Below are 66,975 nucleotides of genomic sequence, written 5' to 3'. Positions count from 1 at the left end.
GAGAGAGCAGCTTCTGTGGATAGCAGGAATGGATCCAGACTATTAACCATGGGAGACTTCAACCATGGGAAGATAGATTGGGGGAACAGAGACCCACATGGATGCCCAGACACATGGAGAGCTATGCTGCTGGATGTGGCAACAAGAAACTTTCTAAGTCAACACGTCAAGGGACCGACAAGAATGAGAGGAGGGGATGAACCAGCCTTGCTTGATCTGATATTTACCCTAAATGAGTCGGATATAAGGGAAGTTAAGTTGGAAGCCCCCTTGGGAATGAGAGATCATAGTGTATTGAGCTTTGAGTACCTGGTTGAGCCAGGAATTATCACCCCCAAAAAAGAACTGGGAAACAAAGGGCTGGCGTACCGAAAGGGAAACTATGAGGAGATGAATAAATTCCTATGGGATATACATTGGGACACAGAACTCGGAACCAAGTCCGTACAAGACATGATGGACTATGTCACCCAAAAATGTCAGGAGGCTGTAAGAAGGTTTGTCCCAGCCCGACAGGAAAAAACAGAGAAGCAAAGGAAGAATCCGTAGTTTAATAGGGAATGTATGAAAGCAAAGGAGCTGAACAAAAGGGCATGGATGAACTTCCGTAATAACAGAACACCAGAAAGTAGAGAGAGAAACCAGAGAACCAGGAACGAGTATGTCAGTGTGAGAAGAGCAGCTGAGAAAAGGTATGAAAATGATATAGCTAATAAAGCCAAGACTGAACCAAAGCTACTACACAGTCACATCAGGAGGAAGACAACAGAGAAGGAACAGGTGATGAAACTTATGGTGGGCGAGGACAGGTACACAGAGAATGATAAAGAGGTGTGTGAAGAACTCAACAAAAGGTTCCAGGAGGTCTTTACAATAGAACAGGGAGAAGTCACGGCGCAAGGAGAGATGGCAGCAAACCAGGTGACCTTGGAAAGGTTCGAAATTACAAGAGATGAGGTCAAGAAGCACCTACTGGAGCTGGATGTGAGAAAAGCTGTTGGGCCGGACGGAATCTCATCATGGGTATTGAAAGTGTGTGCAGGAGCACTTTGCTTGCCACTCTCCATAGTATATAGTAGGTTACTGGAAACGGGAGACCTGCCAGAAATATGGAAGACTGCTAATGTAGTACCAATATACAAAAAGGGTGACAGACAAGAGGCACTGAACTACAGGCCAGGGTCCTTAACTTGTATACCATGCAAGGTGATGGAGAAGATTGTGAGAAAAAACCTAGTAACACATCTAGAGAGTAGAGACTTCGTGACAACTCATCAACATTGGTTAAGGGAGGGTAAATCTTGCTTTACAGGCTTGATAGAATTCTACGATCAGGTGACAAAGATTAAGCAAGAAAAAAAGGATGGGCGGACTGCATTTTTTTGGACTGTAGGAAAGCCTTTGACACAGTACCCCAAGAAAGGTTGATGCATAAGCTGGAGAAACAGGCAGGAGTAACTGGTAGGGCGCTCCAGTGGATAAGGGAGTACCTAAGCAATAGGCAGGAGAGAGTTACAGTGAGGGGTGAGACCTCAGAATGGCGTGAAGTCACCAGTGGAGTCCTACAGGCTCTATGCGTGGACCTATCCTGTTTCTGATATACGTAAATGATCATTCCTCATTCCTCTCAATGTTTGCTGACGACGCCAAAATTATGAGAAGGATTAAGACAGAGGAGGACAGCTTGAGGCTTCAAGAAGACCTGGACAAGCTGCAGGAATGGTCGAACAAATGGCTGTTAGAGTTTAACCCAAGCAAATGTAATGTAATGAAGATAGGGGTAGGAAGCAGGAGCACATTGGGAGATGAGATACTTCAAGAGTCAGAGAGAGAGAAAGACCTGGGGGTTGATATCACGCCAGACCTGTCCCTGAAGCTCATATCAAGAGGATAACATCAGTGGCATATGCCAGGTTGGCTAACATAAGAACGGCCTTTAGAAACTTGTGTAAGTAATCTTTCAGAACATTATATACCACATATGTCAGACCAATCCTAGAGTATGCGGCTCCAGCATGGAGTCCATATCTAGTCAAGCATAAGACTAAACTGGAAAAGGTTCAAAGGTTTGCCACCAGACTAGTACCCGAGCTGAGAGGTATGAGCTACAAGGAGAGACTACGGGAATTAAACCTCACTTCGTTGGAAGACCGAAGAGTTAGGGAGTACATGATCACCACATTCAAGATTCTCAAGTGAATCGACAGGGTTGATAAAGACAGGCTATTTAAAACAAGGAGAACACGCACTAGGGGACACAGGTGGAAACTGAGTGCCCAAATGAGCCACAGAGATATTAGAAATAACTTTTTTAGTGTCAGAGTGGTTGACAAAAGGAATGCATTAGGAAGTGATGTATTGGAGGCTGACTCCATACACAGTTTCAAGTGTAGATATGATAGAGCCCAATAGGCTCAGGAATCTATACACTTGTTGATTGACGGTTGAGAGGCGGGACCAAAGAGCCAGAGCTCAACCCCCACAAACACAACTAGGTGAGTATACACACACACACACACACACACACACACACTGTTATGATCCCAGGTAGCCAAAAAACGAGTCTCCCCTTTGAGAATTATTCTATCAAGCCTGACCTGACTAGAAGGTCTAGGAAATATAGAGGTGATAACACAGATGTAAAATAGTTGATTGGATTTAATAAACATTTTGAGATTATGGGCAGTGAATAAGAAAATAGATAAATGACTGGTTAGGAGATGTGGATAATTTGCTGGAGGCGTGAGGCTCGCTTCTGGAGGGCTTTGACCTCACTTGAGTGCCAGGCATCGCACGGGGAAGCTGTGCTCTGTTTGAGCTTCCGTCAGAAAGGAACCCCTAGTGATATATCTCCAAGAGAGGAGAAGTGTGCAGACGTTCCAGCTGTGGAATGGAGCTGGGAACGTTGTGGTCTCAAGTCCAGGACGGCGAGTAGTGTTTATTAAGCCGCCCAGAGACATTATCGTGGGCCGTGGGAGTTCCCTGACCAGACTCTGTCAGAGGGAGGAGCGCCCTAAACTAGACAATCTGTGGTAAGCACGATTTAAGCCAGTTCATAGTGATTACTTGTAGTTGGTCGTTTGCCCAGCGACAGTAGCAATGTTTATTGATCAGTTAGACATGTTTTGATAAGGCAGAAGGCCTAAAATAAGAGAGTGGAGAGGGAGGAACGTCCTGGAGGATGGAGCGACGTCCATCTCCTCTGAGCGCTGGCAGGTGACTGAGGGAGCCCAGCTCCTGATGGCGGAGGACCCTCCCAGAGTGAGTGAGGACTGCCGGGCAAGGCGGAGCATAGACCAGCCCAAACGGGGGAGTCCACTGTCACAGTATGTAGAGAGCAGATGTTGGACGCAAACATATTGTGTGGTTATTTTTGTTTATGTGTTTAAGGGGAAACATTTTTATTGGAGTGTCAATGGGTTGCAGGTTTGTCTTTGGGGAAGAAGTTGCTGAGAACTTCGAAGCCAGCACAGAAGGAGTAGTTGATGAAACTCCAAGGCAGTGGAGGAGAGGACCTAGAGCTGTGAGAAGAAGCAGTGAAGAGGAGTGTCACGTGCTTCTGTAGAGGTGGTGAAGCACCATAGTTGCTCAAGGAAACTTCATGCTGTAGCAGCCAGGAGAGCTGTGGAGGACCCTAGTAGAGGTGGTGAAGCACCATAGTTGCTCAAGGAAGACTTCATGGTGTAGCAGCCTGGAGGAGCTGCAGAGGATCCTGGTAGTTAAACTCAGAAGAATCTGAAGATATCAGGGTAGTGAACTTCCAGATGTGGAAGGGAAGTTCTAAATGATTACTTGTATGGAGGTGATAGAGTGTTTGGTTGTCATTAGCGTGCAAGACGCAGTGAAAGGTGGGTGATTGTTTCCCATTCTTATGTCAAGGAGTGTTTTATACTGAAGTATAGAGTTACAGTCGTAGGCTGGATTACCTACAGATGTATGCGTTCTAGGACTGATAGGGTGATCGATTCATCATTGTTGTGTATCAAGAAACATTTATATTGATATATATATTATTGCATTCATACGCTGATTTTCCTTGTACATGTTTATAGATATATATATATATTCTCTTGCTGATAGTGCAACATTGTATTATAAGACTTGACCTACTTGAGGAGGTTGGTAATATTAGGTGGTGGATCGGGAAATAGGATACCACTTGATAAGCAGATGATAGAGTTCTGATGGTGTTGGAGTGCAACCTGACTGAAATAGTGTAGAGTGTAGGATTCATTATTATTATATGTGTGTATGTATTTTGTATGTGATTTGTCCAGTAAATGTATTCAAATTTGCTGGTGTTTGCCCTTGTCCTAGTGAGGCTTCCCAGGATGTAGTAAAGAAGGAGAGAGAGGGAGAAAGAACCAAGAATCACTGCTGTGGACAGGGTAGGATGGAAAACTAATAAGTCAAAGGGGATTGAGGAGATCATATCACCTAAGGAGAGAGTGGGGAGTCACAGCGGCTCGAGTGGGTGTGTACCCGTGACAACGAGGCTAAGTATTGGAGCAGCATCCCCTAAACATGTGACGTTGAGCCCCTCTCCAAGATCCAGAAACGCCCAGGGTGATCTTCTGGTAAAGTTTAAGCACTCCACCGAGTTTTGGGTTGGGTTGTCCGTAAAGAAGGATCAACAACACCACCAACCCACACTACAATAACACACACAAACACACCAGTTGAGAGGCGGGACCAGTGGATTTCCATCCTCCGTCACCCGCCAGTGGGAGACACACGATTAGTGAGGTCCACGGAAATTCGTCAATTTCTCGGGGCATTGAAGGAGTATAGAGGGTAGATCATAGTATTTGGTCAAGTGCCAGGTTACTTAAATTCTAGTGTATCGTGGTGCAGTGGTTTAAGGTGTGTGCTTGTGAGTACCCTGGTAAATGGCTCGAACCCTCTTCATAGCTCCAATTGATTTTCTTCCTAACAATTGATCTTTCTTCCTTCTTCTTTGGTCCCGCCTCTCAACTGTCAATTAACTGGTGTGTGTGTGTGCAATTACCTAAGTGTAATTATTTAAGTGTAGTTACAGGATGAGAGCTACGCTCGTGGTGTCCCGTCTTTCCAGCACTCTTTGTCATATAACGCTTTGAAACTACTGATGGTCTTGGCCTCCACTACCTTCTCACCTAACTTGTTCCAACCGTCTACCACTCTGTTTGCGAAAGTGAATTTTCTTATATTTCTTCGGCATCTGTGTTTAGCTAGTTTAAATCTATGACCTCTTGTTCTTAAAGTTCCAGGTCTCAGGAAATTTTCCCTATTGATTTTATCAATTCCTGTTACTATTTTGTATGTAGTGATCATATCACCTCTTTTTCTTCTGTCTTCTAATTTTGGCATATATAATGCCTCTAACCTCTCCTCGTAGCTCTTGCCCTTCAGTTCTGGGAGCCACTTAGTAGCATGTCTTTATGTCTTTGCACCTTTTCCAGCTTGTTGATGTGCTTCTTATGATATGGGCACCACACAACCGCTGCATATTCTAGCTTTGGCCTAACAAAAGTCGTGAGTAATTTCTTTAGTATATCGCCATCTATGTATTTAAAAGCAATTCTAAAGTTAGAAAGCGTGGCATAGGCTCCTCGCACAATATTCTTTATGTGGTCGTCAATATATAGGTTGTGTGGGGTCTATGTTCTCCTATTCCACATTCCATAACATGGCATTTATTAACATTAAATTCCATTTGCCAAGTGGTGATCCATGTACTTATTTTGTCCAGGTCATCTTGAAGGGCATGACAATCATCTAAGTTTCTTATCCTTCGTATTATCTTAGCATCATCAGCAAACATGTTCATATAATTCTGTATACCAACTGGTAGATCATTTATGTAGACAATAAACATCACTGGTGCAAGAACTGAACCCTGTGGTACTCCACTTGTGACATTTCTCCAGTCCGATACATTGCCTCAGATCACTGCCCTCATTTTTCTATCAGTCAGAAAATTTTTCATCCATGTTAGAAACTTACCTGTCACCCCTCCAATATTTTCCAGTTTCCAGAACCACCTCTTATGTGGAACTCTGTCGAAAGCCTTTTTAGGTCCAGATAGATGCAGTCAACCCAACCATCTCTTTCCTGTAATATCTCTATTGCTCGATCATAACAACTGAGTAAATTCGATACACAGGATCTTCCAGATCGAAAACTGATCTGTCTGATATTATATCATTTCTCTCCAGGTGTTCTATCCGTTTAGTTTTTATTATTTTTTCTAATATTTTGACTATTACACTTGTCAATGATACAGGTCAATAATTAAGGGGGTCTTCCCTGCCGCCACTTTTGTAGACTGGAACTATGTTAGCCTTTTTCCACACATCAGCTACAACTCCTGTAAACAGGGATGCCTGAAAAATCAATTGAAGTGGAATGCTGAGCTCAGGTGCACATTCTCTCAGAACCCATGGTGAAACTCCATCTGGACCAACTGCTTTGTTCTTATTTAGCTCCTTGAGCATTTTTTCCACTTCGTCTCTAGACACCTCTCTGTGCTCTATGTTGTTCTCTGGAATTCTTATTGTGTCTGGTTTCCTGAAGATTTCATTTTGTACAAACACACTTTGGAACTTTTCGTTTAATGTTTCACACATTTCCTTTTCAATTTCCGTGAATCTATTTCCCATTTTCAACCTCTGAATATTATCCTTTACCTGCAATTTGTTGTTTATGAATTTATAGAATAGACCTGGTTCTGTTTTACATTTGTCTGCAATCCCTTTTTCAAAATTTCTTTCTGCCTCTCTCCTCACTGACGTGTAGTTGTTTCTCACATCTTTGTATCACTTGTATGTTTGGGCGTTTGGCCTCTTCCTGTATTGATTCCATTTTTGTGTCTTTTGGTCTCTGGCCCTCTCGCAATTTCTGTTGAACCAATCCTGTTTCCTAGTTCTGCATCTCTGTTTTGGTATAAATTTTGTTGTGCCTTTATCATATATATCACAAAACTTGACATACATCTCATTCACTTCCTTGCCTAGCAACAAGTCTGTTCAATTATACTCACTAAAAAATTTTTTAAGGTTGCCATAATGTCCTCTCCTAAAGTCAGGTTTTTCAATTGCATCAACCTTCTTATTTTCTTCCAGATTATAATGCATTGCATACTTTATTCCCAAATAGACATGGTCTCTTACCCAATGGAGGAAGGTACTGAATGTCAAATATTTCTTCCTCCTTCCTCCTTCCTGGTAAATATCAAATCTAGCATGGAGGGAACGTCCCCTTCCGTCATCCTCTTAGCTTGTTTAACATGTTGATACAAGAATATTTCCAGGATAAGGTCTACAAATTTACAGGTCCCAAAATCTTCTGTTTTAGCTTCATATGCTTCCCAGTCTATGGATTTCAAGTTGAAGTCGCCGACTATCAACAGTCGTGATCTATCGTTATCCTCTCTCGCTATGATCTCTCTCATTATTGTTATAAGACCTTCTCGTTTACTATCTAGCTCCTCCTTTGATCATGTGCTGCTTGACGGTGGAATATATGCATTTATGATCATTAGTTTATCATGCTATTATGTCAACTTCTTGTGGATTGGCAGTCATTATTTCGTTCACCTATAGATGTTCTTTCACCAGCACAGCAACGCCACCGCCTTTCCTGATTTTTCTGTCCCGTCTCCAAATTGAGTAGCCCCTTGGGAATATGACCTCATTTAAAATAACATCTTCAAGTTTTGTCTCCGTGAGTGCAACAATGTCTGGTGTCTGCAGCTGTATTACATCACTTAACTCCAGTATCTTCGATCTTACTCCATCTATGTTGGTGTATGCAATCTTCAGGAACTTGTTCCCCCTCTTCTTATTTTTCACTCCCCCTCTCTCTAATGATTTTGTTGGTTTGCCTTTATGTACCACTTTACTGGTCTGCCTACCCCTATCACTTTGTAGAAAAAAGAATTGATTTCTTCTTCATTCCTGCTCTCATTTAAACGTTTTGCCTCGGCGAGGTTCAGTTTCAGCTTCTCCCTATCTTCTTTTGAAAGATCTCGTCTTAACGACCACACTTTCCCATCCTCATCACTTTGTAATTTTCTAGCATTCCTTAGTACTTCTCCCATCTGTTTGGCACCATTTAGGGTGAACCTCAAAGGTCGATCTTTCCATTTTACATATCTGCCTATTCTCCTGTAGTCGCACACATTCTCTATGGTTGTAAGACCTTCCACGAGGCCAACAATTATATCTACTACTTTAGCTTCTTCTACCGCTCTTTTTGACCTAGATGTATCTCCTTTTCTTTGTAGCAAAAAATTATCAGGGACTTACTCCGATCAACTGTGTTTTGCACCAACTTCGGGTTAGATGCCAATTCTTTTCTCACTTCCAGCCTAATGTTTGTTTTATCTTGGTTGCTGCGGTGTTTGACTTCCTTTACTCCTTCTTCAATTTTTTCCTTCTCCTTGGCCTCTTATGCATAGGTGAGTTGCATATCTTTCTTGCAATGTTCTATTCCCTGTGTAACTTCCTCTATCTGTGCTGACAAAAGCTGTTTCTCCTGTTGAATTTCCTTACCTAACCTATTGTAGTTATTTATGTTTAAATTTACTTTAACTTCTTCCATAGCTATTTTTAAGAGTTTATTTTCTTCTTCCATGGCTTTGCAATTTGTTTCCAATTGATTCTTATCCTTGCGCAAGTCTTTCACTAAACCCTCAAGACATACAACTTTGCTATTTAAATGGTCATTACTTTCTTTCAATTTACTAATTATTTCTACATGAGAGTTCACTATAGTATCTAATTTTACCAACTTGTTGTATAGATTGGTTATATGCTTTCTTCATTGAATCCAGCAAAATCAAGGTCTGTTTTGGTTTTCCTCTTGCCGGCGGCCATTTTGAATGTTCTTCTCTGCACTGGAAACACTAGGGCAACTTTAAAAGCACTATACCTTTATGTTCTCTGGGACACCACTCACTATCATCATACTGTACTACAATACTTAGGATTGTTGAAATATGCTGGAGCTCCTCTTGTCTGACTCTTGGGAAAGAACTTGGGATGTGTAGTGTGTGTACTCACCTATATGTACTCACCTATATGTGCTTGCAGGATCGAGCATTGACTCTTGGATCCCGCCTTTCTAGCTATCGGTTGTTTACAGCAATGACTCCTGTCCCATTTCCCTATCATACCTAGTTTTAAAAGTATGAATAGTATTTGCTTCCACAACCTGTTCCCCAAGTGCATTCCATTTTTCTACTACTCTCACGCTAAAAGAAAACTTCCTAACATCTCTGTGACTCATCTGAGTTTCCAGTTTCCACCCATGTCCCCTCGTTCTGTTATTATTACGTGTGAACATTTGATCTATTTCCACTTTGTCAATTCCCCTGAGTATTTTATATGTCCCTATCATATCTCCTCTCTCCCTTCTTTTCTCTAGTGTCGTAAGGTTCAGTTCCTTCAGCCGCTCTTCATATCCCATCCCTCGTAGCTCTGGGACAAGCCTCGTCGCAAACCTCTGAACCTTCTCCAGTTTCTTTATGTGTTTCTTCAGGTGGGGGCTCCATGATGGCGCGGCATACTCTAAGACGGGTCTCACGTAGGCAGTGTAAAGCGCCCTAAAAGCTTCCTCATTTAGGTTTCTGAATGAAGTTCTAATTTTCGCCAGTGTAGAGTACGCTGCTGTCGTTATCCTATTTATATGTGCCTCAGGAGTTAGATTGGGTGTCACATCCACTCCCAGGTCTCTTTCTCGAATCGTTACAGGTAGGCTGTTCCCCTTCATTGTGTACTGTCCCTTTGGTCTCCTGTCACCTGATCCCATTTCCATAACTTTACATTTACTGGTGTTAAACTCCAGTAGCCATTTCTCTGACCATCTCTGCAGCCTGTGTAAGTCCTCTTGGAGGATCCTACAATCCTCGTCTGTCACAACTCTTCTCATTAATTTTGCGTCATCTGCAAACATTGACATGTATGATTCCACTCCTGTAAACATATCATTTACGTAAATTAGAAAGAGGATTGGTCCCAGCACCGATCCTTGAGGTACTCCACTTGTTACTGTTCGCCAGTCCGACTTTTCGCCCCTTACCATTACCCTCTGGCTCCTTCCTGTTAGGTAGTTCTTCACCCATACTAGGGCCTTTCCGCTTACTCCTGCCTGCCTCTCAAGTTTGTATAGCAGTCTCATGTGCGGTACCGTATCAAAGGCCTTTTGGCAGTCAAGAAATATGCAGTCTGCCCAGCCTTCTCTGTCCTGCCTTATCCTTGTTACTTTATCATAGAATTCTAAAAGGTTTGTTAGGCATGATTTCCCTGTCCAGAACCCATGTTGGTGCTTGTTTACAAACCCAATGCTCTCCAGGTGCTCAACAAGTCTTAGCCTAATTATTCTTTCAAGTATTTTGCAGGGGATGCTTGTCAGTGATACGGGTCTGTAGTTAAGTGCCTCCTCCCTATCCCCCTTTTTGAAAATCGGTACGACATTTGCCTCCTTCCAGCAACTGGGCAATTCTCCCGACATAAGTGACTCATTGAAGATCATTGCCAGAGGCACGCTGAGAGCCTGCGCTGCCTCTTTAAGTATCCACGGTGATACTTTGTCTGGTCCAACAGCTTTATTTGCATCCAGTGTTGTCAACTGTTTCATCCTCATCCTCTGTGTGTGGTGTGTGTGTGTGTGTGTGTGTGTGTGTGTGTGTGTGTTCAGCTTTGAAGAGCTTTGCTATTTCGGCCCGCCTCTCAAATGTCAATCAACTGTCTACTAACTACTTTTTTTCCACCACCCCTCCCCCCAGGAAGCAACCCGTGACAGTTGACTAACTCCCAGGTACCTATTTACTGCTAGGTAACAGGGGCATTCAGGGTGAAAGAAACTTTGCCCATTTGTTTCTGCCTCGTGAGGGAATCGAACCCGAGCCACAGAATTACGAGTCCTGCACGCTATCCACCAGGCTACGAGGCCCCCCGCCTCGTGTGTGAGTGTGGGGGGGGTGAGGGGGGGACGTGTGTTAATGAGTATCCTTGTTACTGGTCAGAATCCTCCTCATGGCTCCACTGAATGTTCTTCGTTAACATCACTTTAATGTGATATCTTTGTGCATTTGAAGGGGGTATTTGCCGGGCGAGCTCCAATACCACACGTGAGTGAATGCGGGTACTGTGTGAAAACTTGATTTGGTATCAGCTTGATGCCTCGGGGCTCCTATTGGATTGAGTTGAATGCCAGGTTACATAAATTCTAGTGTATCGTGGTGCAGTGGTTTAAGGTGTGTGCTTGTGAGTACCCTGGTAAATGGCACGAACCCTCTTCATAGCTCCAATTGATTTTCTTCCTTACCCATGTTAGTACTTTTGTGCATACTACTGCCTCTCGAGTTTATATGGTAACCTCGTGTGAGGTGTGTGTGGTAATATACAACGACCATAAGCAGCAATGTGTATATCGTAACATACACCTTGCCACGTCTCTCTTGAAGTATATTTACTATCATCAGAACTCTTGGCCATGTTCATAATTCTTGAGTACTTGACAAAAAATTATAGAAGCACAAAATGTCAATATTTAATATTATATCTAATATATGCTGGAATTAAGGTTTATGTATAATAAATAAAATAAAAAAGTATAAATATATAATAATGTTATTAAAAAGTGTTTAAACAGAGAAGCAAATTACACTTACATGTTGACACAAGTGCAGTGCTCTTGCTTGCCAGAACGACCTCCAATGGACAGACGCATAGCGAGCAACCCGGCAGTGTTAGCCGAACGAGCCAGGATCGTCAGACTGTGGCTGGGCGGCGTGCCTGCCAGGGACATATCCTTGGAGAGTGGAGCCAGCCTCTCCACCGTGTACAGGTGGATCCGTCGGTGGCGGGAGTGTGGCTCGCTGGAGACTCGACCCTACCGGACGATGCCGCGTCGACTGGGTCCCCGGAGAGCCATACCTGCACTTTACCCTCCGGCCATAGCCGGGATCAACGTGTCTCACGCACTGCAACTCTGGGGTCCTTCCTTGGAGCCCGATCCTTTCCTGCACGATGCAATTTTCTCTTCATTATGTTCATTTAGGTACGAAGACATAGCGAAATACACTAACAGAAACATGATGTTATAGAACCCAGAAGAAATGCACAGACAGAACGCTGCTGTTACTATACCGTTAGGAAATACACCGGCATTAAAGCTTATAATATAATACCCAATATTTATACACATACAATCGCCTGATGTTACAGTATCTCAAAGAAATCCACAGCCAGCTAGCTGATGTTATAATACCCACTGGAAAATACTCGGACAGCTAACTGATGTTATAGTATCCACTGGAAATGCACATATGGCAAGCTGATGTTATAACAGACACTGGAAAATCACAGACAGCTAGCTGATGTTACAGTTACCTGCGGTTACCTTGCACTGATTTCGGGGATCAACATATCCGCGGCCCGGTCTCTGACCAAATCTGGTGGTTGCTGGACTGGTGAACCAGGCAGTTGGACTCGGCTGCTCGCAGACTGACGTATGTATCACAGCCTGGTTGATTAGGTGTCCTTTGGAGGCTCGAGTGCTCTCTTTAACATTGTTAGGGACCTTGAGGTTATCTTGAGATGATTTTGGGGCTTAGCGTCCCAGCGGCCCGGTCCTCGACCAGGCCTCCTTTTTGTTACACATCGCCAGGAAGCAGCCCGTAGAAGCTGTCTAACTCCCAGGTACCAATTTACTACTAGGTGAACAGGTGGATCAGGGTGAAAGAAACTCTGCCCATTTGTTTTCCCCTTCGCTGAGGATCGAACGCCGAACTTAGAACTACGAATCCCGAGGGCTGTCCACTCAGCCGTCTGGCCCCCTGTGGATATCCTAGTGAAAATACACAGAAAGAAAGCTGATATTTTAACTCTCCAGCGGAAATAATAAATTATTGAAGAAATAAAGTATATATGCTCTACCGTAATTATGCATATTCAACCCGTTCTCGCACTTTCTTACAGTCAATATTGACTTATTAAATACGTGCATATGTGACATACTAAACATACTAGTTTACCTTGAAAAGCTTCATAGAAAACACCGACCTTACCTAACCTTCTTAGGATGTTAAGATAAGCATCTTATTTCTTCGTAATTACAATTTTTATTTAACCTATACCTATAATAGGTTAAGTAATAATTGTAATTACTATACCTATTACCTATAATTGGTTAAGTAATAATTGTAATTACGAAGCAATAAGATACTTATCTTAACATACAAAGAAGGTTAGGTAAGGTCGGTGTTTTCTATGAAGCTTTTCAAGGTAAACTAGTATGTTTAGTATGTCACATATGCAAGTATTTAATAAGTCAATATTGACTATACGAAAGTGCGAGAACAGGTTGGCATATTATATGTATAATTTGTCTATTAACCAACCAGAATGCAACTATCTTTTAAAATTATACACAAATTAAAACAAATTCTATTGCTGTATTTTTTTCCTAAATATTAAATTAAAAAAATTAAACAAATAATATCGTTGTAAATTTTTCCTAAGTACTTCTGGGAAGGTCGAACATTGTAAATAAATAACTGGGAGGTTCAAACATTATAAATAGAAACGAAAACGAAAATGCCTTCTCCTATATTTGTATATGAAAGATAATCTTATATAAACATTCTGGAAGAAGATATGTAAATCTAAATTATAATAATAAATGTTTATATATAAAATTAATTTTCTTATCCAAACCTTAGAAAGAAAATAGTTTTAAACACTATTTATTATTGTCTCTTCCCAAGCTGTGGGAAATTAATTAGAATTGTCCATAAATGAATTTAAGGATATGAACACATAATTATATAAAAAATGTTTTAGTCTAATGTTTAGCATATTACTCATAATTTAGGGCTGAATCAGACTTATTAACGATGAAAATCATTATTTCATTTTACAGTATTCTTTTGACAAACTATATTACCTTCTTTACCTATTACAATAACTTCCTTCGTGTTAGATTTTTCTATTCTCCGTACCTTGAAGGTTTGACCTTGAGCAGAAAGGACTGCTTTGCCAACACGTTAAGTGCCAGAAGCAGCTTGTTCTATAAACAAGAGACCATAGAAAGGCGGGACCAAACGCAGGGACTTCAATGAAGTTGAAATCCTTATCCATTAGATATTTGGCTTCCTTTAATGCAAGAGCAATTAATAAGGGTAGGTTACGAGTTCTCACGCAAAATTTAATTTGATGCGTGGAGCAATGAATCAGGTGAAAAATTCACATGAAAAATTGGACATTGTAGAATATGTGTGTGGGACAATATTATGGGAGTTATTGACATAAAGACCGTTCTCATAACAACAACAATATATTCAACAAAGAAACTAAATCTACTTCAACAAATATCTTGACGTTACGTTACTGTCTTCTAGAGGCATGATAGAGAAAGCTAATCAAAGCCGTAGTGTAGCAAGAGTTCCTTCCCTTGCTGCTCAGTATTACAACCAGACTCATATCTGGTTGTAATACTGAGGATTCATTAAAGACTAACTTAACAATTAGTGCTCACTGAAGATGCAAATTGCAAATGAAAATACTTGCAGCCCACTGCAATATAAATCATTAACTACAACTGGCAAACAAACTCCTGCAGCACCCTGCATTGAGATTGCAATGACAAGGTTGGTTATAATAACACTGATAACCCTACCAGTTCTACATTAACACTTTGCCTCAAGGACGACAAACAAACTAATGACTAATCAGTTACTCTAATGCTTAGTGATGAATTACATTAATTGACTGAGAACACCAGTCAGCAACAATTAGTTTGCTTTAAATCATACACTTGTCTCCTACGGACAAGTCAACTGTCAAACGATAACACACTTGACTTTTCTTACATCACACTTGACCCATCAAGCATTCAGTGAGTAATTTGACAGTAATTTGACTAATTACTGTCACAGGGACAGCTAATTCAAACGAGTTATGTTAAAACCCTACTGTCACCTATCGACAGTTATCTCCACAGTCTTTGTCAAATTTACTTTGATGAATGTTAATTACCCTAATTAACTTGTGCAATTATTTAACTGTTCCACGGACAGATAATAATACTAAACGAATACGTTACTCTCTACACTGCCTCAGCAGGGTCCCATCAAACGATGTGAATTCACTTGGTGGTGGACATTAATTAATTACTCTAATTAACTTGAACCACTAATTAGCCATCCCATGGATAGATAATTAATCCAGAGCAATTACGTTAACACAATTACCGTCGCCCTACCAACAGTCCTTCACCACTGTATGAATTCACTATAATGCTAATTACCCTCAATTAGCTGCCCCACAGACAGATAATTGCACCTGAATGTATTATGTTAATCTCAATTTTGTCTCAACACAACAGTTCCCTCATCAGCAATATGTATCCCTTGGGTGACATCAATATCCCACAATTAACTCCTACTGTATCCTAAATATGCCTTAATAACAATTACACCCAAGACCCTTGTCGAGCAGACAACACAACACAATACCTTGCAGCAACCTGCAATGGATGTCACACTACTCAGTGAATAATTATATATGTATTCACCGCCCAATAATCACACAACACACATGTAACAAAATTACACTGGCAAAAATACAGTAAACACAGCAAGAAAAATCTCCCAGTATAATACCTTCACAGTACACTGCCATTACAGTGCCAGATACTGGTTCGTACTGAAATGATATCACATACATGGGACATATAGCATGATATATATTGAATCAATACTCTACTACACAATGGAAAATTTATTGCACCGACGGTAAAAACCGTACTTAACACACAATAGTTACAACGGCTAGACTACACTAAATGTGTTCCAGGTGTACTTATACACACTTACATCCGCACACAATCAGGGCGTCCACACGGACTGATTTGACTTAATTAATGGTGTTAATCTCATGCATCTGCACCACCGATCACCTGCACAGGTGCTGGTAGGACAATGCAAGATGAAATCCGGATTACGAATCAGGTCCTGAAACTTCACACACCAATACAAAACAGGGCACTCACTTTACCGGGCCGGCCTCCACAATCACACAACGTCATTCATACACTGAAGTACTGCAGAGCTGGAGATCACCCTCACTTCCTCCACGTGATGAAGACAGAACCACGGACGATGACCACACGTAGTGCAGCGTTAGCGAGACGTGGGAGGCTGGGGCATATTGCGGCTCGCGATGTTTCATGTACGCCCTCCCACACTGGCCAGAGCAGCTCGCAATCCGTGCATAGTGGTGAGTCACAATAACGTGGCTGAAGTATCTTGACCAGACCACACACACTAGAAGGTGAAGGGACGACGACGTTTCGGTCCGTCCTGGACCATTCTGAAGTCGATTGTGAACGTTAATTCACAATCGACTTGAGAATGGTCCAAAACGGACCGAAACGTAGTCGTCCCTTCACTTTCTAGTGTGTGGTCTGGTCAACGTACAGAGTGTAGAGGCGTGGACGAAATGTGATGCAGTGAGATCAATGTCAATGCCCTAACGTTGGACTGAAATTCTTGAAATTTCTACAACTCTTTCCCTGATTGCTGTAGGGCCTTCCGGATACCTCCAATGCTAGGTATCTTATTCAATGAGACTTAATGACGAGCATTGCAGGAACTAAATGAGGGTTCACCCAATAGTCTGTTGCCTTCTGCTATGGTAGCGATCACGTGGCTGGCTCTACTTAATTAAAAGTACACTCTTGACTTAAGTCAAAGTACTATCACCGCGAATTCCGGATTCTGCGTCTCTTATGGCGGAGTTGCGTCGAGGTACGATGAGATTAAGTAACTTAATGGTCGTTACAAACTGTGTTTCATGCAGTTTGGCCGAACCACGTGAACTCACGTCAAGTAAGCATAACGACCTAAGAGAGAATGAATATCGCAGGCAAGCCAGGACCGACCAGGCTGGTTCTCTCTGTGCTCAAATCCATCAATCAGGTGAATGCCCACCATGCAGCCTACTGAGGCTGTATGTCTCAACTAATCACGAGGCTTCTCTAATCCACGAGGTGTCTGTGACGACACGGTGCAAGGTTGCTATGGAGGAGGGGGTGGCAGCCCTGGTTGATACGTGGTTGATGGGGTTCTGGGAGTTCTTCTACTCCCCAAGCCCAGCCCAAGGCCAGGCTTGACTTGTGAGAGTTTGGTCCACTAGGCTGTTGCTTGGAGCGGCCCGCAGGCCCACATACCCACCACAGCCTGGTTGGTCGGGCACTCCTTGGAGGAATAAATCTAGTTTCCTCTTGAAGATGTCCATGGTTGTTCCGGCAATATTTCTTATGCTTGCTGGGAGGGGTGTTGAACAACCGTGGACCTCTGATGTTTATACAGTGTTCTCTGATTGTGCCTATGACACCTCTGCTCTTCAATGGTTCTATTCTGCATTTTCTTCCATATCGTTCACTCCAGTACGTTGTTATTTTACTGTGTAGATTTGGTACTTGGCCCTCCAGTATCTTCCAGGTGTATATTATTTGATATCTCTCTCGTCTTCTTTCTAGTGAGTACATTTGGAGGGCTTTGAGACGATCCCAATAATTTAGGTGCTTTATCGCGTCTATGCGAGCCGTATATGTTCTCTGTATTTGCTCTGTTTCAGCAATCTCTCCAGCTCTGAAGGGGGAAGTGAGTACTGAGCAGTACTCAGGACGGGACAACACAAATGACTTGAAGAGTACAACCATTGTGATGGGATCCCTGGATTTGAAAGTTCTCGTAATCCATCCTATCATTTTTCTGGCTGTCGCAATATTTGTTTGGTTATGCTCCCTAAACGTTAGGTCGTCAGACATCATTATTCCCAAATCCTTTACATGCTGTTTTCCTACTATGGGTACATTTGATTGTGTTTTGTACTCTGTATTATGTTTAAGGTCCTCATTTTTACCGTACCTGAGTACCTGGAATTTATCACTGTTAAACATCATGTTATTTTCTGATGCCCAGTCGAAAACGTTATTAATATCAGCTTGAAGTTTTCAATGTCATCAGCCGAGGTAATTTTCATACTGATTTTTGTGTCATCTGCAATGGATGATACGAAGCTGTGACTTGTATTTTTGTCTATATCTGATATGAGAATAACGAAAAGCAGCGGTGCAAGGACTGTACCCTGAGGTACAGAGCTTTTAACTGCACTTGGACTAGATTTTATATGGTTGACCGTTACTCGCTGAGTTCTGTTTGACAGAAAACTGAGTGTCCAGCTTCCTACTTTACCGGTTATTCCCATTGACTTCATTTTGTATGCTATCACGCCATGGTCACATTTATCGAAAGCCTTTGCGAAGTCCGTGTATATCACATCAGCATTCTGTTTTTCCTCTAATACCTCAGTGACTTTGTCGTAGTACTCAAGTAGCTGTGAGAGGCACGATCTTCCCGCTCGAAATCCATGTTGGCCTGGGTTGTGAAGTCACTGGTCTCCATGAAATTGGTGACCTGACTCCTAATCACTCTCTCAAATACTTTTATTATGTGCGATGTTAGTGCAACTGGTCTATAATTCTTTGCCAATGCTTTGCTTTTTCCCTTGTGTAGAGGGGCTATGTCTGCTACTTTAAGTGCATCTGGTATCTCCCCCATGTCCAAGCTCTTCCTCCACACTATACTGAGTGCCTGTGCTACCAGCACTTTGCATTTCTTTATAAATATTGAATTCCGTGAGTCTGGACCTGGGGCCGAGTGCATGGGCATGTTTTCAATTCTCTTTCAAAATTTAGTGTACTCGTGTTGATATCAGTTATATTTACAGGGGTTTGAATATACCGCATAAAGATATTGTCTGGATCTTCCACTTTCATGTTGTTTATTGGAGTGCTAAACATATCCTCATACTGCTCTTTTAGGATTTCACTAATTTCTTTGTCATCCTCCGTGTATGAACCTTCACTTGTACGAATAGGTGCAATACTGCAGTGGTTTTTGCTTTTGATTTCGCATATATGAAGATGTATTTTTATTTTTCTTTATATCCTGAATTGCTTTCTGTTCTAACTGCCTTTCTTCAGTTTCATATGAGTGTTTCAATTTCTGCTCGATTTCTTCAATCTCCCTATTTAAATTATTCCTTCTTTGACGGGAAATTCGTGTCTGCATTAGCAGTTCCTTTATTTTTTTCCTGCGTTTATAGTGTCGTCTCCGTTCTCTTTCTACGTTGGATCTCTTTCTGGCTTTCCTCAAAGTAACATGTTTCAGACAGACTTGATACGCTTTCGAAGTCAGTTTTTCTATTCCTTCTGTAGGACTTGTATTACTTAAAACAGTTTCCCATGGAATGTTTGTAAGTTCCCTGTTTATTATCTCCCAGTCTATCCTTTTATTATTAAAATTGAATTTACTGAATAGCCCCTCTCGCTTTATCAACGTTTTAGGTCTATTTTGAGTATTGATGGTCGTTTGCACTTCAATGAGATTGTGATCTGAATATGTGGTATCTGATATCGTAACGTCTCTGATAATGTCTTCATTGTTCGTAAAGACCAGATCTAGAATATTTTCATTTCTCGTTGGCTCCGATATCTGCTGATTGAGTGAAAATTTGTCACAGAATCTAAGTAGTTCTCTAATCTGTGGTTGGTTAGGTCCTGATAGATTTCCTGGTATAATATTATTGTTTGCTATTCTCCACCTGAGACTAGGCAAGTTGAAGTCCCCATAGGAAGATAATATCAGGTATCGTGTTCTCCAAATTATCAAGGCTATTCTCTATTTTGTTTATCTGTTCTGTGAATTCCTCAGCCGTTGCATCTGGCGGTTTGTATATTAGAATAATCACTAAATTTATTTTCTCTATTTTTAATCCCAGTACTTCTACCACCTCATTTGTAACGTTTAGGAGCTCCGAGCATACAAGGTCTTCCCTAATATACAGACCCACTCCTCCATGTGACCTAATTTTCCTATCACACCTGTATAGGTTATATCCTGGAATCCAGATCTCACTGTCCAAGAATTCCCCTGCATGGGTTTCTGTGAAAGCTCCAAATACTGCATTTGACTCCGTGAGGAGGCCATTTATGAACTGTACTTTGTTGTTTGTTCTTGTTTTTAGTCCTTGTATGTTGGCAAAGATGAATGAGGTTACTCTATTAGTGATAGTTTGACTGGAAGACTTTTTCGGCAAGCCCATTATGCGTGGACATAATGAGTTTGTTCTGACCAGTGCTGATTGTTGTAGGGCAGTTGCCTGTCGTAGTTGTAGCCTAAGACCATTGGCCCCCATCCCTCAAAATCCTTCTTCACTTGCTATACAAAACTCACATGAAACTTGCCCATGGCTATATCTTTTTTCACAGACTTGGTACAGCAGGCACTAACGTCTTGTTGGAAAAGTCTTGTCATGGGCTATCCGGAGACACCCAACATGCATGTGTAGGTGAAGTATTTCCTAAACAAATGCCCAGTGCATTCTTGTGCACATGCCTTTCCTATTGTGTACACCCACAACAGTCTACAAGCTAGCTAGACAAATCCATCCCTCTTACACTTCTTAACACTTTCGCCTGCCTGCCCGGAGGGCGACCCGCCGCGCACACCCACCGGAAGGTAGGCCGAGTGTTGGCCATGAAGGCAAAAACAACACTCAAATGTTTATAATCTTTTCAGTTTTCTCACCTCAATGTTCGTGCTACCTCATTCATTTTGGTATCACATTATTTGCAATATCAAAAAGCACATTTTAAAACCAGTCCCATAATTTTCGGACAATAAATTTAATTTGCACAAGTTTATTGATCTGCGCAGTAGCCCGAGCATTGGACTCCAGTCCACAAACCCCATTCACATGTCTATACTGTTTTCAGCTTTCCCACCTTAACTTTTGTGCTACGTCATTTATATTGGTAAAATATTCTTTGCAATATCACAGCGTGCATTTTAAAACAATCCCATAATAAACGAACAGTAAATTGATTTTTTACAAATTTATTAATCTATGCAGTAGTCCGAGCATTGGCCGTTAGCACACAAACCACTCTCATATGTTTGTACTCTAATCAGCTTTCTCACTTCTATTTTTGTACAATGCTTTCATAGTGGTATCAAATTGGTCACAATATCGTGGTGCGTATTTTAAAACCAATCCCATAACATGCGGACAATAAATATAATTTTTACAATTTCACTAATTGATGACGGCGTTACCGTCATCAGGGCCTCTGCATACTTTGGTCTTATGACGTCACAACATTGATTCATCAGCCTGGTGAACCACAGCCTGATTCACTAATATATACATACTAAAAACACAAACATTTCTAATTAAAGGAAAACCACACATGCATTAAATGCTTAATACATAAAAAAACATTCAATAACTCACCAGTAAATTTGTTAACAGGTTTTTCATTTTCACTCTTCATGTCTGCCTATCTTGGCTACACAACTGTTCACGTATTTCCTTGGGAAATTCTTCTGTTATTTTTGACATATAATTAGTGATAATTGATGGAAGAAATTATGCAAAGCTATTAAAATGGGGGATTATGATAAGATTATATGTAATAATTCTAATATTAAGTATCACCACCCTGTGGGACAATAAATGTGCTTCTTGAAGTAAGTTCCTGAAATAAGCAATGAACAAATTATCAATGACTTCACTGTATTCATGCGACCCAACAGTACAGAATGATGTTTAAATCAGTGTATTAGATGTTATGAGTTACTCCGTGGATTCTGAACGATAACTCTTAACGTAATAAGCTGATATCCCGTTGGTACTTTGATTTGTAAAGATGAAATACTGTGAGCTAAGATGACAGAATATATCTTCACAGGCTAAATGTTAATTGCTAGTCTAGATTACAACTTGAATCTGGACTACATAGTGTGTCTTTATTCCCAAACAAAATAAAGCAGTGAGAAATTTTAGCAGTGGATTATTCCTGGTACTTGTATAGTAATTTTAACATTCTCATTTGTCTGCCTCAGGAGGAAATGATTTACCATACAACTTTGATGACCATCACACTGCTGTACGGCTCAATCATGGTCGGCCAGGTGCTGGGTGAGCCCTTAGGGCAGGAGCAGGTGGGCGTGATGGTGGAGCAGGTGGGCGTGATGGTGGAGCAGGTGGGCGTGATGGTGGGGCAGGTGGTAGAGCACCACCTCCCCGGCTGCCACCTGGTGATCATCACCACTACACGTCACTCTCACGTCACCTCCACCATACTCAGGTGGATTGTTGCCATTTTCTGAAGTGTTTGTAAATTATTGAGTCGCAGTAGACATGAAATAATTTTGTATAAAAAGGCGCTCTTGTTGATCTTTAATGATATTACATTGTTATTCGTCAGACGCTTGAATGCTGGAGGAGTGGCTGGTGTGGTAGTGGAGGCGGGGTTAGTGGTCTCCCAGGACCACCTGGCCCGGGACCACCTGGCCCGGGACCACCTGGCCCAGGACCACCTGGCCCAGGACCACCAGGCCCGGGACCACCTGGCCCGGGATCATCTCCTCCAGCACCTGTGGGGAGACGCCACGACCACCTGCCGGGGACTCATCCTCGACCTCACTTCCAAAAGTATCAATAATACTAACAATATCCTTTGGTAATGCTATCAGTTCTGCCAGAATATATATATATATATATATATATATATATATATATATATATATATATATATATATATATATATATATATATATATATATATATATATGTATATATATATGTGTGTGTGTATATCACGAAAGTAAACACGTGATTAAAAATGTGACAATGTCAGACCACGGAGGAAAAATAAAACAGGAATTTCCTTAAGTACTTTCGTATATTAATACATCTTCAGAAGGAGTGTATAAAAGAATGTATATGAAGGAGTGTACACTCCTTCTGAAGATGTATTAATATACGAAAGTACTTAAGGAAATTCCTGTTTCATTTTTCCTCCGTGGTCTGACATTGTCATATATATATATATATATATATATATATATATATATATATATATATATATATATATATATATATATATATATATATATATATATATATATATATATATATATATATGTTTCATTGAATATGACCGCATATTCTGTATTTATTATTTTCTGGTTTAGGGCTTCTATCCCTCTAACTATTTTCTTAGCATCAGGGCTTAATTGAAATAGGAGTTCTCCAAAACTCATTTTCGTACTTTTAAGGTGAAGAAAAGAAGTGATTTACTATAGAGTGTATTACACTTATTTGTATAATTTGCACGACGTTTCGAACCTCCATGGTTCATTCTCAAGTGAACAGATCTTACAATACTAGTTGATTTTATACCCGCATTAGGTCAGGTGATAATACAATGAAGGTGAAAACATGGGTGGATACATAAGGGATAAACATAGGGGCTGCAGAAGGCTTATTGGCCCATACGAGGCATCTCCTATCTAAACACAAAGATTAATCCAGTGTAATTGGCCTGTTATGTTGGACATTGTCTTCTGTGTTGGCATCGATATGTTCTTATCTTGTCCTTACTCTCATGGTGGGTAGAGTAAATAGTTCCGTGATTTGGGTGTTCATGGTAGGTCGCTCTATTCTTATGTGAATTGCCTCAAGAATTTGTAATCTTCTTGAATCTTGGGTTTTGTCTATTATGCAAGTATTCTTGTTCAACATTTCTCTTGTTAGAGTAATGTCATGGGCTTGTCTCATGTGATTCCTAGGGGCACCAGATTGAAGATGGCATGTCAAACGCCTCGTCAGCTTGGTCGACGTCATACCTATGTACTTACATTGAAGGTTACATCCTTCGTGGGGGCAAGTGTACATGTATACAACGCTTGACTGCTGTAGAGGGTTCTCCGTCGGCTTCGGGCTGTTTTTGATAAGGAGTTCGGAAGTCTTCTTGGTTTTGTAGAATATTATCAGGTTTATGTTTTGGTTAGGAGTAGTGCTTTTTACTCCTTTACGGATTATTTCTTTCATTATTCTTTCCTCTTTTATATGTTCACTGTGCATGGTTGATTTGTAATATAATTTTATTGGGGGTGTTGTGGTTTCTGTTCTAGGTTCTGAATTATACCAACGGTCCAAGTGTCTTCTTATAGCAGCGTTTATTTCCGCGTTGCTATATCCGTTGTTCACCAATACCTGAGTTACTCTTTCAAACTCTCTACTCACGTTGCTCCATTCAGAGCAGTGGGTAAGCGCTCGACGAATATAAGCATTGAGAACACTGGCTTTGTATCTTTGGGGGCACTCACTTCTACCGTTCAGGCATAATCCTATGTCGGTGGGCTTGGTATATACGTTGGTGCTTAAAGAGGTTCCTGTTTTTGTTATTAGTACATCCAAGAATGGCAGACTGTTATTTTCACTATTTTCATGTGTAAATCGGAGTACTGACTCTCTCTCTAGGTCTTTTTAGGTCAATTAGTTCATCTGAGTCTTTTACTATTACGAATATGTCATCTACATAACGGCAGTATACAGTTGGTTTTTGTCTGCTACTGAAGACCCTATCTTCGATGGTTCCCATATAAAAATTGGCAAATAAAACTCCTAAGGGGGAGCCCATTGCTACTCCGTCTATTTGTAAATACATGTCTCCTTGTGGACTGATGAAAGGGGCTTCCTTTGTACATGCTTCGAGAAGACTTTTCAAGTGTGGCTCAGGTATGTCTAATTTGGGGGTGCTCTCGTCTCTGTATACTCTGTCCAGTATCATTCCTATGGTTGTGTCGACTGGGACGTTGGTAAAAAGGGATTCAACGTCCAGGGAAGCGATGATTCCATCGGGCTGGGTAGATTTGATCAATTCTAGGAAATCTGCTGATGATTATAGACTAAACTTACTTGGAGTGTATGGAGTTAGGAGTTCATTGAGTTTCTTTGCCAGGTGATAAGTTGGGGTTGGTATTTGGCTGATTATAGGGCGTAGTGGGTTACCTGGTTTATGCGTCTTAACATTGCCGTAGGCATATCCTAAGCCATAGTCGCCTTGAAGTTTATTGAAATGCACACTACCTTTCTTTGCGTTGATTGCTGTAATTGTTTTGTTTACTTTCCGCTTAAGGTCTTCTACGGGGTTCCTCGTGATTCGTTGAAATTTGGAGTCGTCACTTAGGATGTCGCTAATTTTGTTCATGTATTCATGGGTAGGAATCAATACATATGCTGCTGTTTTGTCGGCTTTTCTTATTGTTACGTCTTTCAGATTTTTTAGTTGTTTCGCTGCTTCTTTGAGTCGTGGGGTTAAGATTGTAGATGAATATGTTCCTCGTTTTTTCCCTGCTTCTGCAAGTAGTTCAGCTTGAAGTGTGTCAGTGGTGATGACTTTTTTGTTGTCTTCTAGCTTATGGATATCGTCCAGAAGCATTTCGATTTCCAGGCGTTTTTTATGCATCTTTGGTTTAGATAAGAATTGGCAATTTAGACCAAGATTTAAGAGGTCTCGTTGGTCCTGGGTAAGATCATAAGAAGTCAGGTTAAAGTAGCCATCTTTAGGACGAGGGATTTTTAGCTTCAATGTAGATTTTTAACCTTCAATGTAAGTACATAGGTATGACGTCGACCAAGCTGACGAGGCGTTTGACATGCCATCTTCAATCAGGTGCCCCTAGGAATCACATGAGACAAGCCCATGACATTACTCTAACAAGAGAAATGTTGAACAAGAATACTTGCATAATAGACAAAACCCAAGATTCAAGAAGATTACAAATTATTGAGGCAATTCACATAAGAATAGAGCGACCTACCATGAACACCCAAATCACGGAACTATTTACTCTACCCACCATGAGAGTAAGGACAAGACAAGAACATATCGATGCCAACACAGAAGACAATGTCCAACATAACAGGCCAATTACACTGGATTAATCTTTGTGTTTAGATAGGAGATGCCTCGTATGGGCCAATAAGCCTTCTGCAGCCCCTATGTTTATCCCTTATGTATCCCCCCATGTTTTCACCTTCATTGTATTATCACCTGACCTAATGCGGGTATAAAATCAACTAGTATTGTAAGATCTGTTCACTTGAGAATGAACCATGGAGGTTCGAAACGTCGTGCAAATTATACAAATAAGTGTAATACACTCTATAGTAAATCACTTCTTTTCTTCACCTTAAAAGTACGAAAATGAGTTTTGGAGAACTCCTATTTCAATTAAGCCCTGATGCTAAGAAAATAGTTAGAGGGATAGAAGCCCTAAACCAGAAAATAATAAATACAGAATATGCGGTCATATTCAATGAAACATGTTTGAAAGAAAACCTGCTGCCAGTATTCACCAATATATATATATATATATATATATATATATATATATATATATATATATATATATTATTAAATATGACCGAAAAAGTAAGATTAATAATTCTAACACGAATTTTCTCAATCTTTCGTACATTACGCTTCACTGTTGGAGGTAAATCAAAAATCAATTCTCCAAAATTCATTTTTATTTCTAGTCTGACGCGACACGGGCGCGTTTCGTAAAACTTATTACATTTTCAAAGACTTTAGTTCACAAATACACAACTGAATAGAACTTACGTATCTCCGATTTTATATCTACATTTGAGTGATGTGGCATTAACACAAGACAGAACAAAGTATGGTATTAAGAGGGTATTAATTTCATCAACACAAGACAGAACAAGAGTATTAATAGGGTATTAATTTCATCAACACAAGACAGAACACGAAACAATGGATATTGAATAGAAGTGTTTGTAGAAAGCCTATTGGTCCATATTTCTTGATGGCATCAAGAAATATGGACCAATAGGCTTTCTACAAACACTTCTATTCAATATCCATTGTTTCGTGTTCTGTCTTGTGTTGATGAAATTAATACCCTATTAATACTCTTGTTCTGTCTTGTGTTGATGAAATTAATACCCTATTAATACCATACTTTGTTCTGTCTTGTGTTAATGCCACATCACCCCTTCCACCTCACTCAAATGTAGATATAAAATCGGAGATACGTAAGTTCTTTTCAGTTGTGTATTTGTGAACTAAAGTCTTTGAAAATGTAATAAGTTTTACGAAACGCGCCCGTGTCGCGTCAGACTAGAAATAAAAATGAATTTTGGAGAATTGATTTTTGATTTACCTCCAACAGTGAAGCGTAATGTACGAAAGATTGAGAAAATTCGTGTTAGAATTATTAATCTTACTTTTTCGGACATATTTAATAATATATGTCTACAGGAAAGACTGCTACCAAAGTATACTAATATATATATATATATATATATATATATATATATATATATATATATATATATATATATATATATATATATATATATATATATATATATATATATATATATATATATATATATATATATATATATATATATATATATATATATATTAAATATGACCGAAAAAGTAAGATTAATAATTCTAACACGAATTTTCTCGATATTTCTTATGTTTCTTTTCACTATTGATGGTAATTAAAAAATCAATTCTCCAAAATTCCTTATTTATTTCTAGTCTGACGCAACACTTGAACGCGTTTCGTAATAACTAAGATGCAAGGGACATAAGGAGTCTGCAAGCCGTTGAGTCGCTTTGCCAGTCTGTACGTGGGTGTGGGTATCACCCTGTACAGACTGGCGAAGCGACTCAATGGCTTGCTGACTCCTTATGTCCTTTGCTCCTTCAGCCTGAAGTCTCCGGAGGAATTTGTTGACTTACTGCGGGTAACACGGGCCACAGGGATAAGAGCCTCGTTGGACATAGAATCACTGTTTACCAACGTACCTGTGGATGAAGCAATCGGGATGATAGCGGACAGAGTGTATCGTGATCCAACCTGTACTCCTCTTGACATACCAGAAAGCATTCCAAGGAAACTGCTCCAAGCTTGTACTAAAGAGGCACCCTTCTTGAGCCCGGATGGGCACATGTATAACCAAGTAGATGGGGTCGCCATGGGTTCTCCCCTAGGTGTCCTGTTTGTGAACTTCTACATGGGTACCATCGAGCAAAAGGTCTTAGTCGACATGAACTTGAAACCGGCCATATACTGCAGGTATGTTGACGACATTTTTACACAGGTACCTGATGTCAGACATCTGCAGGAGCTGATGGAGGCATTTGAGCAGAATTCTGTGTTGCGTTTCACTTACGAGATGGAGAAGGATGGGAAGCTGCCCTTTCTAGATGTAACAGTCATGGAAAAGAGCGGAGGTTTCCACACTGCAGTCTACACTAAGGAAACAAACATAGGAATGTGCCTAAATGCCAACAGTGACTGCCCAGACAGGTACAAGAAGAGTGTTGTTAACGCTTATGTCGGCCGTGCTCTCAGCCACAGCTCAGGATGGAAGCAAGTCGATGAAGAACTCTGTAGGGTAAGGCAGGTCCTAGTCAACAACAGCTTCTCCAATGGTTTCGTTGAAGACACCATAAGAAGGAAGGTGAAACGCCATGCAACCTCTGAAGAGACAACTAACACAACACCTATACCCCCTATTAGACTATTTTACAGGAACTTCTTTTCCACAGCTCATAAAACGGAGGAAAGGGTCCTGAAAGATATTGTTAATAGAAACGTTATCCCTACAGACAAAAATCAGAGGATACAACTGACGATTTACTATAAAACCAGAAAAACGGCCAGCCTACTCAGGAGAAACTCTCCAGACACAAAACAGAACGCTTTAAAAGAGACTAACGTCGTCTATGCCTTTAAATGCCCTCTTGGGGACTGTAAGCTCCAAAAAACCCAGTATATAGGCAAGACAACAACATCTCTTTCTAGGCGTTTAACGATGCATAAGCAACAGGGCTCCATTAAGGAACATATAATCTCTTCCCACAACCAAACCATAGCCAGAGAAATCCTAGTAAACAACACAGAAATCATCGATAGATACAGCGATAGCAGGCGGCTTGACGTTTGCGAGGCACTACACATCAAGAAGTCAACACCAGCAATCAACAGCCAATTATTGCACAACTATATTCTACCCACCTGTAGACTCCGCTCCAATATAGAAGCATCAAGAAATATGGACCAATAGGCTTTCTACAAACACTTCTATTCAATACCCATTGTTTCGTGTTCTGTCTTGTGTTGATGAAATTAATACCCTATTAATACCACCTCTTGTTCTGTCTTGTGTTGACGAAATTAATACCCTATTAATGCCACCTCTTGTTCTGTCTTGTGTTAATGCCACATCACCCCTTCCACCTCACTCAAATGTAGATATAAAATCGGAGATGCGTAAGTTCTATTCAGTTGTGTATTTGTGAACTAAAATCTTTGAAAATGTAATAAGTTTTACGAAACGCGCTCGTGTCGCGTCAGACTAGAAATAAAAATGAATTTTGGAGAATTGATTTTTGATTTACCTCCAACAGTGAAAAGAAATGTACGAAAGATTGAGAAAATTCGTGTTAGAATTATTAATCTTACTTTTTTGGTCATATTTAATAATATATGTCTACAGGAAAGACTGCTACTAAAATATACTAATATATATATATATATATATATATATATATATATATATATATATATATCGTACCTAGTAGCCAGAACTCACTTCTCAGCCTACTATGCAAGGCCAAATTTGCCTAGTAAGCCAAGTTTTCATGAATTAATTGTTTTTCGACTACCTAACCTACCTAACCTAACCTAACCTAACTTTTTCGGCTACCTAACCTAACCTAACCTATAAAGATAGATTAGGTTAGGTTAGGTAGGGTTGGTTAGGTTCGGTCATATATCTACGTTAATTTTAACTCCAATAAAACAAAATTGACCTCATACATAATGAAATGGGTAGCTTTATCATTTCATAAGAAAAAAATTAGAGAAAATATATTAATTGAGGAAAACTTGGCTTATTAGGCAAATTTGGTCTTGCATATTCGGCTGAGAAGTGCGTTCTGGCTACTAGGTACGACATATATATATATATATATATATGTCGTACCTAGTAGCCAGAACTCACTTCTCAGCCTACTATGCAAGGCCCGATTTGCCTAATAAGCCAAGTTTTCATGAATTAATGTTTTTTCGTCTACCTAACCTACCTAACCTAACCTAACCTAGCTTTTTTTGGCTACCTAACCTAACCTTACCTATATATATAGGTTAGGTTAGGTTAGGTAGGGTTGGTTAGGTTCGGTCATATATCTACGTTAATTTTAACTCCAATAAAAAAAAATTGACCTCATACATAGTGAAAAGGGTTGCTTTATCATTTCATAAGAAAAAAATTATAGTAAATATATTAATTCAGGAAAACTTGGCTTATTAGGCAAATCGGGCCTTGAATAGTAGGCTGAGAAGTGAGTTCTGGCTACTAGGTACGACATATATATATATATATATATATATATATATATATATATATATATATATATATATATATATATATATATATATATATGTCGCACCTATATATATATATATATATATATATATATATATGTCGTACCTAGTAGCCAGAACGCACTTCTCAGCCTAATATGCAAGGCCCGATTTGCCTAATAAGTCAAGTTTTCCTGAATTAATATATTTTCTCTAATTTTTTTCTTATGAAATGATAAAGCTACCCATTTCATTATGTATGAGGTCATTTTTTTTTTATTGGAGTTAAAATTAACGTAGATATATGACCGAACCTAACCAACCCTACCTAACCTAACCTAACCTATCTCTATAGGTTAGGTTAGGTTAGGTATCAGAAAAAGTTAGGTTAGGTTAGGTTAGGTAGGTTAGGTAGTCGAAAAACAATTAATTCATGAAAACTTGGCTTATTAGGCAAATCGGACCTTGCATAGTAGGCTGAGAAGTGCATTCTGGCTACTAGGTACGACATATATATATATATATATATATATATATATATATATATATATATATATGTCGTACCTAGTAGCCAGAACTCACTTTTTGGCCTACTATGCAAGGCCCGATTTGCCTAATAAGCCAAGTTTTCATGAATTAATATATTTTTTCTATTTTTTTTCTTATGAAATGGTAAAGCTACCCATTTCATTATGTATGAGGTCAATTTTTTTTTATTGGGTTAAAATTAACGTAGATATATGACCGAACCTAACCAACCCTACCTAACCTAACCTAACCTATCTTTATTGGTTAGGTTTGGTTAGGTAGCCCAAAAAGGTAGGTTAGGTTAGGTTAGGTAGGTTAGGTAGTCGAAAAACAATTAATTCATGAAAACTTGGCTTATTAGGCAAATCGGGCCTTGCATAATAGGCTGAGAAGTGCGTTCTGGCTACTAGGTACGACATATATATATATATATATATATATATATATATATATATATATATATATATATATATATGTCGTACCTAGTAGCCAGAACGCACTTCTCAGCCTACTATGCAAGGCCCGATTTGCCTAATAAGCCAAGTTTTCCTGAATTAATATATTTTCTCTAATTTTTTTCTTATGAAATGATAAAGTTACCCATTTCATTATGTATGAGGTCAATTTTTTTTATTAGAGTTAAAATTAACGTAGATATATGACCGAACCTAACCAACCCTACCTAACCTAACCTAACCTATCTTTATAGGTTAGGTTAGGTTAGGTAGCCGAAAAAGTTAGGTTAGGTTAGGTAGGTTAGGTAGTCAAAAAACAATTAATTCATGAAAACATGGCTTATTAGGCAAATCGGGCCTTGCATAGTAGGCTGAGAAGTGCGTTCTGGCTACTAGGTACGACATATATATATATATATATATATATATATATATATATATATATATATATATATATATATATATATATATATATATATATATATATGTATATATAGTCTATATATATATATAGACCCATAGCCTCGGAGAAGAAAAAAAAAGTATTCAGAGGAGACCTTGTGGTTTCTCACTGAACACTAATATATATATATGTCGTACCTAGTAGCCAGAACGCACTTCTCAGCCTACTATGCAAGGCCCGATTTGCCTAATAAGTCAAGTTTTCATGAATTTATTGTTTTTCGACTACCTAACCTACCTAACCTAACCTAACTTTTTCGGCTACCTAACTAAACCTAACCTATAAAGATAGGTTAGGTTAGGTTAGGTAGGGTTGGTTAGGTTCGGCCATATATCTACGTTAATTTTAACTCCAATAAAAAAAATTGACCTCATACATAATGAAATGGGTAGCTTTAACATTTCATAAGAAAAAAATTAGAGAAAATATATTAATTCAGGAAAACTTGGCTTATTAGGCAAATCGGGCCTTGCATAGTAGGCCGAGAAGTGCATTCTGGCTACTAGGTACGAAATATATATATATATATATATATATATATATATATATATATATATATATATATATATATATATATATATATATATATATATATATATATATATATATATATTTAGGTAAATATATATATATATATATTTAGGTAGCCGAAAAAGTTAGGTTAGGTTAGGTAGGTTAGGTTGTCGAAAAACAATTAATTCATGAAAACTTGGCTTATTAGGCAAATCGGGCCTTGCATAGTAGGCTGAGAAGTGCGTTCTGGCTAATAGGTACGACATATATATATATATATATATATATATATATATATATATATATGTCGTACCTAGTAGCCAGAACGCACTTCTCAGCCTACTATGCAAGGCCTGATTTGCCTAATAAGCCAAGTTTTCATGAATTAATTGTTTTTCATCAACCTAACCTACCTAACCTAACCTAACCTAACTTTTTTGGCCACCTAACCTAACCTAACCTATAGAGATAGGTTAGGTAGGGTTGGTTAGGTTCGGTCATATATCTACGTTAATTTTAACTCCAATAAAAAAAAATTGACCTCATACATAATGAAATGGGTAGCTTTATCATTTCATAAGAAAAAAATTAGTGAAAATATATTAATTCAGGAAAATTTGGCTTATTAGGCAAATCGGGCCTTGCATAGTAGGCCAAAAAGTGCGTTGTGGCTACTAGGTACGACATATATATATATATATATATATATATATATATATATATATATATATATATATATATATATATATATATATATATATATATATATATATGTCGTACCTAGTAGCCAGAACGCACTTATCAGCCTACTATGCAAGGCCGGAATTGCCTAATAAGCCAAGTTTTCATGAATTAATTATTTTACGACTACCTAACCTACCTAACCTAACCTAACCTAACTTTTTCGGCTACCTAACCTAACCTATAAAGATAGGTTAGGTTAGGTTAGGTAGGGTTGGTTAGGTTCGGTCATATATCTAAGTTAATTTTAACTCCAATAAAAAAAAAACCTCATACATAATGAAATGGGTAGCTTTATCATTTCATAAGAAAAAAATTTGAGAAAATATATTAATTCAGGAAAACTTGGCTTATTAGGCAAATCGGGCCTTGCATAGTTGGCCGAGAAGTGCATTCTGGCTACTAGGTACGACATATATATATATATATATATATATATATATATATATATATATATATATATATATATATATATATATATATATATATATATATATATAATGTGTGTGTGTGTGTGTGTGTGTGTGTGTGTGTGTGTGTGTGTGTGTGTGTGTGTAAACCACGGAGGAAGAATTTAAACAGGAATTTCCTTAAGTACTTTCGTATATTAATACATCTTCAGAAGGAATGATTTACAATAAGTTTTGGACATATATAGGCAGGAGAGAGAGGTGAAGTGAAATGAGGTACAATGACAAATATATGACTGGAAATTAGGTGAATATAAAATAAGAGCTGCATAAGAACTGCAGAATGCCTATTGGCCATACGAGGCAGCTTCTATTTTTTTTTTTTTTGAGATATATAGAAGAGTTGTTACATTCTAGTACAGCCACTAGTATGCGTAGCGTTTCGGGCAGGTCCCTGGAATACGATCCCCTGCCGCGAAGATTCGTTTTTTCATCCAAGTACACATTTTACTGTTGTGTTAAACAGAGGCTACAGTTAAGGAATTGCGCCCAGTAAATCCTCCCCGGCCATGATACGAACCCATGACATAGCGCTCGCGGAACGCCAGGCGAGTGTCTTACCACTACACATCGGAGACTCACTAATTTATACCCACTAATAGTTTATAGACCCATTAAAAAGGAGCTGCATCAATAGGCCCATACATGGATAATAATAGTATAAGATAGTAAATATTAACAATGAATTAGTGAGACAAATGTGTATCAATGATCCTACTCAAATTCCCATTTAACTGAACCATCAAAAATGGATCTAAATTATATACACCACTGCTAATGTTCATATTACATGATTTTGTAATCTGTATTAAAGCAGATTCAATTATGTTCCTATTGAAAGTACTTTTACAATTCGTTATTGAAGAAGCCATCTCGCAATCAATTTAGTGAGAATTTTTTGAGAAATAAACAAACAAACCATTAGAAAAATTACCATGTCTTACAAACAATTTATGTTGCGAATTTTTCATTTCAAATCTTTACACGTTTGCCCAACATAGAACCTCTTATAGTCTTTACAAGTTATTTTATAAATGACACAATTATCACTACGAGGGCTGTTTCGAACTAATAGTTTACCAAAAGGTTTTTCGTAATTAAACAATACATGTACATCAAAAAGTTTCAAGGCCTTGACCATATTTTCAAAACAAGAAAGATATGATAAACATAACACATTCTTTGGCCGAATTTTCTCACTGCATATATCATTATAATATGTACGACGTGCTTTGCTACGGCAAACTTCCAAAAAACTCAGTGGATAACAAAGCTTGAGACCAATATAATCAATGTTCTGAAACTCTTCATCTAAGAATTCTGGACTCACAACCCGAAGAGCTCTTAGATACATAGAGGAAAAAATTTATTTTTTCACATTGTATCTATGTACTGAGAAGTAATGAACATAAGGTAAATTATTCGTAGGTTTTCTGTAGACACTAAACTTTAGTGAAAAATGTTCCCTATGAATAATTACATCAAGAAATAGCAAACATTTATCAATTTCAGTTTCCATAGTAAATTTTATAGTGACTTAATCATTAATTTAGCTACAAATTCGTCTGTGTTTACATCTGTAGTCCATTTACACAAAATATAATCAACATATCTAAAACATGGAATGATTCCAGGGGTAATTTTTTAAACAAATTTCTTTTGGAAGAATTCCATGTACAGGTTTGAAAGCAATGGCGATAAAGGATTCCCCATTGTCATTTCAATAGTCACATTATTAAAGGTAAATTTCATTCTTCTATGCACAACTTAACAAGATTGACAACAATATCAGCAGAAAAAGGTAAAACATGATTCATTAGTTCATGTGGAAGATAATCAAGAATATCATCAACCGGTACCTCTGTAAACAAAGAACAAACGTCAAAACTTATTAACTTTACATCAGGAGTGACAGGAACATTATTCAATTTGTTAACTAATTCAAGAGAATTGGTCAAATGAGAAGAGGAAATAGTTCCTAACAATGGGGACAAGATTTTGGAAAGCAATTTAGAAAGCTTGTAAGAAATGGATCCCACAGAACTGATGATAGGCCTCATAGGAGGCCTATCATCCGTTCCTTTGAGGTTTTGTGGAGAGAGAGAGAGTTTTGTTTTTCAAACTGTAACAATGAACTAGCAATCTTAACTGCAGAAATTTGGTATGAAATGGCAAAAGACATTCCATAACCCAAATCAGTAAGCACATTTTCCCATATCGACTTGGATGACAAATTCAACACGTTGTTTGGATTGGATTTCTTTGTCCAATCACTATTTTTAATCAGACTTTCTAAACTGCGTTTTAGAATTTTCTGTAACTGATTAATTTTTCTGCGTAGGTCATTGTATATTTCATCCATCAGAAGATTTTTCCAGTCCAGAGGTATTCCGTGATGAAAGTTTCTTTTTGCTGCATCCAGGCTTTTGAAAACAAAACGTTCACTTGTTTTTGTAACTTCAATGTGTTTTTTTCAAGATGGTAGCACAGAAATTACTAATTGATTGATCACCTAATATGATGAGACGGGCAGGTAACAGAGACTTGGGTACAAATTGCTCACTAAAACATTGTTTCAGGAATTTGAGGTGGGTGTGGGTGCAATGTGCTTTCACTAGTAGAGTAGCGAAGATTGTCACGAAGGAAGCGACTGAGGGAACAGCATAGCGAAAGAGTGCGTAGTTCTCATTATGTGTGTAAATCACGAAAATTAACACGTGATTAAAAATGTGACAGTGTCAGATCACGGAGGAAGAATTGAAACAGGAATTTCCTTAAATACTTTCGTATACTAATACATCTTCAGAAGGAATGATTTACAATTCAATAAGTTTTGGACATATATTGGCAGGAGAGAGAGGTGAAGTGAGGTACAATGACAAATATATGAATGGGAACAAATTGACTACTTTTTCTATGAAGCATTGAATCCTGGCCCACCAAGTGGCAGTCCAGCATGCTGACCATCACTCCACCACCAGATCCTTAAAAGGATGGTGCATAGGGCGGCTATTCCGCGACGTCCGTCTCCAAGGACGCCAGGTAATGGTGAGAGATCAGACATGTTCTCTTCAATGCAATCATATTAATTAGAGAAAACTAATTAATATGATTGCAGAATTTTGTGGAAGTGGAAACATCCAACTAATCATTAAATCTTATACAGTCTACTCTTGTAATTATTCATACAGTCCATTTAATTAATTTATAATTATTATAAACTATTTGTTGGAATATTCCACACAGATATGATCAATAGATAATGAATCTGAAATATAGATATGATATGGAATAATACATTCCTTAAAAGTAATAATATTAACATGAGTGAAAATTTTCACAAGGAGAATGAGATGACAAATTTGTTGCACTGAAGGTACTCAATAAATTTATACAGGCTTTAGAGATCCTACAGCTATAAGGATACTACACAGTAGTCTGAAATATAATCAGTGTTTGTCACCACTGAGTATTTCCAATCTAAACCATTTAAAAAAGTAACTGGCAGTTCGCTCTGATTTGGGCCTAGAATCCAGATCCTTGAAAAAAACTCTTAACTCTTACCACGGCAACACATCCTCCTACAAATTACTTTGCTTTTCGCATATGAGCACTCTGGCTAAAAAAAGGGCGTAATTGAAAATGGAATCACCGCACGAAAGTGACGTACTGTCCCGTTTTCCGTTTGGGGTCTTCTGGCTTAGTCTGTTAGGTTAAGAGAGGAAACTTTCAATTAAGTGTCCATGACGTTTTGAAACCTTAGGAGAACTTCCTGCTCTCCTTAGACCAGAGGAACCTTAACTTGCTGTTTTGGAATACAAAAATCCCCCCCCCCAAATTTCAATTATTTTTAATTTTCAAATTACGTTTTTTTATGCCGAACGCATACAAGCCAAAAGTGACGTAATTTGTAAGAAGGCAGGATGTAACGCAATTGGGAAAAAATTGTAGTGATGAAAGAGTTCATGTACCTGTGGGCCTGCCTGATTCTCTGTGGTCAGCAGCGCCGCTTGAATTTGCAACACAAGTCAATTTTAGGTATCAGTGATGATTAATACACACGTGTAGTTGCCTACTAACTACCTACCATTCTTCCAGGGGTGCCTGGTAGTCTTGTCTGAAGGAGCCGTAGGATTGACAGAGTTGCAGCACATTAAGAATTAACTCTCTCTCTCTTTATTATTTACTATGCCTTCTGTGACAGACCAGTGTGAAACAGTATAGATTGTCAAATTTTCAATTTTATATCCCATTTAACGTATTATGTTTAAAAGAAATTTGGCATTTTGTTAAAGTGTGAAGAGCAGACATAATATTTAATTATATATTACAGGTTGGCAGAGGAAGCAAGATTGTGGAAGCTGCCGGAGACGGTGGTGGTGGCCGTGGGCGAGAGGGCGGGAGTGAGGGAGGTGCTCCTCCACCACAGTCTCCGCAACACCCTCCACGCCCTCTACCTCGCCCTCCACCACCACACCTCCCTCACCCCTCCACCACACCCTGCCTCACGCCTCGGGAAGCCCCACACGCAGGAAGGTTTGTGCAGCACAAACATTCTAACGAGACCCTTCAACGTCAGCACATAAACTTTTCCACAAATCAAAATATAACTTTTTATACATTAATTTCATGAATATAAACTCCAATTTATCAACAGAGTACAAAAACTAAATTGAAAAATATCTAAGGTCACTACTGATTAACTTTTAAAAGTATCTATTCGATCCATAAAAGTATCTATTCGATCCACAAAGTATCTATTGGAGCCGGTGAGCCGAGCGGACAGCACGCTGGGCTTGTGATCCTGTGGTCCCGGGGTTCGATCCCGGGCGCCGGCGAGAAACAATGGGCAGAGTTTCTTTCACCCTATGCCCCTGTTACCTAGCAGTAAATAGGTACCTGGGTGTTAGTCAGCTGTCACGGGCTGCTTCCTGGGGGTGGAGGCCTGGTCGGGGACTGGGCCTCGGGGGCACTAAAAAGCCCCGAAATCATCTCAAGATAGATCTGTCTCTATTAGATATATAATAGCAATAACTTGCATAACATTGTTTACTAATAAAATATTCTATCTTGGTGTTTCTTCCAAATTACTGTGATATATTACTGTTAAAGCAACTGTGATTGAAAGTCAGAAAATTAGTGTATGAAAGAGGGTAAACAGAACGTCCTGAAAATGACATGGTTAATTAATAATTACTTTAGTATTTATCCATGACAGTAATTAAGATTACTGACAGGGATAATATAGACCAGGAGCTATATTCTTCTTACACTGTGTATATTCACTGAGAGTTTACTTTAGTCCCGAAATTTATTTAGAACTAAAATTTGTAAGGTATTATAGTGGCCTTAATAACCCTTCAGAGGATGGAGGACCTCAAGCTCCTCTGTAACTGTTGTGGGAAATTTACCTGTGGGACTTTGTAATTATTTATTTATTTATCTATGAAATTATTTATATTATTTATGTTGTATGTTACTGTTAAATTATTTAATTAGGCAAGTGGACTGTATTGTGATATTTTTCCACTAATAAACTCCTCACAAACTTGGGGGGATTTATATTGCATAAATTAAACTAGATGAGAATTAACTTGTTAGTTGTTATTTCTGTATCTTAGTTAAAGCAAATGAATATTATTCAACTCTACTAATTATTATTTATATTATTTAAACTACAACACAGCTTATCTGGAATAGTGGTAGAAATTCTAGGTAGTCAGGTTGGATTCGATTCAGTCACTTGGTCTAGTAAACAGGGTCGGACAACATTCAGTCACTTGGTCTAGTAAACAGGGTCGGACAACATTCAGTCACTTGGTCTAGCGTCTCTGCGCAATGATCAAAAAGTTATAACCTCCACACATCTCAATTTACCTGCAAATGAATTACATCTTAACATATACTACATGCAATGTATACAAATTATAGAATGATTTATGATCATTTGATATTAAGGGTGATATTAAATGTGCTCACCAGGTTTTTGGTGATGGCATATGTCATAACTAATGATGAATTCACTTATATATTGAGCTCATGTACAAGAACCTAACATCACAGGAAAGACTTATCCTGGGAGATGGTGTGTAGTAACATGGTCGTCACACACACGCAATGTGACGGTTCATGAATTTACTTGAGTGGAAACTTGTGGGGTACCTTACTTACCAGACTCTCACAGGGAGGTGAAAGGTAATACCCCTCAATCCCTAATATTCCGTTGAATTAATTGACTTGGATCTGGTAACTTCTTGGAACAAGGGATTAGCCCCGCCAACCATGCATCTATCCGAGGTGAGGTTTGTGTGGCCTTACCTCACCTCCCTGTGAAAGTCTCATAAGACAGGTACCCTCACAAGTCTACACTCAAGTAACCTCAACAACTTTTACAGCAAACAACATAAAAGTTAACTGTTTGTGAGATCTCAACCAAACACGTCCTCCCCGTCCTGATTCAAGATGGCCAGCAAGGCTAACAGGGAACTCCGTCTCCAAATTTGTTTTACTTGTTTCAGGAAGGAGGGTTTTTATTTAGTTTAATCGATTACTCATAATTTAATTTAATTTAATGTAGACAATCATTGTTTAATACACTCTGTCCGCAGACTGGTGACTTTAGATTTGTAATAAGTAGTTAAATTTAGGTTGTGAGATATATTAATATGAATACATTCAATATTACTCATTTTCTAGAGCAAATTTGTCATATACCCAAATCCTATAAATCCAAATCATATTGCCCCAAATCCATTTGGGCTAATTAAATGATTTATATTTATGATTTATTTAACACAAAAAACAGCAGTAATTTCTCGCTATGTGTTATACTGATATTATGTGGTAATACTTCCCACATCATGTGGGAAGTATTACCACAACTATCAACTTAGGATTTTCTGGACGAGAGACTGAACGTAGAGTTTAAGCAGGGAGGTGGTTGGTTCAATTAAATCCGTTATTACCGTTTGTGTGTCATACATGGTTCAGTATCAGACATTCTTGAGCCTCCCCAAATGAGCTCCAGGGTCTTCCCTATGCTCCTAAAATTAAATTATTTATAGTAACTCTGAAGTGTAAATATGTCGTGGTGGACCACCAGAAAGCATACTTTTGTATTATGGAATTTGGACAAATCCGATATTTGTTACATATATATAAGTTGTTAATAAGATCTAACCTAACCATCCGAGGCCTAATACATGCTATCTGAGGCAGACTGTAGTAAATATATGTGCTATACTAGGCCTAGGAGTATTAATATTTGGGTTTTAACTTTATTTTTTTCCGATTCTGAAAATAATAGTACAAAAAGTGGCTCCACTTCTACCTGTTGGTACTTCCAACCACATAGTTACAAAAGTGTTATCGTTTCAGGAGGAGAGCCTGCCAGGGTCGGGGTCAGCCAGTGACACCACACACACAACACAGTCTTTAGTGTTTGATTATCAATCTTTTCTCTCTGACTGCTAATCTGACTGATTCTCTGATTACTTCACTGCTATGAAGATAGTGTTTGGTTGCGTTCATGCAATTGAGAAAATTGTGTTTGGCTGTGCACATGTATTGTGAAGATTCTGTTTGGTTGTGTTCGTGTGTTGTGAAGATTATGTTTAATTTTGCTCGCGTTAGTAGGTATTCCGCTTAGTTATGGTGATTTGTAGTGAAGATCGCATATAGCTAGGGGCCTCGTAGCCTGGTGGACAGCGCGCAGGACTCGTAATTCTGTGGCGCGGGTTCGATTCCCACACGAGGCAGAAACAAATGGGCAAAGTTTCTTTCACCCTGAATGCCCCTGTTACCTGGCAGTAAATAGGTACCTGGGTGTTAGTCAGCTGTCACGGGCTGCTTCCTGGGGGTGGAGGCCTGGTCAAGGACCGAGCCGCGGGGACACTAAAGCCCCGAAATCAACTCAAGATATAGCTATGATTACGTTAATGAAGATTGTAATTACTTATGTTCACGTTAGTGAAGATTGTGTTTAGTTATGTTACGTTAGTGAGGATTGTGTTTAGTTATGTTCACGTTAGTGAAGATTGTGTTTAGTTATGTTCATGTTAGTGAAGACTGTGTTTAGTTATGTTCACGTTAGTGAAGATTGTGTTTAGTTATGTTACATTAGTGAGGATTGTGTTTAGTTATGTTACGTTAGTGAGGATTGTGTTTAGTTATGTTCACGTTAGTGAAGACTGTGTTTAGTTATGTTCACGTTAGTGAGGATTGTGTTTAGTTATGTTACGTTAGTGAGGATTGTGTTTAGTTATGTTCACGTTAGTGAAGATTGTGTTTAGTTATGTTCATGTTAGTGAAGACTGTGTTTAGTTATGTTCACGTTAGTGAAGATTGTGTTTAGTTATGTTACATTAGTGAGGATTGTGTTTAGTTATGTTCACGTTAGTGAAGATTGTGTTTAGTTATGTTCATGTTAGTGAAGACTGTGTTTAGTTATGTTACGTTAGTGAGGATTGTGTTTAGTTATGTTCATGTTAGTGAAGATTGTGTTTAGTTATGTTCACGTTAGTGAGGATTGTGTTTAGTTATGTTCATGTTAGTGAAGATTGTGTTTAGTTATGTTCACGTTAGTGAAGATTGTGTTTAGTTATGTTCACGTTAGTGAGGATTGTGTTTAGTTATGTTCACGTTAGTGAAGATTGTGTTTAGTTATGTTCACGTTAGTGAGGATTGTGTTTAGTTATGTTCACGTTAGTGAGGATTGTGTTTAGTTATGTTCACGTTAGTGAGGATTGTGTTTAGTTATGATCACATTAGAAAGTTTTGTGTTCAGGTATGTTCTTTTGTAGTGAAAATTGTCGCGTGAGCATTTCGTCTATTTCCACCCTGTCTATCCCTTTAAGTTGTTGGTATGTTGGTATGATATGTTGCTATCATATCTCCCCGCTCCCTCCAATTTTCCTAGCGTAGTTAGGTTCAGTTCCTTCAGTCGCTCTATGACGGAAATTTCTGAACATTTTCCAGTTTCCTAATGTGCTTCTTCAGGTGGGGGCTCTGTGATGGGGCTGCATACTCTAATACTGGTCTCCATATAGTGGTCTCACATAAGCAGTGTAAAGGGCCTTAAATGCCTCTTTACTTAGATTTCTGAATGACATTCTAACTTTTGCTAGCTTAGGGAATCCGATTTATATGTGCCTCAGGAGACGGACTTGGTGTTACGTCCACTCCTAGGTCCCTTTCTCGAATAGTCAAAGGTAGGTTGTTTTCCTTCATTGTGAACTGACCCTTTGGTCTCCTGTCACCAAATCCCATTTCCATAACTTTACACTTCCTCGTGTTGAACTCCAGTAGCCATGTCTCTGACTATCTGTGCAGCTTGTGTACTCCCCTAGCTGTACTCACCTAGTTGCGCTTGCGGGGGTTGAGCTCTGACTCTTTGGTCCCGCCTCTCAATCGTCAATTATCTGAGCCCATTAGGCTCAGATTCCTGAGCCTACTGGGCTCTATCATATCTACATTTGAAACGGTGTATGGAGTCAGCCTCCACCACATCACTTCCTAGTGCATTCCTCCCGTTAACTACTCGTAATTACCTAAGTGTAATTACCTAAGTGCAGTTACAGGATGAGAGCTACGCTCGTGGTGTCCTGTCTTCCCAGCACTCTTTGTCATATAACGCTTTGAAACTACTGACGGTCTTGGCCTCCACCACCTTCTCATTTAACTTGTTCCAACCGTCTAACCAATTTTTAACCGTTCCAACCAATCGTGTGTGTGTGTGTGTGCTCACCAAGTAGCACTCACCTTTCCTGCTTGCCGGATTTGAGCTCTGGCTCTTTCATCACGCCTCTCAACTGTTAACCAATGGATGTACAGATTCTGGAACTTATTTTCTCTATCAAATCTACATTTTAAATTGTGTATGGAGTCCGCCTCCACTACATCGCTGCCTAATGGATTCCATTACTCTGACAGTGGAAAAATTCTTTCTAATGTATCTGGCTCATTAGTTTCTAATGAGAAACTATATTACCACCTGTGTCCCATTGTTCGCGTTCCACCCATACTAAATAGTTTGTCTTTGTCCACCCAATCAATTACCTTGATGATTTTGTAGGTGGTGATCATGTCTTCCCCTTACTCTTCTGTCTTCAAGAGATGAGGTTTAGCGCCCGTAGCCTTTCCTCGTAGTTCATACCTCGCTATACCTACACCTATCACCTATCTACACCTATCTTCATTACATTACATTTGCTTGGGTTGTTTGTGTGTGTACTCACCTATTTGTGTCTGCAGGATCAAGCATTGACTCTTGGATCCCGCTTTTCGAGCCATCGTTTTTTTTTAAATTATGAATAGAATTTGCTTCCACAACCTGCTCCTTAAGCGCATACCATTTTTCCACTGCTCTCACACTAAAAGAAAACTTCCTAACATCTCTGTGACTCATGTGAGTTTCCATCTTCCACCCATGTCTCCTCGTTCTGTTACTATTCTGTGTGAACATTTCGTCTATGTCCACTCTGTCAATCCCCTTGAGTATTTTATAGGTTCCAATCATATCACCCCTCTCCCTTCTTTTTTCTAGTGTCGAATGGCTCAGTTCCTTCAGGCGCTCTTCATTTCCCATCCCTCGTAGCGCTGGGACGAGTCTCGTTGCAAACTTCTGAAACTTTTCCACTTTCCTATGTATTTCTTCAGATGGGGACTCCATGATGAGGCGTCATACTCGAAGACTGGCCTCACGTAAGCAGTGTGAAGCGCCCTAATTGCCTCCTTACTTAGGTTTCTGAATGATGTCCTAACTTTTGCCAGTGTAGAATACACTGTTGTCATTATCCTATTTATATGTGCCTCAGGAGATAGATTAGGTGTTACATCCACGCCCAGGTCTCTTTCTCGCGTCATCACAGATAGGCAGTTCCTCCTTCATTGTGTACTGTCCCTTTGGTCTCCTATCACCTGGTCCCATTTCCATAATTTTACATTTGCTTGTGTTGAATTCCAGAAGCCATTTCTCTGACCATCTCTGCAACCTGTTCAAGTCCTCTTGGAGGATCCTACAATCCTCATCTGTTCCTACTCCTATCAACTTTGCGTCATCCGCGAACATCAACATGTATGACTCTTCTCCTGTAAACATGTCGTTAACATATATTAGAAATAGAATTGGTCCCATCACCGATCCTTGAGGTACTCCATTCGTTACTGTTCGCCAGTCCGACTTCTCGGCCCCTTACTGCAACTCTCTGGCTCCTTCCTGTTAAGTAGTTCCTTATCCATGCTTCCTCCCACCCCTGTCTGCCTTTCGAGTTTGAATAGCAGTCTCATGTGCGGTACTGTATCAAAGGCTTTTTGGCAGTCCAGAAATATACAGTCTGCCCAACCTTCTCTGTCCTTTCTTATCCTCGTTATTTTATCATAGAATTCCAAAAGGTTTGTTAGGCAAGATTTCTCTTGCCAGAACCCGTGTTGATGTTTGTTTACAAACCTAACGTTCTCTAGGTGTGCAACCAGTCTTCGCCTAATTATTCTTTCAAGTATTTTACAGGGGATGCTTGTCAGTGATACAGGTCTATAGTTAAGTGCCTTCTTCCTAATCACCTTTCTTGAAAATCGCTACAACATTTGCCCCTTTTTCAGCAATTGGACAATTCTCCCGACATAAGTGATTCATTAAAGATCCTTGTCAGAGGCACGCTGAGAGCCTGCGCTGCCTCTTTCAGTATCCACGGTGATACTTTGTTTGGTCCAACCGCTTTAGTTGCATCCAGTGTTGTCAACTGTTTCATTACCTCCTCTGCTGTCACCTCTATATCTGTTAGTCTTTCATCTAGGGTAATTTCTTCTAACAACTGGAACTGCTCAGGCTCAGGTGTGAACAATCCATGGAAACTTGCATTCAGTGCCTCGCAGTTTTCCTTATCACTTTCTGTACATACCCCTCTGTTTTCCTTAGTCTTGTCACTTGGTCGTTTACCGACATTTTTCTTCTAATATGGCTGTGTAGTAATTTAGGTTGATTTTTCGCCTTGATCGCAATATTCTTCTCATAATTTCTTTCCGATGCTCTTATGTTAATGTAATCGTTCCAAGCTCTGTTGCATCTGATCCTGTTGTCCTCTATCCTTTGTCTTCTGTACTTCCTCCACTCCTGCCTACTTCTCATTTTTGCTTCCTGACACTGTCTATTAAACCATGGGTTATTATATTCAATCTTATTTTTTTCCTTTACTGTTGGTATAAATCTCTCTTCGGCCTCCTGGCATTTCCGTATGATTAGGTCCATCATATCTTGGACTGTTTTTCCTCTAATTTCTTCCTCCTACTGCACTTCTCCCAGATAGTCCCTTATCCGTCTGTAGTTCCCTTTCCTATTGTCAACTCGCCTTTCCCAGACCTCTTGTCCCTTGGTTATAAGTTTAAATTCTAGAATTGTGTTCTAGTCAAAGACTAGGACACAATGGTCACTGGCCCTAATAGCTGTTTCATGTTCCAAATTCTCGATGTCTTCTACGTTCTGGGTGAAAATCAGGTCTAATAGGCTCGGAGCATCCTCTCCTCTTTCCCTTGTGTCTTCCTTCACATGTTGTGTTAGGAAATTCCTGTCTATAACATCTACTAACTTTGCTCCCCACATTTCTTTCCCTCCATGGGAATTCCTTTATTCCCAATTTATCTCTCCATGATTTAGGTCCCCCATGACCAGCAGTTTTGCTCTCATTCTGTGAGCAAATGTTGCTGCCTTCTGCAGTTCATTTATGCATGCATTGTTGTTGTCATCATACTCCTGCCTGGGTCTTCTACTGTTTGGTGTGGAGATTGTAGATTACCAAGATCACAATCTTCCTCCCATCTATTGTCAGAGTTCCATGTATGGAGCTTGTGCTCTCATTTGAACCCCGATTTCCCAGGTCTTCAAACTTCCATTTCCGCTTTATTAGGAGTGCCACTCCCCCTTGCTGTCTCTGTGTGTCCTCTCTTTTTTATCACCTGGTACTCCTCTGGAAAGACTGTATCCGAGATCATGCCATTTATTTCAGTTTCCACTATTGCAACTGTGTCAGGATCTGCCTCACTAACTCTTTCTTTTATCTCTTCTGCTTTATTAGATACCCCATCAGCATTGGTGTACCAAACCTTGAGACTCTTCTTGGAAACTCTAGTACCTTAGTTCACCCTTTCTCTGGGGGTCTTGGGGGATGCGGGGAGGGGGGGGGTGTCTGGGGTTGAATTGGGTCTGGAAGGGTGCCTGTGGGGCAAATGGGGTCTGGGCATGTAAAAAGGTATGTGCGTGTGTGTTCATCTTGTTGCACTCACCTATTTGTGCTTTCAGGGGGTTGAACTCGGCTGTTTGGTCCTGGCGCTCAAGTGTCAATTAAGTGGTATACAGGTTCCTGAGCCTATTGAGTTCTATTATATATACATTTGAAACTATGTAAGAAGTCTGAATCCATCACATCACTGCCTAGTGCATTTCATTTGTTAACTACCAAAACACTGAAAATTTTATTTTTAACATCCCTGTGGCTCATTTTGATACTAAGTTTCCCCTTGTGTCCCTTTGTTCGTGTACCACACATGCTAAATTGTTTGTCTTTATTGAACCCTGTCAGTTCCTCTGAGAATTCAAATCAGCATGAAAATGAACCAATTCGAACTCTCTGTGAATGTTATAGGTGATGATCATGTCCCCCTATACCTCTTCTCTTTTCCAGTTTTCGTGAGGTTTAGTTGCAGGCTACGGCTCAATATTATGCTCACTCTACCAATGATGTTAAAAATATTGGAATATCGTTAGACCAACAGTCTTCTAATATCCCTTTTACTTTATGGAGAATTGTACACTTATTTCCTCTCCACATCAATGTTCCCACATTTGTTGACCCAAGTACAGCTAATACCAGTCCTCATGTACTGATGTCCATGGTATACTTGTAAGTGATGTATGTGCTCTCACGTGGGCAGCACCAGCATGTGGGGGTCGTGTGATAGCGTACCGTCGGTGTCTCTACTGCAACAACGGGGAGGAGGAGGTCCAGCTGGTGTTGAAGTGGAGTCAGGCGTCTGCAGCTGACGATGCTGACATCTTCCAAGGTCAGAGTTCCCTTGCTTTGTTCCTTGTTACTATGTTTATATGTTTTTAATTTAATTTAAATGATCAATGGAACTTTTATATTACTAATTACTGTTCGACTGACAATAACTTATAACTAATATATTCCTCATAAATTAAATTAATTATCTGTAGGTTTGAATTATATGATGTCAATATTATGCAAAAATGCAATAACTAATAATCTAAAGACAACGTTCTTTATCAAGCTTATTATCTCATCTCTCAGATATTTTAAGATGTCTGGCTCATGTATATATTAATGTACTATAAAGTTTTACAACAAATTAAAAATTCAGCTGTATTCCATTAGTGTTTCAGAAAATATGACTAAATATATTTACCTAGTGTAAGATGTATTGAGTTATTAGAATATGTCCTGCTCGTGTGTGTATGCTCTTGTATTGAGTCATTATTTGACATCTTGCTCGTGTGTGTATAGTGATGGATTAAATAATTGTGGGACATCCTGGTAGTGATTACATGATGATGTGATGAGTTATTTTACAATGTTCTGTTGGTGTGTCTGTGATGACGTATTTAATAATAAGACAAGATCCTGTTGGCGAGTATGCGATGACGTCTTTAATAATTAGACAACACCCAGTTTGTGTGGTGGGTTTTAAAATTTTCTGACTCCCTAATATAAATATTTAACTACTAACATAACAGCAAACGTAGTTGACCAGACCACACACTAGAAATTGAAGGGACGACGACGTTTCGGTCCGTCCTGGACCATTCTCAAGTCGATTGTGATGAGGACAGGTAGGGACAGGCATTAAATAGGCAAGAGAGAGCTGAGGAGGAAAGTCAGGTGTAGGGGATAGTAGTAATGAGAACTGCAGCAGGCCTATTGGCCCATACGAGGCAGCTCCTATTATAACCACCGAAGAAGATAGTAATAGGAATAAGAAGAGGATAGCAAGGGAGCGTAGAAGACAATGAACAGAAAAAGGGAGAAGAGAGAAAGAAAGGGAAAGAGAAAGAAAGAAATGGAAGGGGGAAAGCTTATGTTAAGTCACGTTTGTTAGAAAGATTAGAGCATTTGAGTATATACTGTGAAAGGGAAGAGTCTACAGCAACAAAGCCAGGACTCAAGTTCATGTTGGGTACATTGTTAATAAGAGCCGATTCTACAAGACGGCGTCTGTGTAGAGTAGAGGCAGGAAAGATTAATTTGGAGGAAGACCAATCAATGGGATGATTAGAATCCCTCACATGGCAGAAGAGAGCATTGTTAGTGTCAGCAGACTTAACACTTCTCTTGTGTTCTTTAAGTCTGTCATTCAGTGTACGGCCAGTTTCGCCAAAGTATTGGATAGGACAAGATGAACAGGAAATAGAGTAGACACCAGCAGCATTAGAAGCAGGAGGAGCAGTGTGAACTAGATTGCTGCGAAGTGTGTTAGTTTGTCGAAAGGCGAGTTTAATGTCAAGAGGACGAAAGGTATTGGTAAAAGTTTTGAGTTCAGATATGAAGGGAAGGCATAGTACAGTGCTACTAGTGTTGGAAGCAGGTTTAGGATGAAAGAAATTTCGTTTTGCTTGAGAGTGGGCACAGTTGATGAAATGCAAAGGATAACCAAGGCGAGAGAATGATTTGTAGATAAAGGCAATTTCAGAATCATGAAACTGAGGGTCGCTGATGCGTAAAGCGCGGAGGAAGAGAGAGACGAGGACACTTTTCTTAACAGAAGGAGGATGGTAGGAAAAGAAGTGAATGTACATGCCACTATGCATGGGTTTACGGTAGACAGAGAAAGAGAACCCAGACACAGAGCTGTGAACATGAACATCAAGAAAAGGAAGGAGGGAATTAGATTCCCACTCAACTTTGAAATGGATAGAAGGAGCCAGATTGTTAAGAGAGGCGAGGAAAGGCTGGAAAAGATTAAGGTCATGAGGCTACAGCAAACGTAGTTGTCTACAGGGACATCACTTATATCCAGTATCTACTAGGAAACTGTTGCTTTCTTCGTGGGGGTAGTGGACTATCTATTCTCTGTGTTTCCTAGGTGGCTCAGTTTCAGGATGATCCAGCAGGAATGGCGCTGATCTCATTTACCTGTCGGATGAATATCACCACTTTACCACTTGGTAAACCTATATATAATATGTATAATGCAGTGGGCACTGATAATGTTTATTATTAAGTAGCGATACCCGGCAACACATTGCTGAGCCACAGCAACGTTCCCTGTCCCCCAGTCCTCCTCACCATTCCCCCCCCCTAACCCGTATCCTTGGCCTCCCAAGCATTCCCCACTCCACTATCCCCTCTTCCTTTCCACCATACCCCACTCCCTTGTCCCTTTGTCCTCCCCCATTATTCTCTATTCCTCCATCCCCTCGTCCCCACCATACCAAACTCTCCCGTCCCCTTGTCCTTCCCCACCATTACCCCCTCCCTAGTCCCCTCAACCTCCTCACCATCTCACACTTCCGTCCCCTCGTCATCCCCACCATTCCTCACTCCCTCGTTCGATGCCTTCCTAAATGGTCTGATGTTCCCATCAGAAAATTGGGAACATCAAGTGATCTGATGTTCCCATCACTGAAATATAAGAAAAACAGTTAAAAAATGAAATGAAAATATGAAAAAAAAATAAACTATACTCACGAAATGAACGATATGGTAAACAACACAGCTTAATTCCAACGCAATTCACACAAAACAATTAAATCAAAAGGAAAATAAATCAAAATATATGAAATTCAATTTATCAATGCAATCAGAAACATTGGAATGGAATTTTAACATATTTAGTATTGCATGTGTGTTGCTCTTACATGCATCAGATGGCGTTGTTTTTCAAGAAAAGCATAGTTTTACCTGTCACAGGTGTAGCATCTATACTTATACTTATTAAATGAACTGTATGGTAAACAACACAGCTCAATTCCAACCCAATATCACACAAAATAATTCAATAAAAATAAAATAAATCAAAATCTATGAAAATAAAATTTATCAATGCAATCGGAAACATTGAAATGGAATTCATGACATATTTAGTATAGCGTGCATGTTGCTATTATGTGCAACAGATGGCGCTGTTTTTCAAAAACTCACGTTTTTACCTGTCAGAGGGATGACATCTATATAGTAGGTGTATAAAAATATGCGCGTATTTGAATGCAACGTTGTGTCAAAATTTCAAAGCAATCGGGGAAGAACTTTCGGAGATTACTACGTGTGTAGCTCTTATATTCAATAGATAGTGCTGTTTAAAAAAAAAATGTTTTTTTCCTGTCACAGCTGAGGCATGTATATAGTAGATATATAAAAAGACTCGCCTATTCGAATCCAACGCTGTGTCAAAATTTCATAGAAATCTGTGAAGAGGTTTCAAAGATTTCTCCCACATGAAAAACAATTTAAAAAAAAAATAAGCATGTTTTTCTTCCGTCACAGACGTGACATCTATATAGCATGTATATCAAAACCCGCTCGGATGTGAATGGAACGTTGTGTGAAAATTTCAAAGCAATCGGTGAATAACTTTCGGAGATTAGCGATTTTGAACAAACGAACATTTCCATTTTTATTTATATAGATTTATTAATTTATTAATTTAGCCAATCCTGTAAATCTGATATCTTCCCATATATGAATTATATTATAAACAATGAAAAGATTATTTAATTCGTTATAGCTATTTATTTATCTATTGCAAATGTATATTCTAATTTATCTTTAAACAATTGCAATATATCAAATACTTATCTGGTATATATTGGTTAACCTATATAGTATATTTTATTTAAATGGCAAGTAATTTACTTACTGAGGTGGGCTCGTAAGCCCATGGTATAACCACACCTGCAATAAATAGGGTTAGTGGCACAAAGATATTGGATCTAAGTCTCTCAAAGCACCACAAACCTCCCTTTTTTTTATTAGTATGCAGGTACAGAGCTTGTAGTCTTATTTTGGCTAAAACGTTTATCCCTCTTGTTGGGCCAGAGCATGTAGTGTTGTTCTCTACCATTGTTGAAGTGGTGTTGTAATGGCATCTGGGAACTCCGTCAGAATGTAACGGGGGCCATCCTTTAACCTCACTTACTGGTTAAATGCTGGTCGTTATTAAGTAAATCTACAGACAAGAATTCTGCTTTGTAACCTTCAGTACCACTCCTCTAGATCTAAAACGTTCAATCGTTTAGATATCACGACCCGAGGATACCGTAACCTTCTATGCTACACTGCAAACCTCTAAGACGCCGCTACCACCTGCTACCTTCTACCTACCGAGTAATTTCCCCAATTGACGGTGTAGCAGGATACCGTCAATTAGGTATAAACCCCGAAAATGGATCCCCAGTTATCAGAAAAGGACGGATAACATTTACATTAAGTGTTAAGTTTTTTTTTGTTTTTTTTATATTTATTTTTACATGCAAGCATGCTTATAAGTACAATAAAAAGTAAGCAATAACATAGAACAGATCAAAATAACAAATTACAAACGTGCAAAAACATAAAGGAACAAATGTACTAAACACAAAAACGTCGACCGGAAGGGCTGACCACAAAACAATAATAATTACAAACAAATCACAACTAGCAAGTTAAAACACAGTGGAATACAATGCAGAAATAACACACCAAAATATGAAATATTCAGAACAAGGCTACCAGCACCTCAAACACACACGGAGAGGCACCAACACAAAACTAAAATAATTATAATAATAATAACATTAATAATAATAATAACAATAATAATAAAAACAACAACTAGAAAGGAACAAATATACAACAAACAAAGAAAAGCACAATGGCAAAACTCGACAAAAAGCATAAACCCAGACCGGGTCACGCCAACAGCCTGAAGGGCACTCAACACGACACTAACAAGCGCACAAGCAGCAACATAAAAAAACATAGAACCACAAAGCACAACATAAGCACACGACATCCACAACCAGACACACTCCAATCAAACCCCGGACCGCACAGGAACCGGACACACACACAAGCCACACAAACCCATAACCACAAACCGGAGCATGCAGGAACCGTGAAAAAAACCTGCCCCACCCCACACACACACACACCCGACCCGCACCCACAACCATGCACCACAATACACAAAGGAATCATGAGCGAGGAATACATATCTCAGAGACAGGAATATATTTATCAGGGAACGAATCCCAAGGATACCGTCGCTTATAGGTCTCCCAAATAAAATACTCCAAGTCGGTGGGGGGACGATCCCCCTGCCGCCGTGGGCCCGGCATAAACTCGGGAACCTCCAGATCAGGAAGAAACGGCCACTCCTGAAGCTCACCGACGCAAGTCGCATAACGAGGCTGGGGAGCGCAAACCACGTCCTTCGAGGTAGCAGATGACACCGATGAAGCGTACGAGGGCTGTCGGGACGGCCGCGTCGCCGTACGCACAGGAGCAGGGGACAAGCAACGAGATGGTAACGTCCCAACCGAGACCGCAGGAGACACTGAAGAGATGGCCGGAGACGGAAGAGGCGTCGAGACCGCAGTCGATGAAACGGGGACCGAGGAAGGGGTTACAGAACCCCCAGAGCGAGCAGTCTTTTTCAACACCATCACCAGGCCACCCCGCTCACCGAGAACCTCAGCAGGGGGAACCACCCCCCACGAAGAACCGGAGCCATCCGAGGCAGGCGACGCACCCGAAGCAGGAACCGTAGACACCAAATCTGAAGTGGAGGCCGAAACACCGGCACTGGCCCCCTCAGGCAAATGCACCTCCGCCACCACCATAGTCTGCAACGCAACTGGAGCAACCCCTCCGTCGCCGGCAGACCCACAAGCGTCGAAATCGCCAACGTCAGCCCAAGCTGAAGACGAAAGCCGGGAACGCTTAGGCTCTGGCCGCACACCATCAGACCCGGAGGCCGACTCAGAGACACGCGCAACACAAGCTGGACGAACCGACGCACGTTGCAGAACGGCAGCATCCTCAACCACATGGGGCACCAGGCCAGGCACAGGAGGAAGCGCCGGATCCATCCCATCACCCAGCAAAGCCGGAACAGCTGGCAAGGGTGCAGGGAAAGGGTCAGACGCAGCAGAGGACGAACTCGAAGACGGGGGAATCGAGCAGCAGGCAGTCTGAAGAACCCCAGGGACACTAGTCGGAGCAGGACGATCACCCTGCGACGCCACAACTTCTTGAGGAGAGGCGACAACAACAGGGGGGTGCACCAGGCGGCGCAACAGGCGACACTGGGGGCACATCCGCGGCTGAAGAGACGTCCACATCCACTGAATCCTCCTCCACAGGAAGCGGTGGAAAATCCTCCTCACTGAAGAGGTTCACGGGTGCAATGGCAGGCGCAGAACAGTCAGCAGCCTGATGGCCCAAGAGGCCACAACGATAACACGTCCGAGGCTGGCGGGCGTAAAACACCCGAACGTTGTAGCCCATAAGCCGCACAGAGGACGGAATATCTTCCCGGAGCCTCATGCCCAGGGTGCGAATGTTAGTCCTCACACCCTTAAGTGGACTGGAAGACACCACGTTCACCCGCACACTAACCACTGCGCCATACTGGCCGAAGTACCGCCGTAGCAGACTCTCTGGAAACTCCAACGGAGCCCCATGCACTCTGACGTACTTGAGGGCACCACTTCGATCATATAGTGACACAGTGCCCGCACCATCCGGCAGGGGCAATGTCCGCCCCTCGTAACGACGGAGAAAGTCGCGATATGCCAATTCCTCGGTAAACTTCAATATCGCTTGACGAGCCGTCACCAGCTCGACACCATAAATGTTGATCACAGGGACATGAAGTAACTCACACACCAGCGCTATCTCTGGGTACCCAGCCCGGCCGGAAAATTCGAGGCCCACAGACTGAGCCCGCAGTATAGGGGGGAGGGGGACCCCCATCGCGAACTCCACGTCAGCACAGGTAGGCAGAGACACACCCGCCCTCAACCGGCCAAATTGGTAAACAACACCGACAGCCAGAGCGCCGATTCAACACGTCCGTCCCCTACCGAAGCGAGGGCTAGACTCATTAAGTGTTAAGTCCTGCATTTCCATGGTTCGGCTACTGGTTCAGTCTCTTCTATCAAGACTGTTTTGTGGGCTACAAGATGAGTAATGAGTCGCGTCTCCTCAGTGAGGTTCACTCAATCGGCGACAGCCAGTCACGGGCTGTCAATGGTCACTCAATTCTCGGACAGTCTTTTGTCCTTCAGCGGGAACTGGAATGAAGTACAAGAGGACCAAGATTCTCTACAGTTAACAACTGATGGTCGTTGGAACTACAATCAACTAATCGTCAGTCTTCTAACATGATCTTTTTTTTCTGTTCATGAACGATTGTGGAACAGGAAAAGTAAATGTCATCTTTGCTCTATAATATTAATGTAATGCTCCTGAATACCTAGGAACAAGAGTTTGGAAAAATAGTGTTTAAATGTTGAAACTAAGAAAATAAGTACGAAAAATTCTGGAGGAAGGAAATATGAAAATTTTAATATTACACTGTCTAATGGAAACCTATTGCACGGTGCCTAGAACAACAGGTACTAAGAAAATTGTTGTCATGTAGTGTTCTGTGCTTTGAGAGCAAGAGGGGCAAACACAATAAACATTTGACACTTAGTGATAGTGTGTACATCCTTATGGCTGTAATTCCAGCTAGGAACTGTGATACTAGACGTAGTATTGATAAATAAATAAAATATTGTGTTTTATTGTTTAATCTCAGAGAATGTCATGTGGACATTAGATTTTTAATAAAAAGAGTGTGGAACATCTGGATGAACTTTGATGTGTTCAGTGCTCCTCTCCTGAAAGACTAAAATTTCAGTGTGTGTTTTAAGTTCTCACGTTCTAGATGGAACACCTGGATGGCTAATGGAGAGGCAATGATTTTTTGCTGGCTAGCTTTTGTTGTATGATTAGGGATATTGCATTTACTTATATCAGTTCAGGAATAGGATGTTCTTTATTCAGATGTAATTATGAGGATTACTGGGCTGTCAACAGGATAGTCGGTATTCACATCCCTGGTTTCGCAATTGTGTATTAATGATTATTGCTATACATCCTGTTGGTTGTCATTGATTGTTAGATAGAATAGTTTTGTTATTTTTGGAGGCTTTGGTTCAGATTGGTAATAAAGTAAGGGATTGGAATAAAAATCTGCATGCTAAATAGTTTAACACAGTTTCTTAAATACTTGAGCAAGGGGTTGTAACCGTAGAACTGTAATACAGAAGACAATAGATCTAACAAGAAATGTTGTAAGTCACTAGAAGGGATGATACGCCTTTTATAAAAATATGGAGTCAGTGGATAGTTGACCTGACAGGCTAGGGTCATCTTGGAACCTGTGTCGAGTCATAAAACAAGGATAATAATTCATGTATTAAAGAATTAGTAGGAATAATCATTTGTGGTTAAGTACTTGTATTGAAATTAACGTCAATTGGGAATAAAGAATAAGTCTCGTATGTTATCAAACAAGCATTTGACTTCAGTAAGAATATGAATATATGTAAGAAGTATCTCGTTAATTAAAAATTTGTACCTACCAGCTTGTTTGTTAATTCATGTAAATTAGTGAAATGCAAGTACTACTGAATATCGTAATTAACCTGGCTCACGTGGCTAGATATTTCCCAACTTTTTTAGAATAATAAGTAACTTTAAAGTGACGAGTACAGGGGGTTGGAAATAACCAAGTTTCATACATCTCTTGTATTTTTATACAACATTTGTATTAACCACAAGTAGATACTAAAATTACTAACTTGTAGAATTAATCATCATGATGATTTATAATAGCCATATTGCCAGATTCTTCCTAGTCAGAGTGACGACGTGAGGAACGACAGGCAGTAACATGAATTCTTTCCAAATTCAGTTGGATTTGTTACAGAGTCCAATTTATCATTTCATTTACTAAGGATAATTACTTACTAATTAGTTTATTTTCGTAGCACATTACTGCTTTCTGGAACTCCTTTATTTAGTTGATATTAAACATTCCAGTGGAAATTATTTAAATGTAAAATAATTCCACTTTATATTCCGCATTCATTTATGTATCTTTAATAAACCGACTTACGCTATGAGGAGTTATATAATAACATGAAAGATTTAAACGTGAAATAAATAATCCTCACGTTCTCTTCCTTCCTTAGTTAATTCCGATATATATAAATACATTTACGCGCGAGATGCCTATCGAGAGCCGCGCATGCGCAATAGAGAGAGGAACGAGAGGCCACTCGGTGTGAACAACGCCATAACTTACCAACGTGCTTGCAGAGAGAGACGACATAGCAAAGATTTTGCTCAGTTTCTATTCGTTCTTACATTTATAAGAACGTTGTTACGTTTAATTGGGAATTAACAGCCGTGTCCCAGAACTAGTATAACTACAATTCCATAGTCAACGCCTTTTACGCAGCAGCTGGAGGACGAATGATTGCACAGTTCTCTCCATCAACGGACACGCGGCCCGGCAACTATTAATTATCTATATTATAACAATGTGCACATGTTTATATTTAGGCTAGTTGTCGTTAGGCTGTATAATTACCATCAAAATCTTGTACGTTTCTCCTCTTTAATAGTTTTTATAACTTAGGAGATTACATTCATTATTTTTGTAGGAACATTTTACAGTGATGGAACATATATATCAATTATTTTCCTATAGGAAGAATTCCTTAAACTAGGATGTACCTGTAGTTCATTACGTAGACGATTTCTACAATGTAATTGCCTTCCAGCTCCCGAGTCCACGTCAACTGAGTTATTAGGCTTCCCCACCAACACGTGCAACAGTTTGCCTGATGCAACACGTCGTCGGTGGAGCGTGGCAACCGATTACACCTCTTTAGATTTACAGCTAAGCTGTTAATGTTTATTGTAGAACTAACCATGTAGTCATATTAATGATCTCCCAAGGAGTTCAATTATATTAACCCATTGATTTACCATATACTATTCATTTAATATTACAGTAGTATATTGAGGTACAGTTACCTCTAATTATTATATAATCAACCCTTTTTACTTTCATATTATGATTACTCTGGCGAAGAACCAACACCAGAGTAATGCTAGGGATGCACTAATCTTTTAGCATGTAACCCCCAAATTTGGGTGAGTGAATTTGACTCATAATACAGTTCCTTTAATATTCAATGTAATATTAATTTAAACATCCATAGGGCACTAGTTCATGGAGTAAAATATTTAACCACTTGCTCTACCCTCGTTTTCCACGTTTTCTCAAAAAGTGGTGGTCCTTCGTAGCTATCGAAATAGTATCAATTTTTATGATTTACATGAGTCAAGTTTTCCCACAACTGGAGTTTAGTTATTTATGTTCTTTAAAGATTAATTTGGCAACTAGTCTAGATCAGTCTTAGCTTGAGAGAGCAGGAAAAGGTCAGTGACGGTCAGGATGAGACATACTGGGGCTCAACATTTCCTTAATAACTAGCCTAGCTGTGGTATTTAAGGTAATTGTTCTGTCTGAGTTATTACAGTGTAGAATCCACATTACTTTTTGAAGTCATTGCCTCTCTTAAGAATATATTCAGCTAGGAAGTGTTCAGATAGGGTGTATTATTTTTTAGTTTGTTTGATAATCTTTGATTTAATAAATTTTGTTTAGAATTTTATGGTGTTTACTGAAATTTCCCCCAACGTTTACAGTGCGGTTGGGCTCAAGCCCCATGCTTGAGACTAGGCTCCCTCTGAAACCCAGCAAGCATTTATATAATATGGCATATAAGCCTTTTGTATTTTGAGTTAATTCCACACTTAACATAAATCTTATCCCTCCTTTTCTGATAACTGGGGGATCCATTTTCGGGGTTTATACCTAATTTACAGTATCCTGCTTCACTGTCAATTGGGGGATTTACCCAGTGGGGTAGAAGGTAACAGGTGGTGGCAGAGCTTGCAGTATAGCATCGAAGGGTACGGTGTCCTCAAGTCGTGATACCTAAATAATCTAACATTTAGATCTGGAGGAGTTGAACTGAAGGTTACACAGCAGAACTCTGGTCTGTACATTTATTTAATAACGACCAACATTTAACCAGTAAGTGAGGTTAAAGGCTGTCCCCCGTTACAATGGTACAATTTTACTGTTACAAGATGTTGGTTCCAGCTGAGGTCCAGTTAGCACTATTTCACCTCACAATTTCTTTACATTTCATACTCCTAACAATTATAAACAATTTGTGAACACTTTAATTAGTTAAACTTTTTTTAAATTTAAATTTTGCCCCAAGAGGCGGGTTTATTGGTAAGCGCCTCTCATCCTGTGAGTAGTCACACCGCCATAGCAGCATGTACAACACTCCCCAATAGGAAGAAACCCCGTTGGGTTGCTCATCCGGTCACATGTACCCAGACACAGCTGGGGCTTGCTTAACTGTCTCAAGTGATCAGCTTCTCAAACATGAAGATTAACACTGTCAGCCCTTAAAATCTTATGTTACCTTGCGGGTGCAAAATGGGGGAATCTCTTAAGAACAGTATCTATACTTGAAAAATAATGTTTTCCTAACTCAAACAATGTGGAGTTTATTATTCTACACATATTTCTATTTGTTTTCTTTTATTTTTTATTAAACAAATTACATGACAATTAAAGCATACAACACAAAGGCACCGAAGCACCAACATCCATAAATGCAACATACAACAAAACAAGTACAAAAGCAACAGCAAAATGCATAGCTCAATTGAACACATTACGACAAAAAAAATAACAGAACAAATGGCACATAGCAAATAACGTTAACTGAAAAACCATGAAACAACAAAGAAAAACACAGGAGCACATATAAAAAGTACCCGCACAACCCAGACGGGGCGTGCCAAATAATATACAATACACCACACAGGGTGCAAAAGAAACATCAGAACAAAAGGCACAAAATGAAAAATAAAATTGCTAAACACACTTCACAACCCATGGAACACCCAACACACACAGTACAAACATTCGAACACCCGACCGGAACACGCAGGAACCGGGAACAAACGTCAGCCACACCCCAAACACATGAAAGAAAATACCTGGTCACGCAGGACCCGGCAAAAAAAAAAAAACACACACTAACGTTCAATTTCGCACAAGACATCCACACACATCCATCGAGAAAATAAACAGAGAGGACCACACTCACACAACACTACCACTACATCCCAGGGTAGCATCGCACCCAACAGAAGAACCCTCAACCCCATCCCACAAAACCCACAGAACTCTTCTGGAGCCTTACCACCAAATCGCCCCCTACCGACTCTTCCTGGACCCCCTTCACAATATCCCACCAATCCACATTCTGTGTACCTCCAGGTGGTGGACCACTTTCACGAATTTTAGGGACACCATCATCCATCACAGACACGCCCCCACCAGAAGACGGAATATCCGAGTCGGACGGAACCATAGGATCACACTGCACAGCCGTCAAGGAAGGGTGGGGTGCCTACTTCCAACCTCCTCCTTGCATCTAGGACATTCTGAAGAGAACCCCCCAAATTTCCGTCGCTTCAGGCTGTGCTGCCCACCGCTGACAGGCAACATGTAACCTGCTTCACGTCGTCCAGAACCGCGACTGGGAGAATGTACATCCTTCATATGCACTTCTGCCACCACCTCAGTTGTCTGAGCAGCAGGCCGAGCCGCAACAACACCATCACGCACCACTTGCGGCTGGTTCCAAAGCACACCAATCGGCACAGCACTGGGGCACACACCCACCGATGAAATAACCACCGCTGCATCCACCACCTCACCAGAGTTGTCAGTCACCGCAGCACATGCGCCCTCGAGCCGGCCTGCACGGGCACGCACGGACTTGGAGGGAGGTCGACACCCCCACCAGACGGTCCGGGAGACGACACAACAGTACGGACGTCATCTCCACCAATAGAAACCAATAAAGCAGCACTCGTAGAACCCAGATCGGCGCCGCCCACCACTGCATCCGTTCCCATACAAGGTGCAATGCGCAGAACCGAGAGATCTTCTTGCTCGTGCAAAGGAGGAAAATAATTTTCATTAAATAGGTTAACCCGTTCACACATCAGTGGTGCAGGCAGTAGCTATATGGCCAACATTATCACACTTGAAACATGTCCGAGTCTGCCCCCGGTAGAAGAAGCCGACCGTATAGCCAGCAATCGATAGAAAAGAAGGCACATTTCCACGAAGAACCATCTTAGCCGTCCTGTAACTATTAATGAATCCCTTGACGGCTCCAAACGTGTGCCTACACACACGAATAAATTCCATACGCCCATACCTAGCAAGTGCACGACGAAGAAGATCCTCCGACATTTCAATCAGAGTATGTTTAATAGACACGTATGTGTATTCAACACTCAAATTCGTCAGTCACAGAGCCTCGACCGTTGCTCGGCCGCACCTCCCGATCCTCATACTTTTCGATAAACTACCAGAACAAGCCATTCTCGGCGAACTTCACCACCACTCTGTCCTCGCGAACGACCTGCAGACCAACGAGATCTTCCATTTTCACGTCCATAACATCATAACGAGTCTTTGGCTACGAATGCGAGGCTCTTTATGTTGGGTTTGGTCGCCTCTAATAGTTGTGTTCATTGTGGGGGAGGGGGGCGTGAAACTCAGTTGCACGTCTTTTATTTTTGTGCGCGGGTTCAGGGTTTGGTTGGGTGGTTGCGGGATGTCATTGCAGCCTTTTGTGGTCCGGGGGTGCAGGTCGACTTATTGCGGTTTTTGTTTTTTTTCGTTCCCTCGGGGCTCCAGGCGGGTGCGAAACACGCTCGGGGTTTTGTTAGCGGACTATATTTTTTGTTTATGGGTTGGTAAGATGGAGGGGTATGGGGTGGGGAGGATTTTGGGCTTTTTGAAGGGCCGTCTGTCTTATGCTATGTGGTGGTTGCATCGCTCCTTTCCTAGGGTTTTTGATGCTTGGTTCACGGTCGAGTATGTCCGAGGTGCTGCATTGGTGTAGGTGGTGGGTTCCTGTGGGTGTGGTTGTGTGTGTCTGTGCGTGTTCCTTTGGTTCGGTTCCCTCTGGTGGGTGGGGGTTTGGGGGGTCTGTATTTGTTTGTCTTTGGGGTTTTGTGTGTGCTGGGGTTTGCTTGGTTGCCTTGTGTGGTAGGGTTTTGTTTGTGTGTGGGTGGGTATGGGTGTGTTGTGGTGTTGTGTGGCATGTCTGTCTCTCTCCTGATGTGTCCGGTGCGTGGGTGTTTTTTCTGCTTGGTGGCTGGCCGTCCTCTGTCTGTAGGGGTCGGGTTTGTGTGCTGGGGGCTGTTTGTCTCGTATGTGTCTTGCTGCCTTGTTTTATGTGCTTTCCATTGTGGTTCCTGTTGGCACGCCCCGTATGGGTGGCATGTGTTGTTTGTTTGTGTATTTATGATTATTTACAATTTGTTCTACTATCTGTGTCATATTTACTGTGTTATATGATCCAATGTTGGTTTGTACTATACCGATTTCTCTATTTTTTAATTTGATATTTTACTATGTAATGCTAATGTGTTCTGTTTCCTTTATTTTATGTACTGTGCTGTGTATGGCTTTGTTGTATTCCCTTGTGATTTTCCTGCATTTTACTTACTATGTTGTATTTACAGTGTTATATTACCATGTTCTGTTAATGTGTTCTCGATACTGTAGTGTGTTGTCTGCTGTTGTGCGGTGTGGCGCATGGTGCATGTGTTTTGCGTTTGTGTTCTTTTGTGTTATTTTGTATATGTGTATTCCTTGCTTATATTTTACCTTCGGTTTTATTGTGCTCCTTGTGCGCTTTTGTAATTACTGACGCTTTTGGCGCGCCCCGTCTGGGTAGTGTTGCTTTGTTTTTGTGTGCGTGTGTGTTCTTATGTGTTTTATGTTATTCTTTGTTTTCACTTTTGTGTTATGTTGATCTGTGTTACTCGTTATCTGTTTTGTTGTTATTCTGTGTTCTTTGTTATTCTGTGCTTCCCTGTTTATATGGTTACTGTACGCTGTAATTGCTCTGTTTTAAAAATAAAAGTAAAAGAATGTAAACACCTTCAGAGAGACCTCAGAAACATCCAACCTGGCTGGTGGTTCAGAGTCACGTTTCACATATTTCTAAGGAGTCGACTGCTAGCAGCCGTGGAGTGAGGACGTTTACCGACCCTCCGTGGCTGTTTGGGTTGCTTCCCATTTTGGTCGCCAGGTAGTGTGGGCATCTCTGCCCTCCCAGTTTTGTTGCCTGCCTGGCTGCGTGTTGACGTGGCGGTTCTGACATGGGGGGCCATCTTCCTCCTGTTGAGCGTGTGAATTCCGTGTGCCTGGAGTTCACTTGTAAGGCTGGTTATACGCCCATCGAGATGGTAATATGTGACATGCTCCATATCCCGGTGGAGGCTGTTTACGGTGTGGAGCTTGTTACGGCCCACTGGGTTGTTATTAAGTTCGTGAGGGAGGAGTAGTACTGGGACTTCCTCCGTCGGTACAAGGGGCGTACGTTGTCGTTGCCGGATGATGCCGGCTCTGTGGCGATTTTGGACCGCAGTGGTGCCCTGACTTGTGTCAGTGTCCATGGTGCGCCCCTGGAGTTCCCTAATGACCTCCTCCGGCATTACTTCGGGGGGTTTGGTACTGTTGTTAGTGTGCGGGTGAACATGCTCTCCTCGGGGCGGTATGCTGGGAGGCGAACAAACATTCGCACGTTGGAGATGCGCCTGTGGTCGGATATACCTTCTTCTGTCCCGCTTATGGGATACTACATCCGGGTGTATGATGCCCGGCAGACTCGTACCTGTTTCCGGTGTGACCTGTTTGGGCATCAGGCTGTCTGGTGCTCTGAGGCCCCAGCTGCTCCTGTCAACCTGTTCTGAGAAGACGATTTCCCGCCGCTCCCACTGGAGGCAGTCTCCGGTGATGATGATGAGGTGGTGCGTGTCCCGTTTGCTGCTGCAGCTCCCCCGGCGACGCCTGACGTTCCTCCGGTTGCTGCCGTCCCTCCTCCGGTTCTTGAGGTACCGTCGGTTGGTCTGCCTGATCCTGTCACTGTCCCAGCTGCTCCCGTGGGCCTTCCTGGAGCTCCCTGTGTGACGTCGCTGTCTTCTCCCTCGTCTTCTGATGCTGCGCCTGGCCCTGTGTCCGTGACTTGGGTCCCGGATGTGCTTGGTGCTGGTGTGGCTGCGGAGCCTCCTGCTGTGTGTGGCCCGATTCCCCCTGTGGTAGGGGCTGCTGCCGTTCTGTGTCGGGCGTCGGTTCATCCGGCTCGTGGTACCCGTGTTTCTGGGTCACTTACCGGCTCTGACGATATCCGGCCGGTGCCCAAACGTTCCCGGCGTTCGTCGTCTGCCTGGGCCGACGTTGGTGACTTCAGTGGCTGTGGGTCTTCGGGTATTGATGGTGTGCATACGGATACGTCGATGTCTCCGCAGTTCGTGGTGGCGGAGGTCCATGTGCCTGCTGGTGCTGGTGCCTGTGTCTCAGACGTGCCTTCGGTTCTTTCTCCGCCGGGGGGCTCTCCGCAGTGGGGGATGGTGGCTTCCACTGCCAGGGATGGTGTGGACTCTGGTGCTGGGCGTGGCCTGGTGGTGACGTTGCGGAAGGATGCGCGCTGCCCTGGTTCCCAGCTATCGTCTGGTAGTGTGCCTGGGGCCGCGGGTACCCCAGTGGTGCGGGTGCGCGTTGGGGCCCTGGGGGATGTGTTGCCGGCGTCTGTGATGCCGCCGGGTCACTGGTCGTAGATTGCTGAGTTACTGCTGTCTGACGGACCGGAGTACTCTCATGGTGGGCAAGTTCCCTTCCTGTGGGGGCGAGTAGCGACTTCTCGCCTCCTGAGTACTACCATCTGAGTCCCCTATTTGCAGATATTTGTTACCCTGGTTCTGGATGTTATGGCGTCCCTGGTGGATGAACGGGACCCTTTGCAATGGGTGTTCTGGGAGGCGTTCAATGTATGGTTCCCGCGGGCCAGGTTCCCGGGCAAGTATGTGCTCTGATTTCCTGTGTATTTGCTCTGACATACTGTGGGCCCCTCTGGCTGTTTGTTTGCCCTGTTATATTATGTGCTTCTGCCTCTCCCTTTGTGCGTTTCTTTGCCGTGTGGCATGTTAGTTTCTAGTGCTTGGCGTCACTCGTTTCGCGTTTTGGCTTGGTGTTTCACCTTTTCTGGCTTCGCAATTCACCCTTCACGGGTACACCGGGGCGCATCCGATCCCACGATCGTCGTCGCCCTTAACTCAACAACAACATATATCTAATGACTCTTAGAGGTTCACATTCTCTCAAGTAGTGGTTAAGACAGTGTCCCTCACTCTCACTACGAATTCTGCAACTCCTCTGCTCAATTGTTGTTTCCATTCCGAATCTCCATGGATATTTGTATCCAACACAGATTCTTGCTATTTCTGATTCTCTCTCGCGGCCACCTCTTCGTCCATATTGACTGGAATTGCCAGCAGCAACCATATTATAACAGCATTCAGATTTACTGATTTGTTCTTCTATACTCCTTTCCTCGGTTACCTTGTCACGACGATATTGCCTGATAATACCTCTAATCTGTAGAAGAGTCTTGGATATGAAATATTCAATATGGTCTCCATCAGTGCCTTCAGCAGCCAGCACATCTGGTCGTTCATTTCCACATATTCCAACATGGGAGGGGATCCACAGAATTTTGACGACTTTTCCCTAATTGGTTAGTACTCTCACAACTCTCTTGATTTCAGCAACTATCGCAAAGTCTTCTGCCCGATTTTTACCAAGGCTTAGTACCGCTGCTTGTGAGTCAATGTAGATCACTGCCACTGCACCATTAGTGTTTCGTTGAAGGAATCTTAACGTCATAACAATGGCAGTTAGCTCTGCTTGTGTTGAAGTGGCATAGCTCTTAATACGTTGTTTTTCTTCATTTCCGCATTGAAAGGCTTTATTCATAATTGCAGTGTGAGCGGCACCAGCCCTGCTTTTGACAGGATTAGATGACCCATCAATGTATATTTGATCTAATGAAAATCTCACCGATCTAACAAATTCTCAAAGACCTGAAAGTTGTAGCATTAAATATTATGATAGATATCGTGAGGAGACATTCACATATGGGACTAATAGAACAAGAACCCGGCCATGTGATGTTATAGTGGCCAGAATACGCCTGGGATATAGACGTATCTGGCAACTTTCTCAAAACCCAAATGTCGAGTACACAATGTGTCAACTTTGTGAAAGAGAAAACATGCACTCTCTTAAACATTATATTGTAGAATGTCCCATACTGACTGACTTTCGCCCTCCTGGGCTAAGGTATGCTGAACTCTGTAATTACTATATGAGTACTGGAACACTTGATGATATATTGGACTTGTATCCAAGATTGACCATGTAATATATCAATTATACAATGTATATATATGATGTAACTATATAACCTGAGCCTGTAAAAGCACCTTCATCACCTTCAGTGATTAAGTGCTTAATTGCACACTAGTTTCTTTATCAGCTATCTCACCCTGTCAGAGTAAATGAGACAAATGTATATGAATGCATGTGTGTGTATATATGTATGTATATGTGTGTGTATGTATATGTATGGGTATAAAGTATATATGGAAGCTGATCAGAATTACATTTCACCTTTCTGAATGTACATTAATCACACTATGTAAAAGACACATCAAACACTTTATGTAGGGCATACGTAAATCTGTGTATCTATGTATTTACGTATGTAGGTTAGCTTAGCATTTTAAAAGCACCGAATCACCTTCTGTGGTTGAGTGTTCAATAAACCCTTGAACTATATGTTTAACACTTCTCTAACCCTGTCCATGGAGGACAGAAGAAAATGTATATATGCTGGTTAGCATTGTAAATGTGTGGCCACGTCTGTGGTAGATAATAATAATAAAAAAAACAAAAAAAAATGTATATATGATCAACTATATTTCAGGTTTTTTATAAATTTTCTCAAGATAATTGTGTCTCATTTCTTGTAGTATCATGTTGGACATTTTCGTTGTCATTTCATTTATGATAATCCTACATGGGTCATCATCCCAGGGAGGTAACCTCTCTACAGGCATCAGCTCACGGGCTTACTCAAGCAGCTGAAGTTCTTCGAGGTAGCAGACTGATCTGTAATGCCATTTTTTGTTTTTCCTGTTCCCTCCTGTAAGTAGCACAAAAATCAGTTTGTTCTTGTCAATATCATTGTAATGGGGATCTCTGGCTATCCTAATTGAAAGCTTAGCATTCAGTTCCTTAATTCTGTTTTTAACACTGGGGAGGGACAACTCCTCTCGTAGAGTAAATGTTTTGGAAGTTCTTGGGACTCCAAGAATGATTGTCATGTCTTCATTTTGGATGCTTTCAAGTTTTTTCATAACCCTTTGGGAGTAGGTGCATAATACTGGTACGTCATTGTCTTTGACG

The 66,975-nt window shown here is 40.5% G+C and overlaps 1 protein-coding gene across 1 annotated transcript; it reads left to right on the top strand.

The window, feature by feature from the left end:
* The first annotated feature begins 21,988 nt into the window (after positions 1-21,988).
* Positions 21,989-60,077, top strand: LOC138370424 (uncharacterized). The gene is made up of 6 exons (XM_069334779.1): positions 21,989-22,206; positions 22,327-22,375; positions 22,457-22,581; positions 37,832-38,034; positions 47,422-47,550; positions 59,917-60,077. Exons 1-6 carry the CDS (start codon positions 21,989-21,991, stop codon positions 60,075-60,077), a joined length of 885 nt encoding a protein of 294 aa, XP_069190880.1.
* The last annotated feature ends 6,898 nt before the right edge of the window (positions 60,078-66,975 follow it).

Source organism: Procambarus clarkii, chromosome 32 (assembly GCF_040958095.1).
Source record: "Procambarus clarkii isolate CNS0578487 chromosome 32, FALCON_Pclarkii_2.0, whole genome shotgun sequence".
Classification (NCBI taxonomy): Eukaryota; Metazoa; Arthropoda; class Malacostraca; order Decapoda; family Cambaridae; genus Procambarus; species Procambarus clarkii.
The sequence above is the reverse complement of the archived record's forward strand: the minus strand, read 5'-3'. Positions and strand labels throughout refer to the sequence as shown.

What these genes read in the sequence shown, in the direction of transcription:
- LOC138370424 (XM_069334779.1), top strand. Translation starts at nt 21,989, where the DNA reads ATGACCATCACACTGCTGTACGGCTCAATCATGGTCGGCCAGGTGCTG. An exon ending in AATACTAACAATATCCTTTG is followed by an intron (nt 22,582 to 37,831) that starts GTAATGCTATCA and finishes TATATATTACAG; the next exon opens with GTTGGCAGAGGAAGCAAGAT. An exon ending in GAAGCCCCACACGCAGGAAG is followed by an intron (nt 38,035 to 47,421) that starts GTTTGTGCAGCA and finishes TCACGTGGGCAG; the next exon opens with CACCAGCATGTGGGGGTCGT.